We start from the raw sequence: 72,089 nt of genomic DNA on the forward strand, positions 1-72,089 counted from the left end.
GAAAGTAAGTCAAAGCAAAACATGCAAAAATTATTTTCCTTGAAAGAATGAATGAAAAGAAAATTAAGTAAGAGGTCTAAAATGTTTGTATTTAAAATTTGACTTCTCTATTAATAATTAACCATTCATAGAAAAATCTCAAATGCTTGGGAGTTTTATCAACAAGAGACCAATAAGCATCTCAGAAAAAAATGTCCCAGTACTATAGCAAAGGACAAGTACCTACTGTGAAATATACTAATGTAATCTGTTCTTTAAAAAGGAATACATTGGAAACTAGTTATGCAGGTAACAGCAGGAACTTATCAGAGTCTCCTGAATCACTAGTGGCAAATTAGCAGCCATCTCCCAGTGCCTTCCTGTCCTATTCTTCTCTCACTGGGATCCAGAAGCCTTGAGTCAACAGTTCACAAGGGAGAAACTCATCAGATCAGGGAACTAAGCCAACTATAGGCTAGAGAATCAGGACAACAATGACAGAGATAAAACTAGTGTGTCCCCAAGAGCAGAAAAAAGCTCACCATCATGCTTACTGACCAGAACCAAGAATTGAGGAGTCTGGGAGACACAACCTTAGGGATTTGCAGAGGCTGTGAAATGTGGGGTGCTGAGGTAAAGAAAGGACCGCAAAGCCCTGTAGGCCCAAGGACTCTGTCACATCCCACAGGGCAACTGAGCTCTGCACGTGGTACAGTTCTTTACAGCTTCTGTGAGAGGCTATTAAATTACTTGAATGAGGACATTCTTCTGAAGAACCCTAAATATCACTAAATTTACCAGCTGGAGAGAAACTGTAACCCTGACTAAACTGACAAGCAATCACTAGCAATGTAAGTAACAATCTTGTTCAGTGTCCATAGAGATTACTTTATGTCAGGCCATAAAAACCATTTATTTCCTGGCCACGTTGAAAGCCAGCTAGAAATGAGGGACAGAGAAAAGCCATTAGATGGTGCACAAGGTTAGGGTTATCAGCTCCTGTGAGACCATGATGAACCAATGAATTTGCAAGCCATGGGGGACATGATGTCTAAAGCTTAGATGTGAGAGCATACAAAGAACAGAAATCTAAACAAGGTAAACTCAGGATAGAAAACAGCAGAGTCTGCAGCAGAATCCCAACGGGGAACCTGTGTGCCACCTATGAGTTCTTAAACAAGGGAGACATGCCCCCCAGTTCTAAGGTCACCAGAAGCTGCTGTGGACTGCAGTATTTGTTGCTTGTTATAAGTGTGTGTGTGTGTGTGTGTGTGTGTGTGTGTGTGTGTGTGTGTGTGTTTTCTTGTATGTGTTGTGTTTCTTTATTGGTTCAATGCCAGGCCTTTGTGTATTTAATGTTGTGGATCTACCTATATATACAAATATTCTAATGTTTCTTGGGGAGCATTCCATGTGGCAAGACACATGTGCCTCCTTCAGAGGATTTTTGGCATATTATCCAATCTGGCTTGATTTTTTTTTTTTTGTTCAGTGTTTAGATTCTCTCTCCCTATCTCTTTTCTCATTTCTCAACTTCATTCTGATTATCTCCTTATCAGAATTATTTCCCTCTTATAACTTCTCTTGTCAATTCTTTCATCTTCTATTTTGTACTTATTTTTCCCTCTCCCTTGCTACCTATTTCTCTTTCATCTACAAATCATAAGGAATAATTAAGATTCTATAGTATTTTAACACAACACATTTAGGATCCTCCTCACCAAGGGCCATTAAAGTGTTGCTAAAATAGTGTTTGTTGAGTCATGGATTGTGCCCTGTTTCCCTGTTTCCTCTTTCTGGATCCCCTGAGGTCTCGCCTCTCCTTCTCTTATCTCCCTGTCTCTCCCCTCACACACTATCTCAATACCCTCAGCCTCTCCATTCCTTTGGAAGTTAGAAACTATTATTGAAACTTAACTGTCCACCTTTTGCTTTTAGAGTGCAGGTGAGGCTTCTGTATTTACAAACAACTGTAAATTGGATTTTAATGTAGTTTTCTACATCATTTGCATTAACCTGTCAAGGTCTCCATTGAAATTTGTTACCTAGGTCTTCTGTGTTTGTGTGTGTGTGTGTGTGTGTGTGTGTGTGTGTGTGTGTGCGCACGCGTGCCTCAGGGATCAAACTCAGGGCCTAGCCTTTGCTTTTTAGGCGCTTATGCTGTACAACTAAATCCGCGGCCTCTACCTAGGTATGTTAATTTAGGTTCTCTTCTAGTTTATCGATTAGATAGAATCTGCACAGTGACTGCGCTACTTTCAACCTATAAAACACTCCTTTGCCTTTTCTAGTTTTCCTGTCTTATGTATGCTGTCAAACCTCCTCATTAAGTCCACCTTTCTAGTACTATGAAAATAATATCATAAAAAATGATTTCTTTCTTCTTTTGGAATTCATTTATTTTTACTCTACTTTTTCTCTCAATTTTTCATCTTTGATGTCTTTTTAAATCATTTTTAATTTTGCATCATAAAAAAATTTCTGTATGCTTTCTAATTTTGTGTGTTTAGATTTGAGTTTATATTTGTCCAAAAAGTCTTTTGTGGTCATGAGGCAGACGTCCCAAATTTGTGAAAGACTCATGACCCTAAGCTGGATTTATTCATGTCACTGCTACACCCAACTGAGCATGATCTACTCACAATATGGGGGATATTTAGAATCTTTTCTCTATGCTCCTCCAACTTAAATAAAAAATTAAAGATGGCAAAATTCAACAAAGTAAGTCATAACGAAGCCTCTCAAGATGATGCAGCACAATTGGTACAGCACCTCAGGGCTGAATACAAGAAAAGCAATAATAGCCATTCTAGTATATCTTGTTATCTTCACACTAGTTTTCCATTCCACCAGGTATTGAAAAATCAAATCAAAAACAACACTCAATAAAACCAGTTGACACAGAATATTAAATGAGGCAAGACAGTTAATCAGAATAAAGCAAAACAGTGAAAACAATATTGGACTTCAAAGATAAGAGAGAAAGAAATCCACCATATTTGCTATATTGCATACTATCATCTTCCAGGGAGATGTTCAGAGCACTGGCCCTAATCCTATATAATCAACCGGACAATACAAGTATTTAATTGCTTTAGGTATCTGTATTGCTATCAGTTCCTTCATCTGTTTTCAGTACTATCCCTTTGCTAGGCAGGGGAGGACACTTCTTTGATTCTCAGCCTGCAGACTATTAGGCTCACAAGAGGAGCTGACTTTTCTCTTGCTGGTGTGCATACAGCTTGTGAAACCCACCAGGAAGGCTAGATAGTTGCTTTCTTAGTTGGATCTACAAGTCCCAGCATCATTCTTCAATTTTTTTTTATTGTACTTGTGCTGTTTTCTGACACCATGATGTGTTGCACTCAGCAATATGCCTTGGATCCAGTTGATTTTGGAATGAAACCTCCACAAATTGTGAGCTAATTGAAGCATTCCTTGCTTAATTTTGTCCCAGCAAGAAGACAAAAGGAAACACAAGACAGAATTTGTTGCCAGAGGAGTATTATTATTTCTGTATCTGTATCAGTTTATGTCATTCAAGACCCATTGGGAATGGCATGTGACAAGAGTTTACAAACTTTTGAGATATCACCTGAAAGCATAGGGCTGGAATGTCTTAGGCTGCTCCATATGGTAGACTCTGGTCAGAGGTCAGAAGATCAGAAAACCAGTAAAGACCAGGCTCAAGAGTTTTGTGCTAGGAAGGAGAATTACACTGGTTGGGGGACTCCGAGATGATGTGTTATGGCTGGCAGAGAGTTTGCCTGCATTTTTACCATGTCCAGAGACTTTGCCTATACTGAGAATAAAGTTAGTGAAATACCTAGTTTGACAAAACAAATATTAAGGGAGACTAAAGTTGAGGGGAGGAATGGACATTGTTGGTGGATTTTAGCCAAATTAATGTTGTGAATCCAAAGCAAAGTACCAAGAACAATGATTGAAAACATTGTGAGATTGTCCAGGAAAAATGTTGCAGTAAAGCTATGGACTAAAAAGATAGAGTTGAATTGGTTATTGTGAGAAGAAAAAGGAGAATCCAAAAGATGACCTTAGAGTAATCCAAGCAGCAGTGAGTTTCCATGCTATGAAGCCTCAAAAGTGAAAAACTGAAACTCTTTGCTTTGAAGAGAAAGCTGCAGAACACCATGCTCCAGAATAGCAACAGAGGCTACATATACTTTGAGAATGTTGGCAGGTGCACCAGGTTTCAGAATGCCAGTGGCAGAGATAATTCATTTTGCAGAATCAGGTTCGAAGTGTTCAGCAATCGTTTCCCTGACCCCTACAGCCAAGAGAGCGGAAAACCTGTTATGAATGCAAGTTGCAAGACACCTCAGCATAACCCAAATTGTGCTGCTTTTAGGCACATAGAGAACACAAGAGTTCAGAGGCTGAAAAGATTTCCACAAAAGTCTAAGGTGAATCAGAAACTCCAGTGACATTCCCGAGCTTACTCCAAGGAGGCCATGCTCTGTGCAACTGGATAGACTGTGCACCTTGGCTCCAGCCATACACCAGCATCCCCTCTTCAAGTTGTCTATACAGTGCTACCATTTATTCAAGAAAGAATTGTATAAATCTTCTTTTTGAGTTTTCTATAAAATGATAACTGAGAGTATCAAATCTATACTGACCAGCTCCTATGTAATCCTAAAAGATACAAATTATCTTCAGCATTTGTGCTAGGAAAACCATTAGCCAGACATAAGAACAAGAAATTTCCTCAGTAAAATAATATGTAATTTAATACATTCTTTTCATTAAATTCTGAGAAGCTCAGGAGTAGAGCATGTTACATAACCTTAATTTTCTTTCCAAGAGAGATTGACAGAGATAATCGTTGCACTTGTGAACATTGCATTCTCAACATATATATCCATACATTTCCACACATGCATAAAATATACACAATCATTTTCAACTTTTAAAGCAGATGCAACATCCATAGACTATCTAAGGTTCTCTATGCAGTCTACATTCACTCACCACAGAAAGTAGTGAGCCACCCTACTGCCTGCAATGTGCTTAAAATCTCTAGATGTTTCAGATGCATGCATATGTAATTCCTTTAATGTGCACAGCTCAAATCATTTAAATTGCTATACTGTTTTTTAAAAATGTATATCAGGTTTTATTTTGTTTTTGTCTTTTGGCCACAGGTCTCACTCCTTATTTCAGGCTGCCCTTGAACTCACTTGGTAGACCCGGCTGGCCTCACATTTGCAGCAATTCTCTTGTCACTGCCTCCGGAGTGCTGGGATTACAGGTGCCACCATGAATGGCTTACATTAGTTATTCCTATTGGCCTAATTCTGTAGCCACCACCATTGTAGTTAAAGTATCATCTTGATGTGTCCCACTTTATCTTAATACAGCACTGCCCACACATGCTTTTACTTGGTACCACTCAACAGGCCTTTTCTTCAGGTAGACACCAGAACACCAAGAACTAACACCAAAGACCATTTCAAAGGGAGACAATTTAAAATGCTTTGGTGTACTTAATTATAAGTGGCTTGTGAGACTCATCTTCCTTGCTGTGTCTCTATGCTTAAGAATACAGAAGATGTCTATATCTGATTTAAAATCAAAGGATGAACAGAATTAGATGGCACATTATTTCCACTGAGGATATGGGTTCTCATCCTCAAAGACAGAATTTGATTAATTAGCAGAGAATGGAAGACTCAAAATTAAAATCTGTAGAATATAAAAACCGATTCTTGGCCAAGGCTGCCACCTAGAAAGCATAAGAGAGGCTGCATAGATTCTGTAAGAGGAGCCAAGAGATAAAATGTTACTAGATAGGAAGATGAAGGACAGAAACCCTAGGATAGCTCTAGGGCCTGCAAAGAGACAGATTCCCTCCTGGATCCTCCAATGTGAAGGTAGAGCACTTATCTCACTTGGACAAGGACCTAGTGCTGTAAAAGCAAGAAAGAGAGAGATAAATTGATTTTATACTTTTTATAAAATTGCATTTTAAAATGTCAGGAAAATATATAATTTAACAGCTTCAGTGAAGGGCCTGAATTATTATTATTATTATTATTATTATTATTATTATTATTTTGATACTGGAGAATGACCTCATGACTTTGTGCTTGCCAGGCAGGTGCTTTTGCCACTGCGATAAATCCCTGGTCCATTATCTTCAATTTTTACAGTCAGAAAATCTTTTGTCACACCTAAAAATTGAATCTTGTCCTATATGTTTGCAATTCCTATATTATGCTCTTTAGAATGGTTTATAAGAAGCCCAGAATTTCATTTTATATTGTTTTAATTTTTTTCCACTTAAGTAAGGTTTACAAGACAAAATTTGCATGTGGTACAAGCCACCTTTCTAGATACCTCTTTCTGTATTATTTGGTAAAGCCATAGCTATGTGCCCATATCCATAGTCAAGTTGTAAGACAAAGGATAACCTTAGAGTAACCCAAGCAGCAGTGAGTTTCCATGCTATGAAGCCTCAAAAGTGAAAAACAGAAACACTTTGCTTTGAAGAGAAAGCTGCAGAACACCATGCTCCAGAATAGCAACAGAGGCTACATATACTTTGAGAATGTTGGCAGGTGCACCAGGTTTCAGAATGCCAGTGGCAGAGATAATTCATTTTGCAGAATCAGGTTCAAAGTGTTCAGCAATGGTTTCCCTGACTCCTACAGCCAAGAGAGAGGAAAATTTGTTATGAGTCCAAGTAGCAAGAGACCTCAGAATAACCCAAATGGTGCTTTTAGGTACATAGAGAACACAAGAGTTCAGAGGCTGAAAAGATTTCCACACCAATTTCAGAAGCCCTCAAAACCCAAGCTGTGAGCCCATGAGAGGGCAGCAGGTGAAACAGTGTGTGTGAAGTGAAAGATGCAGTGAAAGGCCCAGAGTCTTGGAAAAGCAAGGAGAGAGGATCTTCTACAAAAATTTGCAGGGATTGTGCAGAACAGGCCCACAAAATCATCCAAGGGAGCTTCCATGATGAGAAGTGTGTATTGGTGGAGTTACATGAGACTTTTGGAACTCACAATTGGCCACAGTGAGCTACGGATTTTCCATGTGGAACTACTGAACTCAATTATGCATTACTAGATTTTGGACTTCCTTCAGTACCAATCCTTTATATCACTCTGTTTCTCCTTTTGGAATGCAAATATTTGTTGTCTACCATTGAACAGTGAAGTGTTTAACTTTTCATTGGTAAACGGTTCACAGCTAAGAGTTGGCCTTAAAATTCAGAGGAGTCTTTGGACTTGGGTCTTTAAGTAATGCTATAAATGTTAGAACTTTCATCAACTTTGGACATAGTTAAAACAGTTTTTGCACAAAGTATGAGCATGAATCTTTGAGATACGGTGGTGTAATGTTAGGTTTGCAGGCATGATATCCCTAGTGGTCATGGGGATGAGCTTCTAGAGTTTGTGAATTACTCATGGTCCTGTGCTGGTATTTTGGGTATCTGTGTTAAACACACATATAACGGAAAGAGTCTTGCCTCCATGCTCATCCTCTTTTGCTGTTGTTGCTTCTGTAGTTTTCTGCAGACATTAACATTATCCTCTGCTGTATGTCACTTTGCCTTGGAGCCACTATTTATAAACTGAAAACTCCACAAACTCTGAGGTCAAAATATTTACTTACTTAATTTTTAGTATCATTTTCTTTGTCTCAACCAAGAGAGAAAAATAACCAAGACATTGGGTTACTGTAAGACTAGAAAAAATGCTAAACCAGTGCTACATTATACACCAACACATGATTGGTTCTTTTCAGTTAGGAATTACCAGCAACTGTCCTGGGATTTCTTTTCTGTGCTAGGGATTCCAAAGAGCAGCTCTTTCTAACCTGACTAAACTGCAACACTCAATATAAAAACAAAATAATTATATAAAATACATCAATAAGATGCCTCAAAATTTGTAACTTCCCAACAGCTGACAACCCAAAAACTGGAGTAAGTGTGTCTAGGAATGAATTCAGAATCAAAATGGGCAAATGTTTGAAGAGCTCAAGGAAGAAAATGCTTAGAAAGTTCAATGAACTCAAATAGGGTTTCATAAACAGAGGAACACATTTAACTGAAAAGAAGTTGAAACGCTTAAAGAAGACAGTAACAGCTGGGTGAATTTAATTAAGTCTATGCAAGATGGGAATGAAAGTCCTTGTAAAGAATTTCTGGGTATACCGAAGAATAAAGCACAACTCATAGAAATGAAAAGTACAATGGAAAGCCCTGCCAGCAGACTGGACCAATCAGGACATGAAATATTAAAACGTGAAGAGTAGAATGATGCAATACTTTAATTGGTGACACAACATCATTCAAAAAATATGAAAAGACAATTTGACAGTTCATAGGAGACTTAAATACATAAGCTATACATTGCAGGAGAAAAATGAAGGGTTGTAAAACAAAGTAAAGTTCTCAAAAATTCATTCTCCGTCATTAGTACAGAAAGGTTTCCAGTCTAGACACTGAAATGGAGATCCAGATGTTAAGGTGTTTAAAACCCCAAGCAGATTGGACCTTAAAAGAATCTCTGCAGAAAATATTACAGAAAATTCCAAAATATTCAGAACAAATACTGAATACTAAAAGCCATCAGAGATATATCAAATAACTTGTAAAGATGCATCTACCAGAATAACAGCACATGTAGCAAAAAAAAAAATTAGATCAGGTGAGCTTGGAGGAATGTATCATATCCAAAAAGAACAATAAAATTTCAATGCACATTGTAATATTCTTCAAACATATTTTAGGCATCACAGAACACAAGGGCAGAAACTTTAGGTGCTTGAATCAAGTTGAGCCAGGCTTTGTGCCTCACACTTTATCCCAGCCCTCAGAAGGCTGAAGCAGGATGATCCGTGCAACTTCTGAGCCAACCTGGGCTGCATACTGAGTTCAAATCCAGTTTGAAGTGCAGAAATAAAACATAACTCAACAAAGCCCCAAATGGATAATTCATGTGAAGTGTGAAGGATATGTAATATTAAATTCAAAACTATATTCATCACTCCAAGCCAGTACATTTTGTTAGTGTTCATATCTGAAAAGCTGGTAGCGATATTCACTGTGGAACAAGCACCAGAGAAAAGCAAAGCTGCTTGCTCTGGAGATGGAGGAAATTAGTGGCAGAATGAAAGACACTCAAAAAATAGGAAGGCAAGAGGTGGATTTAGTCATATATCATACAAATGGAAAGCACCTGATAATATGGTGGTTACAACACTTCACTTAGGTGATGGTGATTACAACACTTCACTTAGGTGTGCTATGCAGCTGTGAAGTAATGAATTTCTCATTTCAGTGCCTTCCATTTGTAAATTATAATAAAGCACTGCGAAACTCATGCAAATATCATGGCCATATTTCTCTATAACAAAGTATCTAGGAGACCATGCACCTCTTATCTTCTGCTCAGACCTGGAGACTTCCTCATGCTTCAGAGGAGATACAGTCTCTGAGGCAGTGGGAGGAAGTAGTTAAGCCCTCAGCCGCATAAGGAGCAAGCAGCTGGAGACACCCTGGGAGGAAGTTTATGTTTGAGGCTGAATCACTGTGGGAGAAGCACTGTAATCCTGCAGACAGTAGTAATCTACCACATCTTCATCCTGCACGCCACTGATGGTGCCAGGGAAATATGTTCCAGACCCACTGCCACTGAACCGGTCTGGGACCCCAGATTCCAGGGTGGATGCCAAGTAGATGAGCCGTTTGGGGGATTGCCCTGGTTTCTGCTAGTACCAGCTCAAGTAGTTCCTTTTAACTTCACTGTGTAAAAGACTCTGACTAGACTTGCAGTACATGGTGGCACTCTCTCCAGGAGTCATTAAAAGGGAGAATGGGGACTGGGTCATCACAATGTCACCATTAGAGAACACAGAAATCAACAATCATATTAATTTAATATAGCAATTCCAAAGGTTAGGTACCAATTTACATTTGCCCTGGGGGAAGACACTAATAGTCGAATTGCCTAAATCTTTCAAATAATTTTTCAACAGTAAATAGACCAAAAATTGAGATTTGTGCCAGTGCAGAACAAAAATATAAATTGAATATGACTGAAAATAATAGAAATTATTGAACAAAAAGCTCATAACATATGTGAGATCATTAATCATAAAAATACTTTTAGAACTATAATTTACAAATGATTGTAATTTAGAAAATATTAGAATTCTGTAGAACATAGAAAGCTAGAAAATTAAGAAAAAGTTTAGCCAATAGAATACTACTGAATTTTCAGTGTAAATCATACCCAATAAAATTATTTAACTGTTCTTAACATTTTATCAGCAAGCTAGACATATGTCTGAGTATTATTGTTTTTAATTTTTCCACTGAATCAATTTGATCTCACCTTTTATTTTTCATAAATATATTTTACATTTTTGTGCATAAAATACTATCATAATAAAGTCTTTTTTTTTTTTTTTTTGGTGCAGGGGATCGAACTCATGACCTTGAGCTTGCCAGACAGCTGCTTAAGCCACTGAGCTAAATCCCCAGCCCCCTATAATAAAGTCTTTTAACTCAACTCAAAAGTTGCATAAGTCTACTAGAATACCATGATATGAAACAGAGCTTCAATATGGGATGAGGCAGTTACTTATTTCCAGCATAAGAAAACAAAGAATGATTGAAACTGTCTATCTTTACCCTAGCAAGGTTGCAAATCCTCTAGATTTTTGTCTTAGATCATAATTTGGCTTTGTTTCTGCTTCAAGTAGCTCAAATTTATTTTGTTTTTCTAGTGCTTGTTGAAGTTCAGCAGATGGAGAAGAGGGTCTTGAATATCCAGGAAAATCAGACATGTAAACATATCATCCTTTCTCCAAAGCAGAATTTTCCAGCTTCCAAGTCCTTTCAACTCATGGGTTCTTAGGCAGGTAACTCACTAGACCCAGGAGCAGACTTTACCTAACACTTATTCCCAACATTCTCAGTGCTTATAGAACATACACATACAAAAAATAAAAACAGCCATCATCTTTAATTTCTAATAAAATAAAACAGAATACATGGTCCTCATTTTCCTGAAAACCACAATATGCTGTGACCGCAATACACAGTAGGTATATTCAATTCCTTGTGCTGTAATAAAATAGTTACAAATTTGTACACTGAAAACAACAGAAGATTACCCTCTCACATCATGGGAGGCTACAAATCTGGAATGAGAGTGGCTCAGCAGCTCTGACCCAGCACACTTTCCCACAGTGAGCATTGTGGAAGAAGCCTAGGAGAAAGTCAGGCAGAGGTCCAGATTATACTGAGACATTCAAAGACTGGGGTCTTTCTGGCTCTACCTTATGTATGGCACTGCCTTTTACTCTATAGACAGGTGATGGTGGTGGCCCAGTTTCCATGGCAAGAAAGAGGGCCTTTCAAAAGGAGTTTTCTGTGTTAATTCAGAAAAACATGAGCATAAAATTATCCCTGGCTCACTCCGTAAAATAATAGAGGAGTTCTAGGGCCAAGCATTTACACAGGAGCTCAAAGCATTTGCCTGGAAATTTTAGTTTGTGAGTTGGAACTCCAGTACCGAAACCAACAGACAATGCAGTTCTTGTCTTCAGAAATTTTTTGATTAATCTGATATGTAGAGACAGAAATAAGTATAACAATGCACTACTTTAAAAACCAGGAAGTTTATATTCACTATGTAAATTTTAATTCTCTGTAAATTAATTTTTTTTTCATCTCTCAGTTTTATTGATTGAGTGTAATTACGAAGTCTAAACACGAGGTCTGGAGAAAATATTCTATCTTACACTAGTTTCTAACATTATTATTGTTCCTTTGGTAACAGCAGATGACAGAAGCACTTGACCAATTCCACTCCATCATGTCAATGACAGAAAACTCTGATGTGAAGCAGGCCTGGTTTCTTTCTCTCATTAGCAGGGAGGGAGCTGACTAGGGTGTCTTTTGTCCACACTGGCACTGATCTGAATGAATGCATGTGTATCCTATGATCTCACAGGCAGGAGGGTCACAGGCATTATGGCTCCTACACTACAGACTTTCAGATTGAGGTCCAGATAGCATGAATTCCATGTCTTTTTGTTATCCTTCTAATATAGAATATATTTTATATTACTTAGCTCACAAAAGAGGCCTATAATCCTGGCTTGACTCTTCCCATGTCACTCAGTCAGAGACATTCTATAGTGTGACCTAAGGAAACTCATTCCCTACAAATTCCAATCTGAACTCAGAAGGAATTACAGGTGCAGCATGGTGCACTGACCCATGGGCTGGGAAGTTTTTTGTATGAGGCTGAAGCCCCCATGACAGGGAAGATATAATATTGTTGATTAAAAATATCATCCACATCTTCAAATTGGGTGTGGTTTATGTTTTGAGTGAAGTCAGACACACACCCACTGCTACATAATCCATCCAAGATCTAAGATGCCCGGGTGGAAGCCCAGGGAATGAGAAGCCTCAGAAACTGTTCTAGTTCCTGCTGATACTAAGGAAACTATTTCCTACTGTCATTGTTTCAAAAAAGGACTCTTGCTGGATCCACAATTGATGATTGAGGATAAAGATCTCTCCTATATCCTCCATCAGAGAGCCTGGCGTCTGGATCACTGTGATATCTCCATAAATCCCTGCTGTTAGAAATAGATAAGGGTCACACACACACACACACACACACACACACACACACACACACACTCAAAAGCAAATGGAAGCAAATTATCACACGTGCATTACAATCTGTCTTGTAAACATTTTAAAAATTATTAAATTAGGTATAAAATTAGGTCATAACTAGGAATTGTTTTTATCTTATGAAATATTAAAATATTTTTCAAATATACAGATCTTATTCTGAGGTGATTTTAGTGATTAATTTCTCTCCAGAGACCCACAGGATCAAGGCTAGGAGGACCTAGTCTTGGACACCAACTTGCGGACCATGCTGCCTAATGCAGTTTATAGGTCACTGCAAAGCTCTTGTTTATAAAATCTGGGCAGGTGGAGTGGGCCTGCAGGGGCTCATGCAAAATGAGCAAAAGGAAAGCAAGTTGTATGGACAGTAGACTGTTAAAGTATCTGACATTTATTAGGAGACAAAAAAATATATTATTCCCTGAAGTGTAGTTGTGTGACTAGAATACATACTAACTTACTAGCCTTATGGCCAATTTAGAAAATCTTTTACTAAAGCCAGTAGATGTATTAAAGAACAGTGTCTATACGAAGTAAACAAATAATTAAAAAAGGATGTAGTACCCAAAAAAAGATGGCCAAGTATATTCAGATTAAGAATTGTGTAGAAATAACATAACATGAAGAGAAAAGAGAAAGGACTCAGGGAAAAAAGGAGGGACCAAAAGAGGAAAGGAAGAGAAGGAAAGAAAGAAAAAAGAGATAAGTGAAAGAATGGACAAATGGAAGGAAGGAAGGAGGGAAGAAGGAAGAAACACAAAAACAAGCTAAGGAAGAGAAAGACAGACACACAGGAAGAACAACCAAAGGAGAACAGGAAAGAAGAATGAGAAGGAATGAAGAAAAGAGAGAAAGGAAACAAAAAAAAGGAAAGAGCTAGGGGCTGTCACCTGGGAACAAAAAAGAGAATCATCTTGAATATAACGTAAAGTAACTTTCAAAACAAGACTTTGTACACAGAAAAATGAGACTTCACAGGTAATACATAGAAGAACAGAAAGCACATATCATCAATAATTTCACACAACCAGAGATGATCATAAGTTCTCCAGAGAGAAGAAAAGTAACAGCAGATAGAGATTTGAAAACAGCAAGGCTGGTAATCAAGGAAAAATGTTATTGAAATCTTTTCATGGCTGACTGAATAGGTTATCAAAAATTATAACAATATATTATGGAGTTTGTAACATGTACAAAGAAAGTATATAAAGACATATTTAAAGGCAGCACATGCTAAAAAGAATGCCAGTGGGCATACATTACATAAGAGATGGCAGATGGGACTTTAGACAAACCCACAGCTACCACTGAGAAGGTCACCATCCTTTCCTGCTTCCCGGTATCCCCTGCGCCTAGATAGCACTAACACTCTCCTATCCCCCAGGGTCATCAGCCCAGAATTAAGAAAACCATGTGTGACTTCATAGACAAGAATATTAAGCATTTATTGAATTGTTTATTTCTAAACTAATATTTTTATCTGTTGTGTTTATTAGTGTATAATTACTGTACTCAATTATATGTGTGGTGAGGAGTAGGCACATGTACGCAAGACATCTGAATTATTTTTGAGTGCTTTGACCTCCTTTGTCTCCTCTTTCCTCCACGTCTAGTTCCCTTTTAAATTTGTAGATTATTTATCGCCTTATTTTGTATTATCTGTCTTATTTGCTCTTTAACCGTTTGTATTTTGGAGTTCCTATATCAGACAAGCTACATGATGTTTATGATTATGTGTTTCATATGTTTCACCCAGCAAATTGTCTCCAGGTGAATTCACTTTCTTACAAAGGACTCAGTGCATTTTCTTATTCAATAGTGCTCCATCCATCGTGCATAAATACTTTTTTATTCCATTCATCTGTTGATGGACATATGAGCTGATTTCAAAATTTAATGTGTAGTAATTATGTTTCTATTAACACGTGTATGCCCGAATCACTGGAATATGATGTCCTGAACACTTTATGGAGTATATCTTGAACAAGACAGGAGAGTCAATCACAATTTCTATCTTTTTTCTTTTTGCAGCATCTCCACACAGCGCTCCATACCGGTAGTATTTGTTTGCATTTCAACCAGGAAGATAGACCAGTTCGTATTCTCCACAGCCTCACCAATATTTGGTACTATTTGATTTCTACAGAGCATGTGTTGTTTCTAGAAGAAGACGAAGTCTCAGTGTTGTTTTAATTTGCATTTTTCTCAGGGCCAGTGATATATATTTACCATCCTTTGTTCTTCTTAAAGCTCTAATTCCTTTCAGTTCCCCTTGTTTGATTGACTCTTTTATTTAGGAGGTCTGTTTCTTAAACTCCTTCACATAGTGTCAGTTTTAGTCTTCATCCTGATGAGCATGGGGCAAAGACTTTTTCCCATAGGTGGGGATTTAGCTCAGCTGCATGAGCCCCTGCCTTGCAAGCCTGAGGTCATGAGTTCAATTCCTGGTAGCGCTAAAAAAAAGAAAAAAAATTCTTCCCATTCTACATGCTGACTTTTCCCTTTTGGCTACTTCCTTAACTTCACAGAAGCATTTCAATTTACTATAATTTATTGGTTGTTTCTTGATGTTATTTCTGGAGCAACTGGGGTTCCCTTCAAAAAGGCTTTCTCTAGGCCTATGTCATCAAATCGCTTCCTATATTGTCTTCCAGCAGATTATGTGCTTCACATTTTCAAGCCCAGACTTTTCATGCTTTTTAAAAATTGTTTTAAAACGTGGTGATGAATGTGGTTTAAGTTCAAACTTCATGTGGGTGGGGTGTAACCAGTTTCCCTAATGTCACTTTTACTGTGGCTGTCTCTTCTTCAGCCAATGTTTTTCACCCCTTTCTAAAAGATCAGATGACTGGATGTGCCCAGAATTATTTTTGCATCTTCTATTTTTTGCATTGATCCATGTGCCTGTTTTTGTAGCCAGTACCATGACCATTTCCATAACAGTAGCTTTTTAATATATCTTGAAGTCTGGGATTGCGATTTTCCTGTTTTAGTCTTGTTGCCTAGGATTGAAATCGCTATTGTGGATGTACTCTGATTCAACATAAATTTAATGTTGTTTTCCTAGTCTTGTTATTTTGATTGGTATTGCAGTAAATATAAATATCTGATTTAAGCACAGAAATTTTCACAGTATTGATTTTGACTCTCCAGGAACAGAAAATAACATTTTATTCTCAGATGTTGCAAAATGCTATTTGATCTCCTTTTCCAGACTACAACAGTTTTCATCATGCAGACTTTTCATAAGCATTTAATTTTCCGAGAAAGCATACACATATCATTATTTTCTCATTTATTTCTCAGGGTTTCATAATTGGGGTACAGATATTTGTGGCTTCTGATTGTTTAGTATAATAGGTCTGGAGGAAGCCATGCACCATCAACTGTGAACACGTGGGCAGTAAAAGGAAGTGGGTCCCAGAGGAAAGGTGATGTTCTGTGCCAACTACCAGCAAAATTAATTCCCAGCCAATGGGTGGCTCATCTGGAAAGCCACCAGTGAAGTCTTGGGATGACTGTGGCTAAAATCCAAAAAAAAAAAAAAAAAATCTTGAGCCAGCTCCAGCCATGCTGAACCTACTTGAAGCATTTTGTATTTTTCACTCATGGAAATCCTGTGAGAGAATAAAATTGTGCTTTATGCTGCTGCATTTACAGTAATAATTTTGACAAAAATAAAAAGGGAGCGAATGCATGGAGTAAGTGAAAGTCAAGTGTGGGCAAACATGTGGATGTCTTTGGGTTCTATAAAACTACTACAATATTTTACCAATATAATTTGACTGGAAATATATGAACATAAAACCATGTAAGTCAGGAAGAATGTTGATCACACATTGAAAAGCCCTTGAATTGTCATAAAGGCATAAAAATAGTAATATTTAAGTCTTTTAACCAAAATAATGAGAACAGCTTTACTTTTTTTCTTTTAATTTTCAGTTGGTTACACAGAGATTTTAGAGAATAACATTACTGAGTTAAAATTAAAACACAATCATCCCATCCTTCTCTGCAGCACTTGTAGGGACCTTGCCACCAGTGGTGCACACACAATCTGGTGGAAGATACATCACTTTCAGTTGAGAGTGACTGTATGCAGCAGAGCACATGCCTGGAGAGAGCAGTGTTTGCAAAAGATATTTCATTCTGGGCCATGAGATACAAGCTGATCATATATTACAGCCCATACTGTGAGATATAAATGCAGGAAAAAAACCAAATTGAAGGTAATGACTTAATGACTTTGTTTTGTTTTGTTACACAGTTAAATAAAAAATTCAATAAATACATAATTAAAAATAAGACAATTCCAAAGGTGATTTTTATAGTCGAATTTGGTGCATGTGTACCTCATCATTTTGCAGGCATTTTGTAGGAAAATAGAGCAGAAATCTACATCACTGGGAAACTGAACACACTCCAAGATTGTATCCATGTGTTTATATGATTTTTGGTGATCACTTTAGCTTCCTGATATTCCCAGGAAGTCCTCTCATCTAACTTTTTCATTTCAGTGAGGTAAGAAGTAACTGTCAAAACATACCTCATTTGTCACACCCATGAAAGGAGAATATGGAAGCCAGAACACAGATGACTTCATTAGGTCACTTAGTTCTTGGCAGAGCTGTTTACATCAAATGTATCGACTGTTAATTTTGTTTTTCCATCTTACCTCAAGACTGATTCAGTTTAAATTATAGGCAAAAAATCTATATAAGTCTAGATTCATTTGTAAAACTATATAAATATAAATCATTTACTCACAGAAGTTGCACCTGAAATTAAGCCTTCTCTCTCCCAATGTTGTCTGTGAGGTTTAAAACTTCTCTTACAAACCTTATGCATTTCTTATAGAAATGACTTGTACTTTCTATTCTCTGTGTGTGAATTGTAATTGTAACATATTTCTGCATGACACATTCAGATAAAAGTTTACCACAATATTTCTGAACAACGAATTCATGTAAAATGGACATGCTGGGAAGATTTCCTTGAAGCTACCTTTCTCTATTGCCCCGTATTGCACTATGTACAAGTGATAGTGTATTTTCTCATCTGAATTTGATAGAAGCAGTAAAGAAAAGGTCTTCAGTTTGCAGCAAGACCAAAGTCTCAGGTCAACTCAAGAGCTACTACTAGCAATGCTTAATTATAACCAGCATACATCCCAGGTCCCAAACATGCCCCAGGTGTACGCTTAATCTAGTTTAGGATAATGACCAAAGGCAAATTTACCTACTGCTAAGCCCAGATATTTACCAAGTGCTCTGGTACCTTTGTAAAAGTTATAGGCTACAATCTCCCCAGGAAGCCATATGAATTTATGTAATAAAATATTTAATCATGCCATGTGAATAGGAGGCTTTACATTTTAAAGGAAGGAGCCCTCTAGATGGACTATGGGAGCTTGGTATACTCTTATTCAGCCACACGCTCCCTTGCATGATTGGCTGCCTCTTCAAAACTAAACCAGGAAGCCATGAGCCAGGGACTGAGACTTCCACAATTCTAAATTGAGAGAAAAAGACCAAGACAGAGAGAAAGAGAGAGAGAGAGAGAGAGAGAGAGAGAGAGAGAGAGAGAGAGAGAGAGAGACAGAGACAGACAGAGAGAGAGAGAAAGAGAGAGAGAGAGAGAGACAGAGACAGAGACAGAGAGACAGAGAGAGACAGAGACAGAGAGAGACAGAGACAGAGACAGAGACAGAGAAAGAGACTTTTCTCTTTATGGAAGTCTGGTTCACAGTAAGATCTTTAGTATAACTACTCTTCCTCAATACATTGTTCACCATTTTCAGTTTTGTTTCTGACTGCTGAGACTGGTATGTGTTGCTTCCAAAAAGAGTGCTAATACAACATTCTACTTGAAGGCTGCAATATTTAGTGAGTGAATTACTCCGGAATCTAGTTAAACAACTTACATTAAGGGGCAGTGAACATTTCTAAGAATATGTCACATAGCAATTGATTTCAACTTCTCAAGATACCAATATAAAAGGTGAGGTTCTAACTCTCTATTATTATTCACAAATCTTACTGGGATTTTGCTCCAAAAGAAGCATTGTTCCTAAATTTTCTCCATATAACTAGAGGTTGAGAATTTGTAATTCTAGAATTTCGCAGTGTATGCCCCTCATTGATCTCACATTCAAGACAGCAAATAAATTTAAATAGTCTGTTTCTAGTTTTCCTTGAACATCTTCTACTAAGACTACCATTTTCCCCAAAATATCAAGTGGAATAGGCCACAAATAATTTCATTATAGGAATCGTTAATATCTGTTATGTGATTTTAGGCTCTAGAAAAATTTTCAAATTACTATTAAACCTAGTTTAACATTCTCTGATTCTTCTAAGAAATCACAATGTGCTTCTACACTGAAGACCTTAACCCATTGGCCACTGTAGAGAAAGATGGGTAGTCTGTGGTTATACTGTAACTGCAGAACAAATAAGCTTTCCTGGCATACTGGACATGAGGTAAGAGAGGCTAGTAAAACTGAAGATACTAGCTATACGCATAATTCTCGGCCACCAGAATTTGAAGATAGCTTCTTACATGGGAAAACAGACAAAACCATGTTTGGGATTCTGGGAATCTGGACTCAATTGCACTGTATTAGAAATATAGCATATCACTGAATATCTTAATGCCTATGATTCTGATATATGTGTGATTCTGAAGGTTGGCAAGTTGTCTAAACAGAAGACACAGTTTTGGGGAGATCAAGAATAAATGAGTGCAAACAGCAGAAGCCAAGCTGTACTTTGGCACCTAACCTCAGCACACATATGTCAGGAGATGAGGAGAAGCCATAATTGAAAATGAGAAGGACAGAACACCCAAGTGAGAATTGTATAATAATTTATCACTACTATAATATAATGCTAGTCCTGTATCAAAGTACAGAACTGAATAAGATGTCTCCTTTCCTCCTCAGTTGGCTCTGAGCAATGTAAATAATGTTGGCTGGAGTACTGATGTGTAATCTCTGAAGCCAAGTGACAGCTGCGTTTCTTTGCCTATGTCCCCCTCACAAAGGCTGACCATAATGTGAGGGTAGAGCAGATGCTACCAGAGCCTCAAGATAATGGGCTACGATTTCCGGAGGCCAAAAAAAAAAAAAAAAAAAAAAAAAAAAAAGAAGAGAAAAGAAAAAAAAAAACTTTGCACAACAGATCTAAAGTACCTGACTCTCAAAGATTCACCAGTACCTCATTCATGTTACTCAGATTAGTCTTTTTGCACACCATTTTCTTTACATATTGCACAGGTGCTTTCTGGCTAGCTATCTAGTGCAGATCATGTTAGTTGCATAATTCCTGTCATTCTCTCCATCACTCATCCTCAAGCTGGTCAGATTTTGATGAATTATTAAATGCTGGTTTAGTGATCAGTGGAGGCCTTGTTCCATGAACACTCATCTGGATTGGACTCAGGACCCCTTGGTTGCTTGTCACTGTAAATGTATCTTAGTGTCTTCATTCCTGGTGTGAGTTACATTTGAGATAGTAAAATCGAAGTAACTCATTGGGATTCTAATGATGTTTCCATGGGATTACAAACGTAACATTTCCCAGGCCACAAGGAGGATGGAAAAATGACCCCTTAGAATAGGCATCACAGGCTTTGGCTGCTGCTAGAGTCATTGTGAGTATTTAATCTGAGCTTACATGGAAGAAGTAATGTCACCTGGCTGGACCTCAAGGAAGCCCAAGATCATATGAACAAAAAGAATTTAGCACATTCAGAGATTAGAAAAGAGGCCCAGGGAGTAGGTTGAGGAGAGGAGAGGAAACAAGGTAAGAAATACTGATATCAAAACAGGGAGAAGACAGATGCCCTGTCACTACTCAGGAACTCCTGAATATGCCAGTTCTGACTATGGGTGCAACTCAGTTACAGAGCCCATTCTTACGTTGTGAAAGTCCTGTCCACAACTGGTTCCATCTCACAAAGAAGGAGAGAAGAAAATCACATTCCATCTCCACCCAGCCCTGTCTCTTCCATCTGCCTGACTATGGATACAGTCCTTGACAAATCTCACATTTATCCATAGATTTCAAACACAGAAGTCAAGGACCAAAGTCCCAGACAGAGCCCTAGAATTGTGAATGAGTTCCCTGGTGCAATGAGAAAGATTTGACAAGTTAAGGAAAGACAGTAATTTCACTTTTATTTTGATTTTTTAAAAGAATATGCTAGTACTGAGCAAAAGAAAGTTCTCATTTACACCTATTTATAAATTTGCTTCCCAGGTGACAGGCTCTACATAAACAATGCTAAGAAACTCATATATGCTATGCTATTCATCCTTCAAGGCAATTTCATCATTCCTAGCTTTCAAGTGAGAAATGAAAACTCACAGGAGATTCACTGGATGCAGTTGCAGATTTTAATCTTGTCTCTGAGCTAAACTCTCACCCCTATAGTATGGCTCTTCCTGCAGGGAGAAAGCATGCTGGCCAGGAAATGCCACTGCTCAGCTACCAGAAGGCTGCAAGTGAAGATCTCAGCATGTGGGCAGGCATTAGCAGGACTCCACTCAGCTCAGAAATAGCAGTCAGGTGTTTCTGAGCCCACAATTCTGAGGTAAATCCAAAGCCCTGATGGCATCACTAGCGCTAACACCTAGGCAGCCTCTCTTTGTGGGCCAGGTGGAGAATCCCCCTGATGCCCAAGTCACATACCTGCCTCCCCCAAGACCTTCCACACATATCCACCATTCTTAAAAGAAACAGGCAGATGAGTGACTGGTATGTAGGTCTGTTAAAGCACTTACCTAGCACGGGCAAGTTCCTAGGAATGGAAAAAAGAGAAAGAGACATATAAATTCTGTGTTTTTGTTTTGTACTAAGTATGCTTTAAGATATCAACCAACCTAGAATGTAACAGTTCTATGAAGTGCCCCAAGATATAAATTATCTTTAATTTTTGCACTAAGAAAATCTTTAGTCACATATAAAACTTGATTTTTTCTACATATTTGTAATTCACATATTATGCCCATTTGATGGGCTTCCAATAAGCGCAGAGATGGATTTTATGTTCAGTTATAATTTTTTGCGCTTATGTAATGTTTAAAAGACAAAATTTCAAGCAATACAAATTTCTCTCTGCATGCCTGTTTGTATAATACTTGGCAAATGCAAAGCTATTTGTTCACATCTATATTGAAGTTATAAGACAAGGCAGCACACTTGAGTGCTCTAAAGTCCATATATGGTCAACCTCCACTCATCTCAGACTCACCTGAATCACACAGCTGCCTGCTTCTTATATAAATGCTCTGCTTCTTCAGATGCCCACTGTGCATTTTTCCTGCAGTATGGAATAGCAGAAGCTTGTGAGGTCACAAATCACTATTTGAAAAGTATGAAAATATTGCTTCCTAGTGTGCCCCAGTGTAAGTGCTCAATTTTGTGTTCAAGTGACTATAACGGCAAATACTAAGTTCATTGTTCCCAAAGAGACTCAAACTTTGCCATGCCCAAACACTAAATTTGGCTGATTCCAGTGAGATGAGGGACTGGAGGGCAGGCTCAGCTAAACACACAGTTATAGTCATCATTAGCGTGAAGTCAGATGAGAAAACTACAGAGGAAGGTGCGATGCTGCAAGAAATGTCAGAGAGATGAGCTGGTGCTGGCTCTGTGTTTAGAGGAAAAGGGCTACTGGCCAAGGCATGAGGAGGACATCAAGCAGCATGAAAGGCAAGAGAAAGACTCTCTCCTGGAGGTATGAGAACATCTGGATATTTTCCCACTAAATCTGAACTATAGAAAGATGGCATTTCTTATTTTAATGAATTGTGTCAGTATCTGTTGCCAGGAATAATCATCACATTCATCATAGACAATCTGTACCAGTACACAGTGTATCATAATGCTTATTTTTTTCCCATTCCCTTCCACTCAATCCTTCTTAACTTCTTCATTTACAGAACTGTGTTACTATTGCTTTCCTTTCATGCTTTTCATAGTTTAAATCTGTATTTCCTACTTTCTCATCCCTATGCCCCGTCCCTGGTTTCCTTTCCCTTTTGAATATTTTTTCCTGATTCCTAAAATCTATCCTACATCTTGATCCTTACTTAGGCTTTGAGTCTCTAATCTAAGAAAAACAATGCAATGTTTAAAAATGTGGGTTCAGTCACTGTCATATAAAATTATTTAGATGCATTCATTTACCTAAAAATGACTCTAATTTTGTATACTGTATGGCAAATCTGTACTACATTGAACATACAAACCACATTTTCCTTATTCATTGATCTGAAAAAGAGCATATAGGCTCTTTCCAAGACTGAGTTATCAAAAAGTGCACCACATGCACGAGTATGCAATAGATTGCTGTGCCTCAATCAAAAAATGCATCTGAAATATAAACGGCAAATAAATATATGAAAAATTGCACAACATCAGTTATCATTCAACAAATGCAAACTCAAACAACACAAAGTTTCATCTCCATCCACAAGAAAGTGGCTATTGTCCAGAAATCAAACAATGACAAAAACTGGTGAGGCTACAGAGCAAAGAACACTTTTCCAATATTGGCAGGAGTTTAAGTTGGCATAATCATGCTGGAAATCAGTACGGAAATTGGTCCATATATTAGAGTTAGATGAACCCTTTGGCTTTATTCTCTCCCTTCTATATATAACAAAAATGTTAAACTAATAAATTTCTTGTGTAAAATATTTCTTGTGTTAAAATAAATTTCTTGTGTAGAAAATTAAAACATAAGGAATATGAAACAAAGGCAGAGTTCTTTTTTACATTTCACATATGAATTTCTCATACCAAAAGAATCAAGAACCAATGAGTGGCTTTAATCCATACTAAGCTCTGCAAAATATCTCATGCATACTCCAGAGCACAGACTCTCAGGCAGCAGGAGGAAGTGTTGAAGCCCTGGGCTTCTTCATGAGCAAGCAGCTGGGGAGATACTGAGAGGAAGTTTATGTACGGGGCTGAATCACTGTGGGAGGAGCACTGTAATCCTGCATACAGTAATAATCTGCCACATCTTCAGCCTGCACCCTGCTGATGGTGAGAGTGAAATCTGTGCCAGACCCACTGCCACTGAACCGGTCTGGGACCCCAGTTTCTCTGGTGGATGCCAAGTAGATGAGCTGTTTGGGAGATTGCCCTGGTTTCTGCTGGAGCCAGACTAAGTAGTTCTTGTTGTTACCACTGGATAGAAGACTCTGGCTGGACTTGCAGTGGATGGTGGCGCTCTCTCCAGGAGACACTGCCAGGGAAGCTGGAGACTGGGTCATCACAATGTCACTGCAGACACCTGCAATCAGGAATGAATGGTGGTCATACAGGCATAAACATAAAAGACTTTTCAAATATAAATACTGCAATTAAACATTTAGTATATAAAAGCTATTCTGTGGTAACACATATTTATGTTTTTATCAGAAATAGTCATTGTTTTCAACTTCTTAAAGTTATTTTTCAATGCTACAATGACATCATTCTATGGAGATAGTGGCGCTTTTCAGTTTCTCACCAGAGACCCAGAGCAACACAGTCAGGAGCATTGGGGTCTGACAAACCATCTTGCTGTCCCTTCTGTGGCAATGCAGTTCAGACTCTATTGAAAAGGCTTCTCTTATAGCATCTTTGCAGCTGCACTGACCTGGGAGATACCTATGCAAAGCAAGGAGCAAATAAGAAAGCAAACTGCAAGGGTACTGGGCTGTGAAAGGAGCTGATTAAAACATGTACCAAAAATACCATTACAGAAAATGTGCATGTGTGACCAGAGAAAAATCAAAGAAGTCAATTTAGAGGCTCTATTATGGCACATCCACTGGATGACATGACAAAGGACCTAGTTTCAAGCTTAAAAATGTATTTAAATGGGTTTAGATTGGCAGAAAGGGTAACTGCCTTATATTAACAAGTTTTGTGAAATACTATAGCACAATAGAAAAAAAGACCAAAAACACAGCAGGGAGAAATAGGAACAAGAGGAGAACAAGTTAAGAGAGAAAAGGGATGAAGAAAAGAAAGGGAAACATAAGAAGATGCCATTTTCTAGGGCAAGTTTATTACTCTCTTTGAAAAAATTATGTCTGAAATCCAAAACCACTTTTCCCCTGAAGTTACTCAATAACACAGGAAAAACTTGATACTCAATTTTCATCTCATGCATAGGTGGACAGCGAAAGATGAGCTGAGGATTCATTCTATGAATCCTGTGGTACCCAGATTGAACATGAGAATTTGAATTGCGAGCCAAAGGATAACAGCATTCTGCCCTTCCCAAAACTAGGAACTAACACAAGACTAAAAGCTGAGAAACTGAGAGAGAAAAAAGATCTCTCAGGAAAATCGTGACTATAGACTAAATCTACCAAGAATATTTTCTCAGAAGAAAAAATGCCTGATGATGGATTTATCGACTTTGAAATAAGTGAAAGATGGCCTTACAGATGAGGCACCCAAGGGAAAACCTGTCCCCTTGAATGCAAGACAATCTTCAATTTGCAAGAAACTTTACGATTTAATTTTCAAAAGCCACTAGATCACAAAGTCAGAGATTTCTAATATACAAAAGAAAAGCGTAATTTAAATTTGAATGCGAGGGAATAGAAATGACAGACAACAAATGTTCTACCCAGATATTAGATTCAGGAATACTGAAAATAAATTGAACAAAAACAGTAAATACAGCTTGTAAAATGCTGTAATATAAAAATGCTTATAAGAGATTGGACCAGTGTTTAGCACTGACATCTCAGGGAATATTGTGTCCAATGCACACTGTTATACTGATCTCAAAACTACATTTGTCCAGACCTATAAATGACAACTAAAATGTATTTTAATTTTTTCATTTAATAAACTTGAACTGACCATTCGTTTTGCTTTGAATAGATGCATTTCTGAAATATTTTGGATATAAACACATTAAATTAATAAAACATACAAGTTTCACTTAGAACTGCTCAGATACATTAATACAAAAGAGGAAAATAGCACAGGGTTTAGGAAAGGTCCTCAGATCCAAGGGCAAGAATATGGAAAATGAGTAAACCTGCCTAATCCAGTCTTAAAGGTTATCATTTTTGATATATCTTTGTTTACATTTATAATTTGATTTGTAACTACTTTATGAGCACAAATTTCTTTCATTTCACTTATTATCAATTATTAAATTTAAAGAGATAGAGTGGAAGGCCATAATACTCCAGAAAAATCACGTAAATACAATTACTTCTCACATGCAGACTGAGAAAATTAGAAATACACCTTTTGTATTATTTTCATTTTCATGTAAAGGAAACATAAAAACACGTATTACTTATTCTTTCACAAACTGAATTTCCATAGTGTATACTGGGTATGTTGAGTGCTTCAGCTGACATAGAGATCACCAATAAAATTTTGAAGCAAAAGCAACACAGGTTGATCATCTCCCAAGACAGGGTCTGGAAATCCACAGTGTAAGTGCCTGAGCAGCTCTGACCCAGCACCTTTTCCGTACTTAACACCTTGAATGGACACACGTTGTCCTGACATAGGAAACACTGGACTCCTTCTGGCTCTGGTAATGTATGGTATCTCTGCTTGCTCTGTGGAGTAAGGACTGTGTTTGCCCAAAATCTATGAAAAGAATGAGGTTGTAGAGAAAGATTTTTTTCTAGATTTTATAGAAGAACAAATGAAAGCAAAATTATCCCTAGTTCATTTGTACACTAATCTCCAGGCAATTCTTGCATTCAACCTCTTTTGATGAATCTGATATGGGGAGAAAGAAATGAAATGATAGTATACTCACCAGTGTGCAAACTAATGCTACAAATTTCATGTTCTCTTACCTAAGAAATAATTCTCTCTGCATGGAAAAGATAGAACTTTTGCCCCTGCCAAGTACTTTTCACTTGAGTTCCCTTTTGGTGTTAATCACAAGGTCCAGGAAATATTACACCTAACATGTTTCTAACAATCTCTACTGCACTTGGTAACAACAGATCCCAGAAGTTACTTGCTAGCTCCACACAGTGATATTAAAGGTACCAGAAATGAGATCAATCCTGCTGAGGTAAGAGCTCTACCATTCCCTTCCTAGGCAGGGAAGAGTCCTAGCAGTGTGGCCTTTCCACTCCCACACATTGACTCACATACACACCACATGGTCTGAACTCTGCAATTGCCTTCAGGGTCAGGGCAGGGTGCATTGCATCTCCCCAACAGATCCTACTTTCACAATGGGGGTTTTCTGTTCAATGCTGCAGAATATGTGGGATTGATTCTATTGGGCTTCCTCCTAACACAGAAAACCTTGTCCATCACAGTTTTCAGGTAAGAGGCCTCTCACCATATTTTTGCCTCTTTCCACATGTTTGTACCCTTTAGAGAGTCACCCAGGGAGTGTCTTCCTTTGCTAATTTGAAAGAAATGTGCTGCACTAACTTTGCTTCACTGATCAGAATTCTTCAGTTTAACTTCTCAAAATCAGGCTCTCTGCTCATCTTGTGGGCTGCTAACACTGTGGCCCACTGGTAAGGGCAGAGAGGCAGGAAGAAGGAGAGCAGGGTGAGAGGGTGAGCTCTGGGGATCCACCAATGCTCATATCTGATCTGTCAGTGTGGGAGGGTTGCAGGTCGTGTACTCAAGGATGACGTTTAAATCTATGAGAGAAGGAGATGCCAGAAAGTGAAAGCACCTGAAATCTGGGGAAGACTATCACATTGAAACTGGGGGCTGATATTTGCAAATGATTTTAGAAGACCCTTAGTGATTTTAAATCTGGCTCCATTTCAACATTGAATATTTTTGGTTATACATCATAGTCAAAATAATAAATTAGTTCAAAATATACAATGAAAGAGAAAATTATGAAAATGAACTCATGATTCTCCTGCAATATCTCAGGGGTACAATGGAAAAAGTTCAATGACCCATAATCCCAGACAACTGTTGTCCCCCCCAAAGTTAATTGCAGGCCAACAGAAACGGAAGAGTTTGATAAAAGATCACTTGATATCTGATATACTATTTTTTGGGATTTGGGCCACGCTTACAAATAAATATTAAAAAATCCCACGATCCTCCTCCAATGCTGCTATTAATGTCTGTATGTGCTCACTTTTCAGAGCTATTGTTCTCAGTAGATGTGATGAAAGATGGTCAGGTGCCGATCATAGATGAAAATCAGGACAGATAGGCTTTACTGACATACTGAATGTGAGATGTGACAGAAAAGTAAAATCAAGGATGAGAACCATATATTTGCACCTGAACCACCAGGTAATTTGCATTCATGTATTTATATGGGAAAGGAGAGGAAAGCCACCCTGAGAGATAGTCAGCATGAGGAGTGAATCATGTTACAACTCTGAGATAAATTTCACTTGTTGGATTCATGCTCCATAGCAGGTGGAAGGTGCGGAAAGTTGCTGTTAAAGAAGCACGCATAAGTTTCCTTCTTCTGGTCAACTTCATGCACTGCAAGTTCCACAGGCTGCATGTTCTCTTTAAAACTACATATTTATTATGATATTTTGTTTGTTTGTCCCCTTGTGATGGCCTCCCTAGTGTGGAGATTACAGGTACAATCATTCCAGGTTTACATCAGTTATTTCTATTGGTCTAATTCTGTAGCTAATTCCATTGTAGGTAAAGTGTCACCCTGATGTGTCGGACTGTATCATTACATGACACTGACCACACCACATGCTTTTACCTGGTACCGCTCAACAGGTCCTTTCTTCAGGTAGACACCAGTACACCAAGAAACAAAAGAAAAGGCCATTTCACAGGAAGACAATTTAAGATCCTGTGGTGTACTGAATTTTAAGTAGTCCATGATACTTGGACTCTTCATTGTGTCTCTATGATTCAGAGTAGACAGGATGCCTATATCTAATTTAAAATCAGTGCATGAATGGAATTAGATACTACAGTTTTTCCATAGGGACACAGTTTCTCATCCTTAAAAACAGAATTCTGATAATTAATTGAGAATGGAAGACTCCAAAGTAGAATCTGTGGAACACAAAAACAGATCATTCATCAAGGTTGACATCTAGAAAGCACAGAGAGGCTGCACAGATTCTGGAGAGGGGCCAAAAGTTGAAATGTTAACTAGATAGGAAGATGAAGGACAAAGATCCTGGGATACCTCTAGGACCTGAAGAGAGATTGCCTCCTGCACCCTCTAAAGTGAATGCATATGACAGAATCTTGAGTTTATTCCACTGAATTATGACTTGTATTTATGACCTTCAGAATGGTAAAATGGATTTTAGATGTTCAAGTCACAAGTTCATGGGAAATACTATTGTACAAGCAGAAAACTAATGTGGAGTTCTTTACTGAGTTTTCCTCTAAGACTCTTCCATAATAATACAGGATGTAAGGAACTCAATCCATTTGATTTTCTGAGTCTCATCAACATTCTTATCAAGAGGAAGGGGACAGAGTCTTTATGCAGATGGACAGTAGGTAACTCTCACACAGCATGGCCAGCAAACAGCAGAGCAGACACTGAAAGGATTTATGTTTCAGCATGAATCACGTTGGCAGTCTGTGTATGAAATAACCCTGTTGACAATAACAACGTGCCATATCTTTCACTGTTGATAGTGACACTAAAACTTTTTTCAGACCCAGTGCCACTGAACAGGTGAGGGGCCCCAGATTCCCAGGTGCATGTCTGGTGGGTGAGCAGTATCTGATGGTATCTGAAAAATTCACCAGCTGGAGGTTCTACTATAGATTCTTGCTAGACTTGTAGTTCATGATGACCAGCTCTCCTATACAGACAGTCAGAAAGCCTAGAGGCTGGGTCATCACGGTGTCACCACAGGCCCTTCAGTCTGAAATAGATATGGCCAGAAGACTGGCAAAATAGCTATTGTGAATTAAGAGCAAACAATATAAAAGAAAGTGTGTTTGTGTGACAAGGACAGATACGGAAGTCAGCTTCACAGCACTAAAATCAAGATAGATGCTAGTATTTACAATGCACTAGATGATAAATAGAAGCACTTTAGTTTTCAATCAAACATATTTTCCTGAGTGGAGTCTTTACTCTTTTTTTTTTTTTAAATCAGTACAAGGGATCGAACTCATAACTGCCTGCTTCCAAGTCAGGTGCTTATGACACTGAGCTAAATCCCCAGTCCCATGAGTCTTTACTTTTTAGAATCATCAGACTTCTAACAGACATGACAAAACTCTGAAAAATTGCACTAGGAAGAAAAACTAACCAACAAAAATAGCAAGAAAACAATAAAGAGAGGCATAGAAAGAGAGGTAAGAAAATAAGGGGAAAGAGCAGAAAAGAAAAGGAAAAGTATTAAATTTAGATGTGTTTTTTATTACATGTGACCAAAAACTGACTGAGTGCTGAAGCCACATTTACCCTGAAGCTATTGAACAGCACAGAAAACAGCTGAGCTCTGGTTTCAACCTACCCAGGCCAGAGAGCAGGACACAAATCCAGAACTCACTCTGAGAGGCTTCCTTGAGCCCTGATTTAAACTGGGATTTGCAGGGATCAGTTTAAGTGAAGTGTGAGCCAAAGAGAAAATAGACTCTACCCTGCCCACAACTACTATGACTTGAGAAATGGGCTCTAAGGAATATGCACAGTGAAGAGAGGGAAACCCGGCCAGACTTCCGTGGGAAGTCGGGGGGTTCATATAATCATCCCTTTTTAATTTTCTATAAGATTTTAGGGAAAACCTGGTGGTGGAGCATGCTTGTAATCCCATCACTCAGCAAGAGGAGGCAGGAGGATCTCTGAAGGCTCCAGGCTAGCCTGGACTCAAGACAACTCAAGGCCAGCCTAAATTACAGAACAAGACCAAGTATCAAAATCCCCAAAACAATGGTTTCACAGGAAGTTTTCTTAAGAATTATTTTGATTAATCAAATACATGAGTATGTATAAATGCATCTTATATAGCTATATATGTATATATACACATTAATATAGATGTAGACACATATATGTACGTAACACATTTCTATACAAATACATATTTAGACTACATCCATTTATATGTAAATAATTATTTATACTCTTACAGTTAACATGTCTCTACAGAGATAAGTAGGACAGGATATTCAACAATTTAAACTACTGCCTAGAGCTTACACATCAGTCATCTAAGGCAAGATTATTTTCCCCTCTCTACATGCCTTCACAGATCAATCAGGGCTCTAGCTGAACAACACAGATTTTTGAAAAGCTGGTACTTACTCCACTGTGTGCAATGAACTGTGAGTTTCAAGAATGATCGCCCCTCAGATTCTGTCTCTCATAATAGCATGAAATGCTTTATACCCTCTGGGCTGTGATCTGGTTCTGTGACTACAGATCTGCTTCTACTGTCTCTGACACTGAGCATCAACCTCACACCTCATCTAGTCAGTTGCCATCAATTTACATGAGAAAACAGGCTTACAAAGGACATACTTGATTCTACATTTGTTGTATTTCTTGATTTCTGATAGGTTCTCTTTCTGTTTTCACTTGATTCTAAGTATTTTTCCTTCCTTTTCCTAAAATTTTCCAATGACTCCCTGCTTCTTCCAAAGTACATTGTTCCATCACCATGTATTTGCATGTTTTCTACAGTTTCTGTTACTGTTCATTTCTTTTTTCACTCAGCTATAGTCCTAATAAAAGGAAAAAATATTTCAGTTTTTTGTATAGTTTAAGATTCTCTTTTTGGCCTCCAATGTGTTCTATTTCAGAGAAAGATCTGTGTTCTTGTGAAAGTGCAATATATTCTGCATCTATTGGATGTCATATACCATAGATGTCTATTAAGTACTTTAAGTCCATGCTATATTCAACTGTGATGTCTCTTTGTTGATTTTTTTTTTTTTGGTCTGTAAGATCAATCTATTTGTGAGACTAAAGGCAAGAAATTGCCCACTGACACTGTGTTTTGGCCTTGTACTTTATCTCTGCTGATGCTTGTATTATAAGTGTGAGTTCTCCAATATGCATTACATATATATTTACAACTGCTACCATTTATTCATGGGGGGGTAAATAAATTTCCTCTTGAAACCAGTTTATTCAAATATGAATACAGGTAATTCTATTTGCCTTTGGATTCCATTTGATTGTAATGTCAAGCTCTATTCTTTCACTTTCACTTGATATATATCTTGGCCACCAACATGTAGTTCCTGCATATGTCGAAGAAGAATCTTGTTTTTTTCAACTGAATTGCAAATATGCAGCTTTAACTGGATAATTGAAATATTCACATTCAAGGTTATGACAATAAGGTGTTCAATGCATTTTGTTATTTTACTGTTTTTCTTCTGGTTGTTTCGAAGGATCCATATTTGCTGTTTTCCCATTTATTTATCTCCTAATGAAGAGAGTATTTTATACCACTAGGCTCACATGAGAATCCTCCCATCACGCTCTTCACTTTTTCTGCACCACAGAATCCATCAGGGAATCTGCTTTTTTGTCTCTAGGGAGGAACTTCTCAAGCAAGTCTCAGATAAAAGCTGGCTGTACCTTGCCTAAACTGAACAGGACTCTTTAACTAAGTTTCTCAAAATGAGGCTCCCTCTTCAGCTCTTGGAGATGCTACTGCTCTGGATCACTGGTAGGGACACTGGGATATGAGGAGGGGCATGGGTAAGAGGGTGAGATTTGGGGTCCAATTGCTCATGGTTAGTACTCTACATACCTGTGATGTGCAGTCCTGACTTGAAACATGAGTGTGCAAGGTTAGATCAGGGCGTTAAGAAAATTTCTAAATTTTAGGACATGGACATAGACTCATAAAGATTTCCACAAAGAAAGAGGGATGCTCAGATGAACTCTAAAGCGGTACTTGTGATTAGAAATCTTAGGGGGATATCTCAAAATTTAAATCTTTTCCTTGTATAATAAAACAAGAGTAATAATTTAGCTTGATAATGACAAAAAGAGAAAAGTATGGAAATGACTCATTGTGTCTCTAATCGCTTTACACTTCTCCTCTATCATTTTAGGATTCTTGGGAGACATTGGGATGACCCAAACTCCACTCTGTCAGTCACCCCAGGACAGCCAACCTCCATCTGCTCTAGGTCCAGTCAGAGCCTTCTGAATAGTGATGGAGACACCTATTTGCACTTGGGTGGTACGCAAGCCAGGCCAGGCTCCAAAGGGTGTGATTTATAATATTTCCATCAAGTATGCAGGCATCTCAGACAGGTTCAGTGGCAGTTGTTCAAGAAGAGATTTCACCCACAAAATCAGGGTGGAGGCTGAGGACTCTGGAGTTAATTACTGTGTGCAAAATACACGTGCTCCTCCCACAGTGATGCAGCCCGGAACACAGATCTCTCTGCCTGGGGAGGCCCAGCTCCCCTCTGCACTGCTGTCTGGGGAGCAGCACAGCACAGTCTGCTCTGTGTGAGAGAAAGAGGATAAATATCTCAGAACAAGTTGCAGCTAAGGTCGCTGCCCAGAAATGACAGTGAGGAAGACAGCAAAGCAGGCAGACTGTGTGCTCTGCTGAGGGCTCTGACACAGAGGTAGAGAGATACAGCTGAATCCAGAGGTTCCTTTGGGCATTGAAACTTCCGCTCCTTTATGAAATTAAACAAAACCAAAACAAACACACAAACACAAATTTAGCTAAAATGATTAATAAAATAGAAATCACTTATAAAGGTGGTACTTTATCTTTCACTGTGCTCTTATCATGTCACCTCCCAGTGGGGAATTAGTAGCCAAGCATTAGCCTGTCATTCCTGGAGAGCTGCTTCCAACTCTCAAAGGCAGAGGAGAGAGATCACTTCTGGGCTTCCAAGGTTGGTCTAGTGCCCTTACATGGATCATGATGCAGGGCTCTCAGTCTTCCTAGACTCCATGATTAATAAATGTCCCAGCTTAAAGAAACTCCAGTGATGTCACACCCTGCTCATCAGTGCAGCTAGGTCAAGGTGAGCACCCAAAATGAGATTCTGCTTCACTACACAGTGGTGATGACCTGAGAAAATCTGAAGGATCTGCATTTGGTGAGAGCTGGGAATGCAACTGCTATGGGAGGGGGCAGATGGATTCTCAGAACATTTCACATAGCATTTGACAACAATGGCAAATGAGATTTATGGGTAATTTGAGCCTCTATTCTCCATTATTACCCACTAAGACAGAGGTCTTACTCTCCACAAGAGTTTTTTCACCTAAGTTTTTTTGTTTTTTTTTTTAAGGAAACAAAAAGTTTTAGCCTACTACTTCTGGGTTAAAAAGCGCATCTCATTCTTCTAACTTATCCCCTTGACACTGGGTACATCAAAAGTGGCTGCCAAAATTATTGTGAAAATCCTGCAAGACAAACCATATTCCCAAAGTTAAATATAGGATGAGAGAAAATGATGAGTTTGGTAAGGGGACAATTAATATCTGCTACATTATCCTTTGCCTTTAGCCTAAGATCACAAAGTAAAAATAGAAAAGTCCCCAAGAGCCTCCTCGGATGCTTCTATCCAAGTCTCTATGAGCTCACCTTTATGGGATTCTGACCGAGCAGTAGATATGGTGAACTTTGGACAGTTCTGGTCATATTTTCAAATCAGAGCAAATAACCTTTGATGGCATTGAGTGTGAGATATGAGAGAAAATCAAACCTAGAAAGAGCACTATATATTTGAACCTGAGCCACCGGAGAGTTTGCATTGATAGCTTTAAATAGGAAAGGAGACAAAAGCAACACACCCAGTGAAGAGTGGGCCATATTACACTTCTGAGATGCCAACAGACTTCCTACCTGCACCCTAACCCTAACCTCATAGACAAAATAACGTTTTAAGATCATTTTTAAGTTTACAAATGTGAACTTAAACAGTATTAAACCAAAAGAAAATTTCCTGGTGCAGATGACTCTTATGGAGTGGTCCAAACACAGTCTCACCTTTGGGATCAGCTCTCACTGAGCAGGTGGGAGAAACAGAAGACTGTTTTGAAAGACCTGTGCGCGCTCTGCCCTCTGCTGGTCATGTGTGTGCACTGTGGGTTCCCTGCCACATGTTCATCCTCTTTCAAACTAGTACTTACTGCAGGATTTCACTTACAGGCTTACAACACAACTGTAATCTACTTCGATGGCGGTAGAACTGGCACTGAAATCTCAGGAATCTCTAGACGTTTAATCTTCCCATTATCTTCCTTCTGCATATTGAATGTAGACTCACATGGAACATTTTTGTGCATTATCATTTCCATCATCCTCTTTCCATGACGCAGTGCTCTTGTAGTCACTGGAATCCAGTCTCACACCAGCCCCCGTCTCTACTCCAGTACAGCATGCACACCATTCTCCATGTTGCTGAAACTCCAGTGTCTTGTGCTCTAATGATCTTGCAATCGCACTTAATATGATGCTATCAACTGAATCACTGATCATTTTTCTGTGTGACATATATATATATATGCATATATCTGCATACATGTATAAAAATGGAAACAGGCCTGAGCAGATATTTAACCATTTCAAAATCCATTCACAAAGAATTTCACTTTCATCATATAAGGTATTTGTTTTTCTATTTGCTCTTACCTTCAAGAGAGTTATTGGTCCCCAGCTGAAAGACATATCTCTTTTTCTGTACCATACACTGTTCATTTTAGTGTTCTTATGTGGTTTAATTGCTAGGTAATGGAAAATATAACACGTTGTGTTGTGTCTCAGATCGTGAGAGTTCAACTGGTCACATGACAAGGGCTTCACAACATTGTTGCTGTGATGCTCATGGAAGAAAATGCTAAAAATGAATTCTCATCAACTAATAATTGATTGTGTGTTTTCCAGGAGTCTAAGGACCATGATACTTCCCCTCCCAGAGACTGATCTGCACACAGCCCAGGATCCTAGGGACTGAAGTCCTGTATGGAATGGACAGAGCTATAAGCCCTGGTATGGTGCTGCAGATGCAGGGGGCTCCTTGGACCCATTGCTGCACATAGAATGGACGGTAGATCCATTTTTTCTCCCAAATACAGAGGATATTTTATATCACTGGGCTCACATGAGAAACCACCTACCATGCTCTTCACTCTTTCTGCACTACTGTACCCACCAGGGAATTTGCATTTTATCCCCAGGGAGGCTTTTGCAAGCAAGTCTCAGATAAAAGCTGACTCTAACTTGACCTTGAATGATCAGGACTCTTCAGTACAATTTCTCGAAATGAGGCTCCCTCTTCAGCTCCTGGGGCTGCAGTTGCTCTGGGTCACTGGTAAGGACACTGGGAAATGAGGAAGGGTATGGAGTCAGAGGGTGATATTCGGTATCCCACTGCCACCCAAAAGATTTCTGTCCATTCCTGAGATGTGCAGCCCTATCTTGAAGCATGGGTATGTGAGGTTAAATCAGTGAATGAGGAAAATTCCTAAAGGATGAAGGACCTGGCCTCTGATGAAGATTGCCACAAAGAAAGAGAGGACTGCTCAGATGAATTCTAGAGGTATCATTGTGATTAGCATTCTTAGTTACCTCAAAATTGAAAGTTTTTTCTTTTTAAATTAAAATTATAAAAGTAATAGACCTTGATAATGCCAAGAAAGCTAAAGTATGAAAGTGGATCATGATGTTTGTATGTGACCTTGCAAATCTCTTTCATCATTTTAGGATACAGAGGAGACATTAGGATGACCCAGACCCCACTCTCTCTGTCTGTCTCCCCTAGAGAGCCAGCCTCCATCTCCTGCAGCTCCAGTCAGAGCCTCCTACATAGCAATGGAAAAACCTATGTCTATTGGCTTGTGCACAAGCCAGGCAGGGACAAACAGGGCTTCATTTATTTTACTGCCACCCTGAATTCTGGCATCTCAGATAGGTTCAGTGGCAGTGGGTCAGGGACAGATTTCACACTCAAAATCAGCAGGGTGGAGGCTGAGGATGCTGGAGTTTATTACTGTTTGCAGGCTACACATGAAATTCTCACAGTGATACATGCCTGAACACAAATCACCCTGCCTAAGGAGGCCCAGCTGCCCTCCTTCACTCTCTGGGGAGCAGCAGAGCACAGCCTGCTCTGTGTAAGAGGAATAGGCTAAAGAATAAGAACATCAAGTTGCCACTAAGACTTCACCCAAGTCCAAGAGTGAAGAAAACAATAGAATGGCAAGAACCTTTGCTCTACTGAGGATGCTGACACAGAGAGAGAAGGATGAAGCTCAATTCCAGAGGTTCTTTAATGCCTTAAAACTTCTGTTCTTTATGCAACTGGAAAAAAAAAAAGCAAACGAAATTGACCATGAATTTAGCTAAAGTGACTAACAAGGTGAGATGGCTTCCACAGTTGGAACTTTCTTTTGCATTTTCCTCATGTCATGATAATCCAGTGGGATATTGGCACCATGCACTGTCCTTTCAGCCAGACTGGGACTCCTAGTATGCTGTGCCCATTTCAGGAGGGCAACATTAAAGGGATTACTGCTGTCATTGCAATGTTGGATGTTGTAGGACTCCATGGATCATTAGGAAGTGGTACATGATGCAGGGCTCTTGGTCTTACTGACTCCATGGTGAGTAAAGATTCTGGCCTAAAAAAAAAGTCCATCATGTTATGTCTTTCTAATCAATGCAGCAAGACAAAGGTGAGCATCCAAATTGTGATTCTGATTCATCATATGCTGGCAATTGAACTGTATTCATAAACAATGTAGGAATCCAAGAAGACAAATTGATAAATTTGGAATTTAATTAGCTGAGTTCAGCGATGACTCAGGTGGACCCCTATTAGGGTCCCACTGAATGGCTCTGAAATGGAAAATTGCAAAGCTTTTAAACAGAGAACCACAAAAAGACATTCTGTTGGAAAAAATTTAGCTGTAATCTTTCATTAAATTTTGTTGATACCTGTATCCTGCTTCTTTTGTTGAGCAGATTAAATTTTCTCCTGAAGGTACAGCTCATTATGCTTTTTCATGAGACTTATGCCCCAAATAATATTCCATTTTTGTGGGTCAAATACAGGGCACTAGTTAAATGCAGGGCTCAAAATGGTGTCAGTTACGCCAAGCCACAACATTATCCACTGATTTTAGTATATGAATCAAATCCTTGAGTTTTGGTCATCTTTTTAAAAATCATCTTTTTATTGTTACTGTAAATGTGTCAACTCTGATGATGTTTTTTAATTTTTAATCAGCTAGTCTCATTTAGAGCTAATTAAGACTGCTTTTAATAACTCCTAAATGGTTGGTATAAAAACAACAGGGCTAGGCATAGACCCCCCGTTTTAAGAATAGGAGGTCTAGTCATCACTAGTTCTGAAGGAACATCTCAGCCAGGGAGTTTAGAGAGTCCTCCAGGTGATGAACACTTTGTCTAAGTGTGCCTAGATCACAGTCTATTTCTCTGCTTATTATCTGGTAATTTTGGTCTCCCACTATGAGGGCTGTGGTTCCTATTGCTGCGGAACCAGCTACTCCTAATCCCAAAAGGGCAGGGATTAGGACTGGGGTCCTCTTTTTCATGAGGTTAGATAACCCCATATGTTTCCTATTTTCTTTTTCTGAATGCTAGTACATTTGAGGAAGGACATGAGTTAAGATATAGAATTTAGTGTTAGGTCCAGTAAGACAGTCAAACAGGTACAAGGACTGAGGTTATTGTACAGGCACCAAGTTTCCAGTTGGGAGGATAAATACTCGTTGAGGGGATAAGAGACACAGAGATCTTAGACCTTGCACATACACAGTTGAATTATAATTGATTTGAAATGGGGGACACTCCAAGGGGAAAGTAACAGACTGAATACAAAGTCCAGAGCCCTGAATATTTTCCAGAGTTGGAGACTTGGGTTCCTATCCCCCCCAACATGAAGAACCAGAATCAAGGTTTGAGGTGTTTACCATCTGAGTTCAATATTAGCTATGCATATAAAAAGACTTAGGGCCTATATCTTTGGAGTTTTAGTTCACTTAGCAGGAGTCTCGCATATTGTGGACTTGAAGTGGGAATGATGAATCTAAAGGCTCTTTCTGACAACCTTGAATACTCAAAGTGACTAGATAGGGTCCTTCCCAGTGGGCACTGGGGATGTGGGCTTTCAACTTTTGATGTAAATTTGATCACCAGGTTGAACTGCTAGGGGGTCATCAGCTCTTTCAGGAATGGTCTGGTAGCCCCAGAATAAGCAGTGGGTTGAGTGCAAAAAAGGCTGTAGAGCCTATAAGGACTTAAGTTGCCCATTATTAACAGCAACCAACTTATCACGTTGGACATGTGGAATCAAAGATGGCAGTCCACCATACATGGCATCAAAAGGAGTAATGTCCTGGAGGTAGGGGGTACATTGTACATACAGAAGGACAAAATGAAGGAGACTTACCCAGAATTTGCCAGTCTCGAGAAAGAGTTTTGAAATCTTGTTGATTTTTTCTGATTGGCCTGAACTTTGAGGCCAGTAGGCACAATGAAATTTTTAATTGACTTTTAAAGATGCAGCTAAATTTTAAGTGATCTGAGCTATGAAAGCTGGGCCATAGTAAGACCCCAGGGAGGTGGGCAAACTGAATAGAGGCACTATTTCATTGTGGAGTTTCTTAGCTATGATGAAAGCTGATTTAGTGCAAGTGGTGAATCTTTCAGTCCACCCAGTGAATGCTTTCATGAGAACTAAAAGGTATTTATATAAAGTCTATCTTTCAGTGGTCTCTAGGGCTAAGTCTTTGTTGTCTCTTTCAAACATCAGTGGTGGCCAGCTTAGGGATCACTTGAAGACATTGTGGGTATTTCTGGATAACCTCTTTATTTAAGCAAGATAGCTTGACCAATTCGGGTGCCACAGGTGGCAAATGGCTTTCCTGGATGATCTGGGGACTCAATGATCCTGAGATAATTCACCTATCCAGTAAGGTGTATCAGCCTTCCAGAGATAGTTGCGCTTTTGGGCTCTTGGCTGAGCTCAAATCTGAATCTGAACAGGATGACTTGAGTAGCCTGGAAGGAGAGCTGGGAGGAGCATTATAGGCCCCACTGGTTTTAGTGCCACTTCTTTTGTATCTTATCAGGAAGGGCATTTTTGTGAGCTACTGGGGTGTGTTCGCATTGGTGCTCCAAAAAGTGCATAATGACAAACTTTTGGAGCAACCAATGGCAGCCAGAAGGCCTAAGATCTCAGGATCATTCTTGATCATTGTTCCTGCTGAGGTTAATAGCCCTCCTTTTTGATAAATGGCCCCATGCATATGGATAGCAGCAAAAGTATACCAACTATTTGTCCCCATCTTAGGGCTTGAGTAAGGGCTATGAGTTCTACACGCTGAGATGAAGCTTCCAACCCTAAAGCTTGGGCCCAAATTACCTCAGTTTCCATTGTCACTATTGCTCCTGCCCCTCAAGTACCTTGGTGGAAGAAACTGCTGCCCTCTGTGAAAAGATTTGCTTTAGGCCAAGCAGAACATCAGTCAGGTCATCTTGCAGGCTTGAAACTGCGTCAAGATGTCCATACAAGTATGTATCAGCAATAAGGGATTATCATCATTAAGGAGTGTTGCCAGACTGAGGGCAGAAACAGACAGGAACTAGATGCAGTTAGTATCTAGTAGAAGGCTTTGGTACTGGACAATGCAAGCTTTGGAAAGTCATTCATCAGGAGACAACTGCAACAGTGTCTCCACAGCACTTGGGGCCATTATCTAGAGTATTTGTCCAAAAGTCAATTTAGAGCCTTCTTTGGTTATGGTGGTTGCAATTGTCCATAGTCAATTTGGCCACCCTACAGCCATAGGGTATGATCTCTGAGAAAGATAGTTGACAGGCCCCCTTTCAAGGTCCTAGGTCCTGGGTTAAGACACTTTTTGTGATCCCATGACTCTTGGACACATGGAATTGGAAAGGTTTGGCTAAGTCATGGAGAACAAAGACTGGTGCATTTATGAGATCCTGCTTTAAATCACTGAAAGCTTTTTTCCTGGCTCAGTCCAGGTGTCAAGTCGCATGGAAAATTTCAATAGTTGCAGACATCTTGGGCTACTTTATGAACTCTGAAAGTTACTTTCAGAGTGCCTTTGAATCTTTTTAGCCTTTGAAGCTTTTTTTTTTTAATAACTGGGGCCAACTGGGAGACAAATGCAATATTTAGAGTGCATCTATTCTCAATTTTCTCTGGATGAATAGGTCAATAAATAAGATATGCCACTAGGAAGCCCTCCAAGAACATTGATGGAGCCTTGTCAGGTCCCTAAGTTACCTCTGCTTAGACAAATCAGTGGGCTCCTGTAAAGCTGCTTTAAAAAGTACACAAACAACTCTGGCAAAACCATAGGAGAGCCTGCTTACCTTGGATAGGGCAAACGAGAGTCCTGGGGGACAAGCTGAGAAAAGGGGCACTGGAGCTGGACAGGCTTCTGCCCACCAGGGAAGCCATGCTGCTACCCATGCTTTTGGCCCCAGAGAGCTGGAAGCCACCATTGCCTCCACTGTGTGGCACAGGTTTTGGCTGTGGCTCCAGCTCTGGCTCCAGCAGACTCTGTTGCTGCTGGGTTGGCAGTGGCTGGGCAGGAAACTATTAAGGTGCCTTCTCCAGCTGATTACTCAGCACAGGGAGGAGGAAGGGGGCATGGAGCTATTTTCTGCAGGGGGAGTCCAGAGACAGCCAGGACTCAGGTTTCAGGGTGCATGGGCATGAGGCAGAGTGGAGCCTGCAGGCACCTCTCTTACTGGATGGGGTGCCCATGGCAACGGCAACAGTGGCAACTGTAGTGGCAGCATTGTGGTTTTTCAGAGAGCTGAGATAGACCTGCTAACACAGAGAGAAGTTAAAAGTCCCTTCTGGAGGCTGAGAGACTCCAAACCTGGGCCATTTAAATTCACAAAAATGTTTGGAGCTTCCCTGAGTAAGCAGGTTCACTATAGGAAGAGGTTCTCTGATAAAATTCCTGAATATGGTTAACAACACATTGGGGCAACAAAAAGCAGAAGCAGACTGACCCAATTACATAAATCAGATGAATAACAAACATTAAACTGGTGACAAAGAAGATTAAGGAAACAAAGACAGAGACTAACAGACTGACAGCAAGAACTAGTTTGACCCTAAGGCCAACACGTTCTAGCCAATGTCCTGTCTGTAAACAGTCTTGGAGACTTTAACATGGCATCTAAAGTCTCCAAAGACTCACAAGGGCACCCAACCTAAACAAAAAGTCTTACTGGTAAGGATCTGGACTGCTTGCTCCAAATTAGCATCCAGGGTTTTGATTTCTCTTTGAAATGAAGATTCTTTGAGGGTAAGGAACATCTCTCAGCAGTCCCCCTAAGAAATAATTTGCCTCAAAGAGAGGCTTGGATCCTATAAATCCCTAAATAAGGATACATTGCTGAAAAAAGGGCTCCTTAGCTCTGCTACACACTGCTAATGCTAGAAGATGCTTTAAAAAATGAGTTTTCACGAAGTGAGAATTGCTTCTTTCTCCTCCAGGAAGCTAAGAAGCAGATTCCTGAGGAATGTGTCCCTGATAGAAATTTTTCAAGGCATCCTTCTACCCACTGCTGCTCACAGCATGGACTTTAGCTCTATTGTTTCCTCCACATACAGAGGACATTTTATACCACTGGGCTCCCATGAGAAGCCTCTCACCATGCTTTTCACTCTTTCTGCACCACCGCACCCACCAGGGAATTTGCATTTTGTCCCCAGGGAGGACATTCTTAAGCAAGTCTCAGATAAAAGCTGGCTCTCCCTTGGCCTTGACTGATCAGGACTTTTAAGTTCAATTTCTCAAAATGTGGCTCCCTCTTTGGCTCCTGGGGCTGCTACTGCTCTGGAGCAAAGGTAAGGACCCTGGGAGATGAGGTGACACACGGGGTGAGAGGGTGCCTTATGAGTTCCATTGCCACCTGATCAGTTCTGTCCATACATGAGATGTGCAGCCCTGATGCAAAGCATGGGTGTGTGAGGTTAGATCAGTGAGTAAAGGAAATTCCTGAGGCAAACAGGACCTGGCCTCTCATAAAGATTGCCACAGAGAGGGGTGCTGAGATGAATTCTAGAAAGCTTGTAATTAAAAACTTGGGACAAATCTCAAATTTGAAAATCTTTCATTGTACATTAACATAAATATGCTAATTTCACTTGATAGAGACAAAACACAGAAATCTATTAAAATGGTTTATGATGTTGGTTCCTGACATTTGACTTCTCATCCATCATTTTAGGATCCACAGGAGACATTATGATGACCCAGACCTTATTCTCTTGGTCTTTTGACCCTGGAGAGACAGCCTCCATCTCTTGCAGTTCCAGTCAGAGACTCCAGCATAGTGATGGAAAAACCTATTTGAACTGGGTTGTGCAAAAAACAGGCCAGGCTCCAACAGGCATGATTCATCAGGTTTCCAACCAATATTCTGGCATCTCAGACAGGTTCAGTGGCAGTGGTTCAGGAACAGATTTCACACTCACAATTATCAGGATGGAGGCTGAGGATGCTGGGGTTTATTACTGTGTGCAAGCCAGGCACACTCCTCCCAAAGTATGCAGCCCTGAACACAAACCTCCCTGCCTGGGTAGGCCCAGCTGCCCTCGTTTACTGCTGTCTGGGGAGCACACAGCGCATAATGCTCTGTGTGAGTGGCAGGGTTTGAAGAGTCAGAACAACAGGTTGCAGCTGAGGCCTCTGCCAAGGAATGAGAGTGAGGAAAACAGCAGAGCAGCCAGGACCTAGGCTCTGCTGAGGGCTCTGACACAGAGGGAGAAGGATGCAGCTGACTCCACTTGTTTTTTGGCCTTGAAACTTCTGTTCCCTTATGAAACTAGATAAAACCAAAACAAACACACAGACATGAATTTAGCTGCAAATGATCATAAGATGGAAATCTTTTAAAGGCTTGGTTATCTTTTACTGCCCTCTTATCATGTCACCATGCAGTAGGGGGTTATAAGCCATGCATTGTCCTCAGCCTGCCTGTCACTCCTGGAGAGCTGCTCCCAGCTCACAAGGGCAGAGGTGAGCGATCACTTCCAAGGTTCCAAGGTTGGTCCCTGTGCCATTACATGGATCATGATGCAGGGCTCTCAGTGGTTACTGAATCCATGAATAATAAATATCCCAGTTTAAAGAAACTCTGGTGACCTCTCACCTTGCTCATCAGTACAGCAAGACTAGGGTTAGCATCCAAAATGAGACTCTGCTTTACTTCACACTGGTGATGACCTGAGGGAATCAGAAGGATCTGCATTGGGTGAGATCCAGGAATTCACCTGCTATGGGAAAGGGGCAGATAGATTCTCAGAAAATCTCACAAAGCATTTGCTAGAAATTGCAAAAAAATATTATGGCTAATTGGAGCCTCCATTCTCCATTATTTCCCAATAAGATATGAAAGATTTTAGTCTTCACAAAGGTTTTTAAAGGCTTTTCAGGCCAAAAAAAAAAAAAAGTTTCAGCCTACTACTTCTAGGATTAACAGATGCACCTCATTCCTCCACCTCATGACAGTGAGTAAATTTTTAGTGACTGTGAAAATTACTTTGAAAATCCTTTAAGATAAAGCTAAATGTCTTAAAGGATTTTCATGATTCCCCATTATGTGGCCTTGAAGCCTTATAAAGTTTTCACTTATTAATTGGAAAGGCTTTATTCTGGGCTTCTTGATATGGAAATATTTGAAGCTATAGTTTATGAAGTTTTATCCAAATATTTCAAGGAAAAAGACAGACACTATGGTAACTACTATTAAGTTGGGTTATTTGGTGGTGAAGCACTAGATTGCTGAAACAGTCATGCTTTGACCTGTATTGTTATATTGTTATGTCCTGTTTTATCTTAATCTCTCCCTTATTCTTTAAAAAACTTATTTAGCTATTTCTTATGTTTGTTTTAATTAAGGGGAAAATTTTAAAAATTAGGATATATAATAGTAACTCTTTTTGATTTCCTATTAACTTGTTTTGAAGTCCTGTAATACTCCCACGATCTTGTTTTGACTGATTAGACTCTGTTCCATTCTGTATGATAGTATCAAGTTTGAGGGTATAGGCAACTACTTTGAAGGCAATAAGATTCACTAAGATGCCCATTCTGGTTTGACTATTGTCTCCTTTGGAAGTCCTGTAATGTTTATAATGCCTAAGTTTTATTGGTCTAGTTATCTACTGTTTTGTCCAACTTTATAATATCTAATGAGATAGACTATTCTTTTTAAGGAAACAAGAGACATCGTTGATAACCATTGTTGATAACCTTGTACTCTGTTTTACATCATGAGCTATGTCTATCCTTGGTTTTGACTGACAACTTTGTTTTGCCATATTTGACTTTATTCTCTCCCCCCCAAAAAAGTAATAAGAACTAAGGAGTAATAAAATCCAAAATGTGTAAATTTTGTTGTAAAAAAGAGAGGGGAATAAAAAGAGCTCTAACGGATATAACAGCAAGTATGTTTAGGGGTGTTAAATAGCTGACTATATTAATGTTTTTGGATCATTGAACACAGCTGTTTGCGTCTCTCTGTTTGAATGTCCACTTTGTAATCTTTGATAATGTGATTTGAGCAACTATTTCTAAGATGACAATATGTAATCTATTAACAGGTGATTTCTTACTTTTTTTTTTTTAGTTCTGTATTATGTGTACCCTTACACCGCTTTGTTTTGTTTTGTGTTTTTCTCTTTTTTCTTTTAAATAAAATTTTAAAAAAAAAGATAAAGCTAAATGGAGAGTCAGAGGAAACTGAATTTGGTAAAGGGACAATTGATATCTGGTGCACTATTCTTGGCCTTTCATCTAATCTCACAAAATAAATACAAAAACGTCTCAAGAGTCTCCTCCGCTGCTTCTTTTCCAGTGTTTCTGTGCTCACCTTTGAGATCTTCTGACCTAGAAGTAGATGTGGTGAACGATGGACAGATTCTGGTCGTATTTTAAACTCACAGCAAATAAACTTACTGACATACTGAATGTGAGATATGAGAGAAAAAGCAAAACTGAGGCTGAGTGCCACATATTCAAACCTGAACTTCAAGAGAATTTTCATTGATGTCTTCTAGTCTGGAAGGGAGACAAAAGCAACACAGAGAGTGAGGACTGGAACAAATTCCAGTCTTGAGATTCCATCAGACCTCCAACCTGCACACTAACCTTAACCTTAACCCTAACTCCAGAGATAAAATAACTTTTTAAGAATGATTTTGTGGTGAGGAAGTGCTTACTACGAGTTTGGTGCTGAGAGCCTGGAGCTGAGCGCACTTCTAGTTTCTGTGACTTCTTACTGAGGCCTGCAAAGCATCCTCGGAAACCCTCAAGCATCACAATGGAAGAATATGGCATAATCAGCAACTTAAAGAAGAGGACATTTTTTTCAAGAAATCTAAGATATGATGAAGACAATTATTTGACAGACGATGAACAGCAATATAAACATAATGAAGATATAGTGATCTGCAATGATTTTGAGTCCTTTCAGAAGCATGAAGTAAAGACGACTGGAGAGAGACGCTGTCAATATGTTCAATGTGAGGAGGACAGCTCTGACTTTAGTGAACAAACTCACCCTGGGCAGAAAACTTTCTAAGTAAGAAAAGTTTGAAAGTCTGTGCATTACCTAACAGTGTTCAAATCCATGAAAGAAATCACTGCTTGGGGAATTCATATGTACAAAACCACTATGAGAATAGTTTTATTTCTTCATACCATTTTGAAAAAGATGTTAGAAAATATGGTGGAGGGAAATATTATATAACTGAGAAATGTGCAAAAGCATTATCTCACAGTAATTGCTTTAAAATCCTTTAAAAACTTCATGCTGGATAACAAAACATAAATGCAATCAATGTGGGAAAGCATTCAGTACACACAGAAGCTGTCAAAGACATAAAAGTATTCAAACTGGGGAGAAACTTATTGTATGCAACAAATGTGGAAAAAGATTCATGAGAGCCTCAGATTGTAACACACATGATAGAATTCACACTGGGGAGAAACCCTACTTAAGCAAACAATGTGGAAAATCTTTCAGTCAAAATAATAACCTCATTACACATGAAAGAATGTACAGAGGGGAGAAACGTTTTGTGTGCAACAAATGTGGGAAAGCATTCGTGAGTGCCTCAGCATGTAAAATACAGGAAAGAATTCACACTGGGGAGAAACTCTACGTGCGCAACAAATGTGGGAAAGCATTCAGTACATACTCTGGCTGTGAAGCACATGATAGACTTCACACTGGGGAGAAACCATATGTACGTAAGCAATATGGAAAATCTTTCAGTCAAAATGGTACCCTTATTATTCATGAAAGAATTCACACTGGGGAGAAACCCTATGTGTGCAACAAATATGGAAAAGCATTCCGTACAGCCTATTGTTTTAATGCACATGATGGAACTCACACTAGGGAGAAACCCTCTGTATGTGAACAATGTGGGACATCTTTCTGTCAAAGCAGTCACCTTATCATTCATGAAAGAACTCACACAATGTAGAACCTCTATGGTACAACCAATATGCCAAAACATTCAGTATGCAGAAGTGCTGAAAATAAAGCCTTTCCATTGATATAAGCAATTTGTGATGTATTTTAGCTATAGTAGTAGCTTTTTTGTATAAAAAAGAATTCACTATAAAAAAAATCCCTATCTATATGAGAAATGAGTAAATGGATTTGTTGATACATTCTCACTTTATAACATCAAAGATCCCACACTGGGAAGAAAACCTATGAACATAAAGAATGTAGGAAACCTTTCCAAAACCAGAAAGATTATAATTACATAAAAGAACTCCCTCTGTGTAGTTCTATGCATGTGAACAACAGTGTATAGCATTTAGCATACAAAAACATCATCAAATGGTGAATTATGTACACAAAGGAGAAAACCTATGTATGTGAACAGTATTGAAATTTTTGCTGCAGTGTTTCCCTTTTAAAAACATACAATTCCCTTCACACTGGCGAGTAAATGCATGTAAGAAGTATTTGGTGAGAGTTCAGCTGACAGAATTGCTAACTATCAGAGTGATGTCATATTGTGGTCCAAGCCTATGTATGCAATGTGGGAAAGCAGTCAGTATTCATGGTTATTGTTAAATGTGTGAAAATAATCATAGTTAAGTGTAATAATGCATATGTAAGTGGCTATTTTGAAAAGACTTTGAAAATTACTCATGTAGAGGAGAACTCTAAAAATAAAATTGTTGCTGTCAAAAAAAAGAACGATTTTGTAGTTTACAACGATAAACTTATACAATATTAAACTAAAAGGAATTTTCCCATTGAGGATCATTGTTACAGAGTATTTCAAACACAGTCTCACCTGTGGGATCAGCTTTCCTTGAGCAGGTGGGAGGGACACAAGGTTGCTTTGAAAGACGTTTGCGGCTCTGCCCTCTGCTGGTCATCTCCATGCACTGCGGGTTCCAAGCAGATTGTTCATTCTCTTTCAAAATACTACTTCCAGCAATATTTTCCTTACACACTTACAACACAACTGTGATCTACTTTGATGTTTGTAGAACTACTACTGAGATCTCAGGAAGCTCCAGAAATTTAATCTTCCCATTATTCTCATTCTGCATATTGAATGTAGACTCAAACAAAACATATATTTCAACATCATTCTCATCGTCCACTTAATGTGACTCAGTGCTCTTGCAGTCATTGGAATCCAGTCACACCCCCCCATCTCCATCCGAATGTGGAAAACAAGCCATTCCCCATGTTACAGAAGCTCCAGTCTCTTGAGCTCTAATGATCTTGCAATCTTCACTTACAATGCTGCTATCAACTCAGCCATTGGTCACACCTGGGACAGAAACACAAGGAAAATCTTCAGTCAAATAACCTTAAAAATATCATATTACCCCTATATAAAGAAGGCAGTAGTGATATTTATTGTTCCAGTTGTAGATCTTATTTTGGCATACAATTCGGAATTTTCCCTATGAGGTAGTTTTTGCACAACTTTGGATTGCATTAAAAGTTATTCATAAAACTGACTGAGATTTAGGCTTTTTCTTATATTTTAAAACCAAGGCAAATGACTCACTTGGGTCATACTAGTCTGTCCCAAGAATCAGAGATTCCAAGAACATGGATAATTTTACAAATATGAGGCTAACATCTTCACTGTGAAGAGGACACCAGCCCTGAGGACAGAATGATCCCTGAATAAAATGGTGCACAGTTCCTGTCACAAATAGTAATGAAAGGTTCTCAGGAGGCAAGCCCTCCACTTGCAGGATCCAGGCTTCTGAGTGAAAAAGGCACCAGGCTGTCATCATGGCCAGGGTGACAATGGTGAATGAACTCAAGCCTGATTAGCAAGGGTGATGGCACCTGGCGAGGAAGTGAGGCATCATGAAATCATGAGGAGGACAAGAATTCAGCAATCCATGGGTAAAAAAGCAGGCCCAGAAAAGAGATTCCATGGAGAAAAGAAGGTCTGCTAAGATACACAGTTACACAGCAGAGAGCAGGCAGGGCAGATCACAGTAGATGTACCCGCAGAGCTCATGAAATTCCAACTTCAGGGTGTAGTTGTAATTCGTGGCAGTCCACTTCACTAGGATGCAGAAGTCCTGAGGTCTATCTCAAACACCCCTCAATATAACAAGAGATAGGAGGAAGGAAGGAAGGAAAGAAAGAAAGATCCAATGTCCACCCATATACAGAGCAGTCTCCTCTCAATCTGTGCACAGGGATCTGGACATGAGTCCTGCACCAGACACCAAGTAAGGCATCTAAGAATGGCAACCAAGTATGGGAATAGGAATCATGACAATAAATCAGGGCAAAGAGACATTGCTGAATAATCAGAGTTGATTTGATGTGGGTTTTATCTTTTCCTTTCTTTTTAGAGGAAAAGAGTTTTTATCATTATTATTCTGTGATTGACATGAAAAATGCACATTTCTACCTTGAAAAGAGAAAACACAGCATTGGAAACAATTCCCTGATTTACACAGGATGTCTGGGTTGAAGAGCTGAGGATATCAGCCTGGGTCTGAAGTAGACTCCACGCCTCCCCCACAGGGGAAAAACCTGTGGCCTTCACTCCTCAGAATGGTTAAGTTTTTATGTAAAATAAAGACCTCAATTCTTACAAGATTCTACTCAGCTCTCAGACAGCATCAAGACTTTCACATCACCCAAGCCTAAGGTGAATCAGCAGCTCCAGTGACATCATCAACGCTAACTTCTGGGAGCCCACGTTTTGTGGCCATTGAGTAGATTGTATACCTGGATTCCAGGTCATATTCCATCCTCATCATTTAATACTGTGCATACACTGTCTCTTTTTGTACGAGAAAAGATCATATAGACCCTCTTTTTGTATCTTATTGGATTTTATTATGTATGATAGTATAAGCAAAAACCTTTTAAAGACAAGGAGATTGTACAGAAACCATTGTTCATTTTCTGTTAGTCGATTCTAAATACTCTATAATGCTGTCATTCTCTTAAATGGTTTTACATTGTTTTGATATACTTAATGCTACAGTATACAAAGTTGTACTCAAGGACTTCAAGGAAAGAGTCAATATGGTAACTACTTTTGGGTCGGAATTATCTGGTGGTGAAACACTATTCTGCTTAAATGGTTATGTTTTGATCTGCCCTGTTTTGCTGTTATGCCCTCTTTTTTCTCAATCTCCACTCCATTATTTACTTTTTCATTTTTATCCATTTAATTAAAGGGAAAAAATAGCAGGATATAATATAGTAACCCACTTTGACTTTCTATTATCTCGATTTGAAGCCCTGTATTACTCTCACCATCTTGTTTTTGACTGAGGTTCCTCTATTCTGTTTTACTGGATAGTATCAGGTTCGAAAGTTTAGGCATCAGCTGAGAAGATAATGAGATTCATTATAACGCCCATTCTCGTTTGACTTTTATCTACTTTTGAAGACCTACAATGTCTCCAATGTTTTGGTTTTGTCGGTTTTGTTCTTTACTGTTTTGTTCAATTGTATTACAACTAATGATATAGGCAATTCTATTAGAGATAGCGGGAGGCATTATGGTAACCATTGTTGATCACCTTGTATTATGTTTTTATATTATCTATTATGTCCACCCTTTTGACTTGACCGATTCTGTTCTGTTATGTCACATTTGGTTTTACTCTCTTCCAAAAAAGCAATAAGAACCGTGGGAGCAATGAAACCCAAAATGTGTAATAGTCTTTGTACAAAAGAGAGGAAAACAAAGTGCTCTAAACTATATAACTGCATGTATATTTAAGTGTATAAGATAGAAAATGATATCACAGAGTTTTATTGGATCATTGAACAGAACTGTTTGCAGTATCATTGTTGGAATGTCCACTCTACAAGCTTTAATTTTGTGACTTGAACAATTATTTCTAAGATGGCAATATGTAATCCATTAACTAGTGATTTCCTACTGCGCATTTTTTCTTCTGTAAATCTGTATAACTTGTACCCCTTAACTGTTTTTGTTTTCTTTTCTCCTTAAATAAAAAATTAAAAAAATTTCTGTGAAGGTATCATGGAGTCTAATACTCAATTCCTTACTTATCATCTCCCATGCAATTTCCTGAGAGAAACAATCTTCAAAATTTGTATTAGAAAAACAGACAGACATAAGAGCAGGAACTCTTTTCCAGGCAAGTAATGTATAGCATAATATATAATTTTCTTGGTATTGTTATTTAAGAATCTCAGTGCTAAAGCATATCCACAATCACAGAACTATTTTTTATTAAGAGTAGTTTATAGGAGTAAATTTTACATTTATGAAAAGTGACACATTCAATATATATTTCCATTGATTTTGGCACATGTATAAATATGTTTTCAAACACCTATTTGGTCTGTAAAGCAGGTCCAGCACCCATAGGCATTCCTGGGTGTGCTCTGTTCACTCACCACAAACTCACCTGAGACTCACTGCTGTCTGCACTGTGCAAAGTACTCTAGATGTTTCACATGCTCATCCCAAGCTTTCCTATAATGGGAACATCACAAACTATTTGAATTGCTGTCTTACTATATGAATTTTTTTTTACCTTTGTAGAGTACACATCAGTTATTCCTGTTGTCATAATTCTGTGGGTTTCTCAAGTGTAGGTGAAGCAGTCATCTCGGTGACCCCATTACATCTGTGTATGGCACAGCCCACATCACCATGTGATTCACCTGGTACCATGCAGCACATCTGTTATCACATTAAACACCTGCAGACCAAGCAAATAAAGAAAAGTTGCTTCACACAGAGACAACTTGAAGATCTAGTGCAGAACTTCAACAATTTTAAGTGGTCTGTGAGACTCAGCTTAACTGTCTCTATGCTTCAAAGAACAGTCAAGGCTTATTTCCAATTGAAAATGGATGCATGAATTGAATCACTTAGCACATTGGAAGTTTTTGCTTTTCAGAAACAGAATTGTTTTAATTAACTGAGGTTGAAAGACTGTAATGGAGAATCTCTGCAGGTCAAAATCACACCCTTCATTCCCGTGGACTGAGGATTCTCAGCAGTGACTTATGGAAAGCACACAGGGAGACCACACCCACCTGTGTGACCTGGAGAGGGGCCAAGAGAGGAAATGCTGGGAGACAAGAAGATGAGGGAAACAGGCTTGGGGATGCCACTGGGAGGTGAAGAGGGACAGATTCCTCCTAGATCCTCCAGAGTGAATGCATCCTGATAGCATCCTGGCTCAGTCACATGAGCACTGAGATGGACTTGAGCGGAACTGTAACCTGATTACTTTTGCATGTTCAAAACATAATTTCATACAAAAATTATTGTAGAAATAGAAAAGTAATATGAAAGTGCTTAGTGATTTCCTGTAAGAGTCTTCCACAATAAAGAATGTAAGGGGCACTAATCCGTTTAATTTCCTGCTGAACCCTGTCAACTTTCTTATCAGAGGAGTGGGACACAGTCTTTAGCCAGTTGGAGAGAGTGAAACTCCCATGTCACTTGGCCAGCAAATAGCAAGACAGACAATAAAATGAGTTTGTGATCCAGGGTGAGTCAAAAGGGGCGAATAACTACAACACTGCTGACAATCATTATGTGCCATGTCTTAACAGTAATGATAGTAACAGTGAAATCCTCTCCATACCCATGGCTTCTGAATGGTGAGAGACTCCAGACTCTCAGGTGTCTGTGCAGTGAGTGAGTAGTTTCTGACTGAATCAGAGTGAGCAGCTTACCTGCTTGACCCTCACCAGGGCTTCACAGTGAATGCAAGTCCAGCCTGAACTTCAAAGTGAGAACCTGCCTCAAAAGCCCCCAAAAGGTAGATTTTAAAGGAATCACTAAGCTCAGAACAGTTTTGATTAACCTAATAAGTGAGTGTGTACATATATGCATTTATATATACCAATGCATATTCATTTATAGATGTATATTCAAACATGTGTGTATATAAATAGATACAAATTAATATAAAATACTCAAATATGGATACATTTTATACATAAATATTTATAATATACACATGTACATGTTAACATGTATTCAGACTTATAGTTAACATCTCCGCATGGAAATAACTAGGGCAATACATTTACCACTGCCCAGGAATTGCATACTGAATACCTAAAGCTCAATCATTTTCCCCATCCCCACTTGCATTCAACAGGTCACCTACCTAGCTGAAATAAGAATATTTTTTATGTTCCTGTCCATTCTTTTGACAGCAGTACCCATAAGGAGATAAATCACTGGGCCAGGAAGTCTATGGGGACACATTTTCTAACATCACAGTAGCTCACCTGGAAATGACATTTGTAGAAGCATTTCCTGGCTCCACAGTGTCACTAGCAGACAGCTGGTGTGATGAGCAGGATTTGTGTGCAAGGAGTGGTTTCTCTTTCTGGGGAAGAGAACTTTTCACAGTGTTCCAATAGACTCTGCCTGTATAATGGGATCCTTCCTGCCATGGCTGGATGCCACATGGACTTTTTCTCTACTGCTTTTCCCCCAAATACACAGAATTTTGAGGAAATGAAATTTATTTTCTTCCATTTCACTTACTACTGATTCCTGCAAGCAAATGAAGAATAGGGCCATAAGAGTCCAGACAGGTCCAATAAGTGAACTTTTCAACATCTTGAAGTATTCAAAAATAACACATACACTCAGAAGATAAAATCACCCAAGACACATGGTGCACACCTGTAACCCCAGCACTGTGGTGGCTGAGAAAGGAAAATAGACAGTTGGACCCAAAAATGGGCAAGTGAGCAACACAGTGAGACCCACTCTCAAAATCAAAGAAATACAAGAGATTGGTGTTTTAGCTAATTGTGAATGTCTCAGGTTTAAACACACACACACACACACACACACACACACACACACACAGAATGATGAGCACATGCAAAGAGTCTTTTATTTACAATAAAAGCACACGTTACAAATTCCTTACTTGCTTAGTTTTCCATATACCCACTTTCCCAAATGTGTAAGGCGTACACTGAAGCTCTTGGACTGTCATAAAACATACAGTGTTCTTACAGACTGATAACAGCATGGCTTAATTTCTCATGGCTGTGGGGAAAGTCTGACATTGACAGCTTTCCATAGTTACCATGGTAGATAAGGTCCAGGAAGTATCAACCATTAATACAAATGACATCCAGACATTAAAAAACCAGATTCAATAGTGACATTCAGATACTTAGAATGTCTCTTTAAGCTACAGACCATGGCTGCTCAGTATCTGTTGTAAGACTAGAAATGAGAAGGATGATTTATGATCACTCAGAAAAGAGTAGCATAATATATTATTCCTTGTTCATTTTGTATAAAGTCAAGAGAAATCTTTTTCTTAAGAAAGATTTTGATAAATCAATTGGTAGGTAATAGATGGATATATACATGCATAGATAGATATCATAATATACATATCTACAGAGACAGAGAGACATGACAATGTATTTACCAATTTCTAAATCTACTAATGAAGAATTTCCTGTGCACTACTTATAACATAAGGCTTTTCTTTTTAGTCTTGACTTCAATAGATTTACTAGGTCCCAGATGGAAGACATATTTTTTTCTCTGTACATATCTTGTTGACTTTAGTGGTCTTATGCTGTTTAATTTCCAGATCAAGCAATGTTGTTTCTCATCTTATTTCTAGATGATGAGTGTTCACCTGGTCAGAAGGGCTTCAGAGCTCTGCTACATGCTAGTAATGATAAAAAAAACTACAAATGATTTCTCATCAAGTGAGAATTTCTTCTTTCCTTTCCAGGAGGCCTAGAAGCACAGGAGTCCCCCTCCCAGGGACTGATCTGCACACACCCCTGTATCCTGGGGATTGCAGTGCTGTCTGGGATGGGCAGAGCCCTGAGAACAGTATCCCTGTTGGAGATGCAGATTTTCCAAGGGGTCCTTGTATCCACTGCTGCACACAGCATGGATTTTGCTCTATTGTTTGTTCCAAATTTAGAGGGTACTTTACACCACTGGGCTCATATGAGAAGCTCACACCATGCTCTTCACACTTTACACACCACTGCACCCATCAGGGAATTTGCACCCCCAGGGAGGACCTTCCCAGGAAAGTCTCACATCAAAGTTGGCTCTACCTTGGCTTGACTGATCACTGGTTGGGACTGTTCAGTTCAATTTCTCAAAATGAGGCTACCTGTTCAGCTCCTGGGGTTGCTACTGCTCTGGATCACTGGTAAGAACACTGGGAGACGAGGAGGGGCACTGGAGGAAAGGTTGAATTTCTGGATCCTACTGCTGCCTGGGTGAGTTCTGTACCTACCTGAGATGTGCAGCCCTGACTTGAAGCAAAGATGTGTGAATTTCCATCAGGGAATTAAGACAATTTCTAAAGGTTCAGTAATAACCAACTGATTAAGATTGACTCAGGGAAAGATAAGAATAGAGGGATGAATTTTAGATGAATCCTTGTTATTAAATATTGGGAGTTATCTCAAAATTCAAATTTGTTCATTCTATATAAATGACATAATATTTAAGCTTGATATTTACAAAAAAGAAAAAAAGTATAAAACTCCCTCATGATGTTTGTAACTGACATTAAACTTTTCCATCATTATTTTAGGATCCTCTGGAGACATTGTGACAACCCAGACCCCACTCTGTCTCCTCTAGAAATCCAGCATCCATCTCCTGCAGGGCCAGTCAGAGCCTCCTGTATAGTGATGGAAACACCTACCTGGATTGGGTGGTGCATAAACCAGAACAGGCTCCGAGAGGAATTATTTATATGGCTTCCAATCAGCAATCTTGGACCCCAAAGAAGTTCAGTGGCAGTGGGTCAGGGACAGAGTTCACCCTCAAAATCAGCAAAGTGGAAGCAGAGGATGTTGGGGTTTATTACTGTATGCAAGGTACACATGTTCCTCCCACAGTGCTACAGCCCAAAACGCAAACCTCCCTGCCTGGGGAGGCCCAGCTGCCCTCCTGCACTGCTGTCTGGGGAGCAGCACAGCACAGCCTGCTCTGTGTGAGAGGAAGAGGCTGAAGAATCAGAACAAGTTGCAGTGGAGGGCTCTGTCCAGGACTGAGAGTGAGGAAGACAACAGAGGAACAAACACTTGTGCTCTGCTGAGGGCTCTGACACAAAAGGAGAAGGCTGGAACTGCCTATGAAGGGTTCCTTTGAGCTTCAAAAGTTCGATTTTTTGATTGAACAGAATGAAAATAAATCACTTTTGCAATGAGTTTAGCTTAAAATAATTGATAAGTTAGCAATGGCTTGTATTGTATCTTGCACTTCCATGTTATCATGTCAAAATCCAGTGTGGACATGGTGTACAAACTTTGTCATCTCAGTCTTTCTGTCACTCCTGGAGAGCTACCTGCATCTCAGAAGGCTAGAGTTGTAGAGAATGCCATTGCTGGGCTTGCAATGTTGGGCTTCATGAGACTCAATGGGTCATCGGGAAGTGATGCTTCATGCAGGGCTCTTGGTCTTACTCACTCCATGGTGAGTAAAGATCTTGGCCCCTATGAAACTCCAGTCCTGTGACATCTCTCTCATCAATGTAGCATGGCAAAAGTGAGCACCTGAATTGTGATTCTGCCTCATCACATACTGGGGATGAGAGAAGTTGAAAGATCCATGTTTGGTGATATCAAAGAATAAAAGTACCATGCAAAGAGGGCAAACAGATTCTCAGAAAATGTCTCACAGCAGTTAGCAGCAATTAGACTTGCATTTTATGTGACATTTTTGCCTCTGTTCTCTATTGCCACTCACAAAGATATATGGGTTTTAGTCTCCACAAGGATCTTTGTTTCCAAGCTTTTTACAGGCAAACAAAACATGGAGAACTAATACTTCTAGAATTAAGGCAGGTAACTCACATGTCCCCTCATCAAAGACCACTACCATCTTCAAACTTATATTTAAAATGAGACAAATGAAGCCTCTGACAATAGGTATAGTTGATGCTTGTTTGCTCTTCATTGCCTTCCAGGGAGCTTACAAGGTAGACATTAAAAAGTTCCTGTAGTACCGTATTCCCAATCAGCACATGATTTTATTTCCAATTCCTCATTAGAGCTTTTTGAAAGGTAATAATATCCTGGTCATATTTTAAAATGACAAGGAATATATTTGCTGACTTCCTGGACATGAACTGAGACAGAAAAAACAAAACACTGCCTTGTATTTGTAAAGAAGCCACCACAGATTTTGCAATGAAGCCTTCTTAGATGAGAAGGCAGAAAAAGCAAGATTTTGGGAGACAATTGGCAATAAGGACTTGCTGTGGAAAATATTTCCCATACTGAGATGGCACCAGACCTCCAGCCAGCACTTGAGATGCTAGAGCCCTGGGAAGTAATCTGAACTGGAGAAGCAAATATAGGCAGAGAGGTGAGGTCACCAGGAAATGAGGGTCAGTAGATGAGGACAGACTGGGCCCTAAAAGGTAACCCAATTCTCAGAAATCAGGACACAAGAAGAAACCCACACTGGAGGCAGTGGAGTAAGAGTCACCTGTGGGAAGGAGAAAACAAGAGGAAAAGGGAGAGAGAGAGACCAAAGCAGAGAGACAGAGTTAGTCTGAGTCAGAAAGACACACAGAAAGGGAGAGAAAATGAAATTCTACAGTCAAGACAGTGTTTTAACAATCTCTTTTTCTTTCACAAATGTAAAATTAAAGTGTTGAATGAATGTACAAATGTCCTTTAGGGCAAGTTGTTATAAATGGGGCAAATATTGTGTCTCATGAAAATCACAGCTCTTTCTGGGCAGGGGCAAAATTTCGAACATTACTCTTATAAGTGATGGCCACTTTCTTCCACCTGTTGGTCAGTCCTTGAAAGGCATGTTCCATGGAAAATTGCTAATATTCTCCTTTCAATGGTCTTCAGTTTTTTTTTTTCTACCATGCTATTGCTATGGCAAACAGAAACTTTGAAATGACACAAAGGATTCAGAGGCAGATTTATTTGCATGGATGGGCAGTGACAAGGAATCAGTCTTACAACAATCTCAAGCCACAGAGTCTCAGGGAGGGAGGATTTTATGAGGTTGCAAAAGGGAAGTAAGAGGTAGAGCACTCGGCTGTCTTTGATAGATTCTTACACTATGTATCATAGTCACCAGCTTTGCATCACAGTGACCAGCTTTGTGTCACAGTGAGCAGTGCTTTCTAAGAAACAGAAATAGCAGGCACTGCTATCTGGGAAACAAATAGAAACTCAGGTACTCTGGCTGTGGCACTGCGGGGCTGTTCCTGCTACACTGCGATCTGGTTTAACAGGTGCAGATCTCTTTACAGTGGCTCAGAGCACTGAAGCTGTGAAGAACCTGATGCCTCATATGTACTATTATTTCCCTAGAATACAAAGCGGGGTCATTTGCTTGTTTCATCGAGCTTGATTCCCAGGGTTCTTCCTCTTAATTGAACCCATGTTCCCACCTACCCTCATCCTCAGGAAATTACAACACATAAGATATGCTGTGCCTTGTAATATCTCTCCTTGCTTGCCTGATATTATGAGCTTATTATTCTGTTCTCAACCAACCCGCTAACCACAAGTAGTAAAAAAGGAAAAAAAAAAAAAAACTGTAGCAGAAAATGCATACAATCCAATAGCTGTACAATATTAATGAGTGCAAATATAAATATAATAGAGCACCAAATGATACTTTTCTCCGACAAAATCAGAGGTTATCTCTAGGTAATTGGGAGATTTTTAAGGTAACTTTAAAAAAAAATGGGCACACGTGCAAGAATAAAAAAAAAATCACTAGAAAATGCAAGAGGGTCGGGAATATAGCTGAGCACCACAAGCCTACCTGCCGTGTCCCAGGAACTGAGCTTGAGTAGAGGTAAATTTCCACACGAAAACTGCACAAAATCAAGTAGTATAGAGCGCCAGTACACTGGAGACCACCACTGTCTTTTTCTTCCTCAGAATCAGAGATTTTCCACAGGCAAGTTCAGGATTTTTAAGGTGAGGCTCACAAAGAAATGGGCAGTGCTGCCCCCTGCTGCTCATTCTCATGCAGTGCAAATTCCTAGCAAGGTGTTTCCTCGGATTACTTCTTTCAAAGGTACTGAAATGTTTAATCCACCCTCCGATTTTTTATATTGTATCCAGTTTAATGACTATGCAAATGCATCCAATATCTCACAGGATTGAAACTCTGAACAACCTGATGCGTCACATGTACCATTATTCCTGTGTTACCTGTGGGACGCAGGCCCGTGGAGAGCACAGCGGTGAAAAGCATCTTCCTTCTTCATACCTGGTGCTCTTCCCACCTTTTGAACTGCACCTCTTACCCACCTCATCCTCAGGCGGTTACAGCACAAAAGCCATTCTGTGCATTTCAGCAGCTCTGCTGCCTGTGCTCTGACATTTAAGGCCTAGAATTTGACTCTCACTGATTACTCAGACCACTGAATACAGTACAGGAAGTACACACACAGACACACATGCAAACACACAAAATCCAACCACTGTTCAAATGCTGCATCACCGCAATGTAAAACAGCTAAAGTTCAATGTTTTGCTACTCACTAGTCACTAACCAAATCATATTTTTATGACACAAAACATCAGTGTTTCTTCTATTCAAATCATTGTTCTATTACTGAAATCTCACTTTTTTCACACTGGGGTTATTGCCATATTAATTATGCTATTTTTTATTCTATCAAGATGTGAAGCAACTGTTCCAAGGAATACTGGCATTGCTGCTTAAATTGTGGACTAAGATAAATGCAGGATGATCCTCACACTAATCTGACCCATTGATCAGGAGCACAATGGGCAGGGATGAATTTACAGAGCTCATGATGAGGAGACTGAGAGGGTGGAGACTGGCACGTTCTCCCTGTGACAGCACTCACTGCAGGAAGGAACTGCTCAAACCTGGGACACACAGCATGAATCCTGGTAACCAAGAAACTTTGGTAGAGAGAACAAGAAGTGCAGTGCATTCAGCAGCCCACACTACCTGGTGAGTGGTGTGGATTAGGTCATCTAAGGGAGAGTGCGATTGGCCTGAAGCCATTTTGAAAAAGACCTCACTTAGTAACGTTTCTCTTGGTGCTAAGACAAAATACCTGACAACCAAAAGGAGGAAAGGAAATGTTTACTTAGCTCAGTTTGTGGAGGCTTCAACCCAAAATCAGCAGGTTTCAAGACACAGTTGCACATGAAGAGTTCAACAGATCATGAGGTTGGCAACAGCAAAAGCAACAATAAAAAAAGGGGAGGAGAGTACCAAGAAGACTCTCTGTCCCTTATATTGTACCTAGGCCACACCAACTTGAATGTAGCAGTCACACCCCTAAATCCCGAACTGGACTGAAAGTCATGCTCAAACTCTAGAAGCCCACCTCCATGACTACATGAGGATTTGGGGGAACATCCAGATATAAACCCTAACAGGGGCAAACTAAAATGCACAATCAGAAAAACAGCTGCCTCCATCTACCGGCTCCCAGCTAAGTTCAAGCCCACAGAACCAACACTGACTGCTGCAGGCTGAACAAGTCCAGTGCCAGCGTCATGGTCAGGAATCAGCATCCTCTTCAGTGGAAATAAAGTTGAGGCTCACTGAGGTTATACACTGCCTCACCATAAAGTGACTGTTGGCCTGCTGGGATAAATCAGCATGGATCTAGACTCTGTCCCCACATACTTTCTACTAGTGGTAGCAGAGACACACCTTGAAGGGAACAGGTTTTTTTGTTTGTTTGTTTTTGTTTTTTTCTCTTTCTTCCTTGACCAATTTCTTTTTCTTTATTGTTTGATCTTCCACTTATATGAATAGAAACATAATTTCCCATTTTCTGGTGGTTGCAGTTCTCTCCTGTTCTCTGTTTCACTTATTCCTTCTCTCTTTCTCTCCTATCTTTTGCACCACTTTCCCCAAGTCTGGGTGATCCTGCTTTGTCCAGAAACTTTAGTTTCCATCTCTTTCTTTCCATTTCTTTCTTTTTTCCCACAAGTCCCTTTCACATTTTCCTCACTGAGGCTAAAAGAGGCACATTGAGGGCTTTTTAATGCATACAGTTTTCCAGTTCATTTTAGGTTTTGTTATATAACCACAATTCTAGTTCATACAGTTAAAGATTGAAAATTATTGCTTCACTCATTTTGTCATTTCCTAGATTGTGTTTAATGTTATCATTATTGCTAAATACACCACCTTATAATTCTGCTAGCCAGCTGTTATTCCTGCTATACTACAACTAAGATTGCCTAAGGGTCATAAGACTCAGTGGAACACTTTTAAAAATAGGGAGCTAAGCCAAGTAGGCTGCAACTACTCATCCCAAATAAATTGAAGAGATAGAATCTTGCAACACACTCAAAACTCAAAAGCTAAACATGCAATATAGTTATGAGATGTAGTCAATTCCTAAGAGTTGTAAATGATAGCAATTAAATGACACAGCACAGAAAATTTTAAGCATCAGCCTAGTAATTAAACTAACAAACATAGAAAATGTGAACAAACTTCAACTAGAGACAACTGCAAACATCAAGTTCATCAAAGGCAAACCCAGTGGTCAGTCTCATCTACAATCTCCTTTCTTTACCTGATTTACTTTCCCATGGTACTTTATCCTGTGTATCAGCTCTCCCACCTTATAGCTTGGCTTCTTTATTCCTCTCCCTTTCTACCTATTGCTCTCTTTCATGTGGAAACTCTTAAGAGAAACCTTAAGTTCTATTGCATTGTAACACATCAAATTACAATTCTCCTCTCCAATGTTGTTTCATACTGTTTCTACAATTAGTGTTTTTGAGGTCACATATTGTGGTCCTTTTCTGTTTCCTCTTTCAGCATCCACTCAGTTCCCTCCCCACGTCCTCTTACCTCCTTTCCCCTCACACACTCTCATAGTACCCTCACCCTTCCCCTTAGTTTCTAGTATATTAAATGTGTTATTGGAACTACATCTTCCTGGTTTTGTCTACTTTAGAATGAGTAGAGGGGCAGATGTTTATAAACACCTAAAACTGAGTTTTAATGTTCTTTTATACAATGCTATATATTGATCCCTCAAGTTCTCCCTCACCAAAAATTGTTCCTTAGGTCTTTAATGTAGGTTTCTTCTAGCTTATAAATTCGATAAAAGATCCATAAAGAATGTACTACATTTGTACCTCTAAAACTCTAAGTTTTCTACTTTCCCTCCAATCCCACTTGCATCCTGTCAAAGTCTGTCTCTCTTTCCATTTTTATGCATATTAAAATACCATCAAAAACTGATGTCTGCCCATCCTTCCTGGTAAGTGGCACTAGCAAGCAGCAGGTTCTCCAGGAGAGAACAAGTCAGCATCTCCTGAAGATCAGCCAAGCGAAACCTTTGCAGGCTGACCAAGAAATCAATGAGACATCCTTCCAGGTAAGCGGCAATAGCAAGCTGTGCATGTGCCAGATAGAGAATAATTTAGTGTCTCCTGTGAGCCTAGCGGTGTCCCCTGACGCCCATGAGCAGCTGGATAGTTTCCAGGCCAGCTGGAGTTGATAGCAACTAAGGCACATAAATCAACTAAATGATTGCACTGTTAGCTTGAATATGCTGACCTGGGGCCAGAGATCTGAGCATCTCTAGCAAATATGGGGATCGCCTTCTATCTTCTCTTTGAAGGCCAATGCTGCTTTTACTGTTTTGCTTTGTTCTGATTGTTTCACCCTATTCAATATTCTGTTTTCATTGAATTTATAATGTTTTGTTTTTGATTTGATTTAGATATACCTGATTGAATGGACAACTATTGTAAAGACAACAAAATATACTGTTGTTATTCTGGTATCCAGCTCTGAAGTTCTGTACCAATTACACTGCACTGTCTTGATTGGCTTCATTTTGTATGGTTTTGTTGTATTTTACTACCTTTAAAGCAAAAGAAAACAAAAAAGCTCATTCTGAAATAAAAGCACTTGTTTCCAAAAGGAAAAAAAAATGTACTTGATGTTATTCTTTTATTGGACTTTGTTTATTTTCAGCCTCCTATTTTTCTCAATTTTCTCTCCAATGATTTATTTTTATCTCCTTTTTTCTCCTATGTTTTATCTCACAACCCTTTCTCTATCATTTCTAGTCTTCTATTCCTGGATAATGTGAGAATATAAATCTGCTAAACTAGCTCTCCATGACATGATAAATTTTTTGCAGGTAGATATTAGACAAAATTGTCTTCTGCTTGCAACTCAGTGCTAGTTACTTCTACTAGCAGAAGTTTCTGGTCCAACAGACCTACAACACTGAGTACAAAAACACAGAAAAGTAAGACAGCAAGATGCTTCAAAATTTTACAGCACCCTGGAAGCTATCTGGTAGCCACCAACATAGAGAATGTTTAAAGCAATTATAGAAGAAAATGCACACAATGCTCAATGCTCAAAGAGGAAGGAAGTAAAGTTATGAACATTTCAATTGATAGGATATTCAAAAGGCTTCAAGAGGTCACAAACAGCAGACTGAATGCAATAAGATGATGCAGGATAGAAGTGAACATCATAGGAAAAAACTTATAGAAAAGAAGAAAGCACAGTTGCTGGAAATGAAATGCACAACTGAGCACCATGACAACAGACATGACCAATCAGAAGAGAAAATATCAGGACTTGAGGACACGAAGGATGTATTGGATGACTCAATTTTCCTTGAAACAAAAGAAATCATGAGAACCTGATTTGAGAGCTCATACTTTGGGTCTAAAGACATAACTTGTGAACTACAGAAGGCAGTGAAGGGCTGGAAGAAGAAAGTAAAGGTCTAAAAAATGTTGGTTCCTAAACTATTGCAGAAAACTATCAAATGTAGACATTGAAATAGACATCCAGATAATGAGGCATTTCAAACCCTGAGTAGATAAGACCACAGAAGAATCTCTCCACAGCACATTATAGAAAAATCAAACAAAATCAGAACAAAGAAAGAATCCTCAAAGCCAATAGAGAGAAATGACAAGTAACTTCTATAGACAAACCTATCAGAGTAACAGCAGGTTTTTCAACATAAATTTTAAGGTCAGGAGGTGTAATCAACTTCAAAGAATAATTCAATGCACATTATTGTATCCTACCAAAATATATTTCTGAATTTAGGAAGAAACAAAGAAATTCCATTACAGAATTATTTAAGAAAATAAAATCATAACAATCAAACCTGAATACATAAAGTGAGAAGTTAAACAAAAGTAAACAATAAAGAAATCAGCAACACAAAAAGAATGTAGAGATAGGAATTTGTTGATTTCTTTCAGTAATAACTCACAATGTAAATGTCTTTACAAAAATACTTTAAGGACCATAGAACACAAAGTCAGAGATTCTAGACATTCAAAATTTGTGCCAGGTGTGGTGGTACCCGCATATAAATCAGAATTTGGGAGGTTGAGGCACGAGAATCTCTGCAAATTCAAGACCAATCTTTTATAACAAAACTCTGTATCAGGAAAGACCTAAAGAAATTGATAATTCAAGAATGAATGAAATCAATGGAAACTACACAGAGCAAAAGTACTATGTAGAATATGGATTCATTAGCAATAAAAACATATGGAAGAAATAAATTATAAAACATATTTCATAAACAACTGGAACTATTATTTTGATTGATCAAATCTTTGGGCACAAGGAAGAGTTACCATAATGTGTATCCAACAATTCCAAAAGAAATTTGTACTGCATAGTTTAATTTTGTAAAATAGTTTTATTTAGAAAAAACTATGCCATTATAAATGCATCCTCATTGTTAAATTGAAAATTTTAGAGTGGAACTAGTTAACTGAATTTAAATCGTGTTTAATATGTCAGGTGATTCTCTCTATATATATGTATGTGTATATGTATATGTATGTGTATATCTATGTATAAAGGTATAAACCCATGCACATTTCTACATGGAAATAGGCATAGCCACATAGTTACAATCTTACAATATCCTTATTAGGAATTTAATATCCATTGTGAAAGGCATATTTTTTCCATTTCCTCTTGCCTTCAACAGTTATTGGCCTCCAGCTAGAAGACAGGCTTGGTTTCTCTTTACCATATTCTGTTGATTTTAGTGCCTTTACATTATTTAATTTCTAAGTCAAGGAAAAAATTGTTTCTAATCTTGTTTCTACGTGGGTAAGGGTTCACCTGGTCACATGAGAAGTACTTCACAGTTCTGCTACATGCTGTTAATGCTAAAAACACTAAAAATGAGTCTAAAAGGAGGAATTGCTTCTTTTTCTTTCAAGAGGCTAAAGATTATGAGCCCTCCCCTCCCAGAGACTTTGCACACCCCCGTATCCTGGGGACTGCAGTCCTGCCTGGATGGGCAAAGCCCTGAGCACTCTGTCCCTGCTACAGATGTAGATTTTTCAAGGGAACCTTGTACCCACTGCTGCACACAGCATGGACTGTAGCTCTATTGCTTTCTGCCAAATGCAGAAGGTAATTTATACCACTGGGCTCAAATGAGAAGCCTCCCACCATGCTCTGCACTCTTTCTGCACCTACCAGGGAATTTGCATTTTGTTCCCCGGGAAGAACGTTCTGAAGAAATTCTCAGATAAATGCTGGCTCTAGCTTTGCCTTGACTGATCAGGATTCTTCAGCTCAATTTCTCAAAATGAAGCTCCCTCTTCAGCTGCTGGGTAAGGACACAGGGAGACAAGGAGGTTCATGGGAGGAGAGGGTGAATTTCTCCATCCACTGCTGTCTGGGTGAGTTCTGTTCGTATGTGAGATGTGCAGCCCTGACTGGAAGCATGGGTGTGTGAGGTTTGATAACCAAGATAAGAAAATTCCCAAAAGACTCAGGAATAGTCCTCTCTTTAAGACAGACATGAAGGAAGACATAGATACAGAGGCGAATTCTAGTTAGTTCCTTGTGATTAGACATCTTGAGAACTATCTCAAAATTGAAATTTGTTCATTGTATATTAAAATAACATAATTTGCTTTCATGTGTACAAAAAAAAGGAAAAGTATGCAAATGACTCATAATGTTTGTATGAGACTTTCCGTTCTCCTTCATCATTTTATGATCCACAGGAGATGTAGTGATGACCCAGACCCCACTATCTCTGTCAGTCTCCCCTGGAGAGCCGGCCTCCATCTTATGCAGATCCAGTCAGAGCCTCCTGCATAGTGATGGAAACACGTATTTGAATTGTGTGGTACACAAGCCAGGCCAGGTTCCACAGCACATGATTTATCATGCTTCCACACAGGACTCTTGGACCCCAGAGAGGTTTAATGGCAGTGGATTAGGGACAAATTTCACCCTCAAAATCAGCAGGGTGGAGGCTGAGGACATCGGAGTTTATTACTGTTGGCAAGGTACAGGTGATGCTCCCACAGTGCTACAGCCCTGAACACAAACCTCCCTGCCTAGGGATGCTCAGCTGCCCTCCTGCACTGCTGTCTGGGGAGCAGCACAGCACAGACTCTCTGTGTGAGAGGAAGAGGCTGAAGATTCAGAACAAGTTGCAGTTGAGGGCTCTGCCCAGGCCTGAGAGTGAGGAAAACAGCAGAGCAGCCAGGACCTGTGCTCAGTTGAGGGCTGTGACACAGAGACAGAAGGCTGAAACTTTCTTCCAGGGTGCCTTTGAGCCCCAAAATGTCTGAGTTTTTTAAATAAAACTGTATAAAGCCAAATAAAACACACAATAAAATGACTAGTAAACTGAAATTCTCGCTTCATTTATAATCAATCTTGCTCTTTCGTTATATCACATGATAAACCAGCAAGGATATGGTGACCATGCATGGTCCTCTCAGCCTGTCTGCTGATCCTAGAGAGGTTCCCACATCTCATAAGGGCAAAGGGGGGAGGAGATAATTTCTGGGATGTCTATGGTGAGTTCCTGAGACTCCATGGATCATCGGGAAGTGATGCCCATGCAGGGCTCTTGGTCTTACTGACTCCATGGTGATTAAAGATTCTGGATTAAAGAAAATTTGGTCCTGTGACATCTCTCTCATCAATGTAGCAAGGCGAAGGTGAGTATCTGAATTGTCACCCTGCCTCATCACATACTGGTGTTGACATGAGAGAAGTTGAATGATCTTTATTTGGTGATATCCAGGAATACAGCTACCACACAAAGATAGCAAACAAACCTTGAGAAAGTTTTTCACAGCAATTAACAGCAACTGGACTTGAATTTTATGAGCAGTTTTTCTCCCTGTTCTGCATTATCAGTCAGGAAAACATAATGAAGTTTTAATCTCCTCAAGGATCTTTCTTTCCAAGCTTTTACAGGCAAACAAGACATCTAGACCTAACTCTGCCAGAATTAAGTCATGTGCCTCTTATCTACACTCATCCTCATGGTGGCTGGTGAATCTCAATATGCTCACTTTTCTCCATTTTCTGAAATTCTCCCTGGCTATCCTCAGAGTGAAATGTAAGATAAGAGCAATGAAAAGTTTGATACTAGGCACAGCTGTTGTCTGTTTATCATATTTGGAGTTTTGACAGCTTACAAAGTAAACATTTAAAAGTTTCTCTAATACTACTATCCAAGTCAGTATGTGCTTTGATTTCCCTATCCTAACTGAAGCTGTTTTGAAAGGTGGGGAGATTCTGGTAATACTTTAAATTCAAAGCAAATAAGTTTGCTGACATCGTGGACATGAACTGAGACAGGAAAAAAAGTCAAAGACAGCCTTATATCTGGAAATGAGCCACCAGAGAATTTTATATGAAGCCTCCTTGGATAGGAAAGCAGACAAAAGCAACACTGGGAAACAAAAGGAAATAAGAACTTGCAGTGGAACATATTTCCAGAATTGAGATGGCCCCAAACCTCCAGACAACTGTCCTGGGCACCTGCATATGCAGGATTCTGGAGGTCTGGGAAGTGATTTGTACTTGAGATGCAAACTTAAGGATAGAGGTGAGGTTACCAGGAAATGAGAGCAAGTAGATGAGAGCAGACTCGTCCCTAAAAGTTAACCCAATTCTCAGAAGTCGAGACACAAGGTGAAACCCACACCGGAGGCTGTGGAGTAGGAGTCACCTGTGGGAAGGAGAAAAAGATAGGAAAAGGGAGGAGAGAGAGAGAGAGAGAGAGAGAGAGAGAGAGAGAGAGAGAGAGAGAGAGAGACAGAGAGACAGAGAGACAGAGACAGAGAGAGAGAGACAGAGAGAGAGACAGAGAGAGACAGAGAGAGACAGAGAGAGACAGAGACAGAGAGAGAGAGAGACAGAGAGACAAAGAATAGGAGAGAAAAGGACATCTTAGAAGTATTCTAAGAGTCCCTTTTTCTTTCACAATTGTAAAAATTAAAGTGTTGAATGAATGTAGAATTGTCTTTAGGGCAGGTTGTTATAAACCGCCCAAACTCTGTGCCTCGTAGAAGATCACAGCTCTTTCTGGGTAGGGCCAAGTTTTCAAACATTACTTTTAAAAGAGACAGCTCCTTGCTGCCACTTTTAGGTCAGTCCTATGAAGAGCAAGTTTCCCAGAAAACTGCTAACATTCCCCTTTCAATTATCTTCAAAGATTTTTTTTCTACCATGGTATTGCTATGGCAAACAGAAAAACCAAAACCACACAGTGGTACATTTATTTGCACTGATGGTAAGTGAGAAGGAATCAATCCTTGTAATGATGTCAGACCATGAAGACTTAGGCAAAGAAGCTTTTATGATGTTTCAAAAGGGAAGTAGAGAGGTAGAGCACTTGGCTGTCTTTGATTGGTTCTTATAATATGTTTTATACAGCCAGCTGTGCATCACAGTGACCAGCTGTTTCTAACAAACAGAAGTAGCGGGAACTGCTATCTGGGCAACTAAGAGAAAGTCAAGTACACTGGCTGTGGGAGTGTGAGGTTGTTTCTGCTACTCTACTATCTGGTTTAACAAGTGTAGATCTCTTTGCAATATCTCAGAGAACTGAAGCTGTGAAGAATCTGATGCCTTGCATGTAGCATTATTTCCTCAGAATATGATATTTAAAGTCATCTTCTTAGTTCATCAAGCTTGATTTCCAGTGTTCTTCCCATCCTCTTGCTTATCCCCATCCTCAGGCAATTACAGCACACAAGCCATTCTGTACCTTGCAACAACTCTCCTCTCTTGTACCTGATATCAGGAGCTTATTATTCTCTTCTCAACTGACCCAGTGACTACACCTAGTGTTAAAAATAGTCTCTATCAGAAAATGAAATAGTTGTACAAATACTAATGAGTTCCATAAATACAACAGGGCTCCACTGACAATTTTTCTTGGACATTCTCTTAAATAGAAAATATTCTTCTAATAGATTAGATATCTCAACTGAAACTATCCCATGCACATTATCAGATAACATAACAATGGAATTGGAAATCAATGACAAAACGAATCAAAGAACTAGATCACAGACATAGCTCAGAGGCATAAGAGCCTGCCTGGAAATTGCAAAGTAGGGAGTGCAATTACAGATACATAAAAAGAAAGAAAGGGGAGAGAGAGAGAGAGAGAGAGAGACAGAGACAGAGACAGAGAGACAGAGAGACATAGAGAAGGGATAAACCACAAGAACTTCATAAACACATGGAAACTAAATAATGCCATCTTAAAATGCCAATGTGTCACAGATGAAATTAACAAAGAAATTAGACAATTTCTATACTTAAAAGATAACAGTAGTACAGCATACTTGAAATTACAGGACATGTTTAAAATGGTCCTAAAAGGGAAGTTATATAGCAGTGAATATACTTATCAGAAAAACAGAACAAGCTCAGATAAATAACTTACTGCTGAACCTCAAACTTAAAGAAGAACAGGTCAAGCCCAAAGGTCATATGAAGGAGGAAATGACAAATCATAACAGAAATTAAAGAAATGGAAACTAAAAGATTAAAGCAAAAATCCATGAATGCAACAGGTGTTTCTCTGAAAGATTAAATAGGATGCAAAAAACTCCTTATCAAAAAAAGGAAGGAAAAGACTCAAATCCAGGCAGTTAGGAATCAAAATGGTGAAATGGCAACAGATCTCACAGAAATCCTAAAAGTTCTCTGTACCTGCTTCAACAATTGGCATGCTAGTAAGGGACAAATGGAGTAGAAATAGAAAGACTTTTTTGATACATAAGAATTATCATGGCAGGATCAAAAGAATCCAAAAATTCTAAATAAACCAGGTTTGAAAAAAAGACAGCATGGAGAGGGCCAGACAAATCGATAGCGATTCTTATTAACCAAGACAGTACAGCTGGAGGATTTAAAGTCGCGCTGAGACCTTTGCCGACAACGGGAGGCTGCAAATCTCACGCACTTACATCAACAAACAGACTCGTGGACCCAGCACGAAAAGCTGAGTTGCTTTTGGGGACTGCGGGAAACGGACCGATACTCCAAGTAGCAGCCAAGTCTGCACCGCTGCACCAGAGCGGACGTACAAAGCGCGGGCGTTTCAAATTTAAATGGTGCACAGATATCTCACCGGTCAGCACTGTGCTGGGAGCGCACGCTGTGCACCGCCCCGCACTGTCCTGGGAGTGTGGGAAAAGTGGGCAGCTTGGTGTGCGGCGGTCCCGGAACAAGGACTTGCACCGGACTCTGGTGAGTACAGAGAACCCTGCGGCTGCTGGGTTTGGCCAGAGAACAGCTGGCCCGCCACCACGGGGAAATCAATAACACAGAGTCTGGTGCAGACATATTAGCCTGGCGACAGAAACCGCAGCTTGGTGACATCACCAGGTCCCCTTGTAGGGAGGGCTGGTGGAAGACATCTTGAGTCCTGGCAGAGCCTGATTACTTGCTGGCTTCAGCTCCACACAGAGAACTTAGTGGGAGCCATCTTAGTTTTGGGCAGAGCTGCTTTTCTGGTGCTCCTATCACAGAGAGGTTTGGAAGAGAACGGCTGGGACTTGGGCAGAATCCTGTGCCATTACTCAGCTGCTTCTGATTCAAAGAGAACTGGCAGGAGCTACTGGGGCTAAACCAAGCCTCTGCTTGGGGCCCAATAAGCGGATACAAAATAGTCACAACTCAGTGACAACCAGAAAGTACAGCCTAATTTAGGAACTAACTGGCACAGAGGCTAGAGACTAGACTGTACCACCCCTGCATCCCAGCCTACCCCAGATAACAGCAAATTGGGGAGGACAGCAAAAACTCAAGCCAGCATGCTTCTGAGAGGCCCTAAGCAATTCAGAGAGGGCCAGAGAACTCCAGGACAGTCTGAAAGAAACCAGAAACATGACAAGAGATAAAAATAAAAAAAAAATCTCCAGCTGTTCAACAGGAGAAAATAAACCCAAGAGAACTAAACACTGAAGAGAACAAACACAGTAACCATCCTTTACTCGACACAGCATCAGCCGAAATTAAAAAGTACTTACATGATCTCATAGAGGAATTTAAAGATGTACTCCTGATCCAAGTGAGGCAAGATATAAAGAGATTAATTAAAGAAATGACAAGCCCCACCCAAGAGAACACAGATGGAAGAACTGAGGAATTCAGAAAAGAAAGAGAAGCATCTGAGGAAGAATTTAAGCATAACAGAATACATGAAACAGATCCAAAGAGAATATCAGGAAACTAAAAACTCCATTGAATATTGGCAAAATGCCTTGACAGAAACTAAAGACAACCTTCTGAAAATTGAAGAGAGATTTAGGGCTTATGAACGTGAAAGAAAAAGCCTCTTAAAAATAACAAGGAACCAGAAAGAAGCAATTCTAAAACTGGAAGATGATAAAAAGATACATAACCTAAGAATAAAGAATGTGAGTGAGGAAGCAGGAACATCCAAAAATGAAATACAAAAAATATTCACAGATATATTAAAGCAAAATTTCCCACATATAGCAAAAATAAATGATATCCAGATAAAAGAAGCATACAGAACGCCAGCTACCTACAACCAAAACAGATCTACGCCTAGGCATATAATAATCGAGATCCCAGAAATCCACCAAAAAAACAGAATATTAAAAGCAGCCAGAGAAAAGATGCAGGTTACCTATAACAGGAAATCTATCAAAATAACAGCAGACTTATCAACA

The 72,089-nt window shown here is 39.3% G+C and overlaps 1 long non-coding RNA gene and 1 gene segment (V, D, J or C); both read right to left on the reverse strand.

Moving 5' to 3' along the window:
• Positions 1–23,624: 23,624 nt before the first annotated feature.
• On the reverse strand, positions 23,625–24,317 carry LOC101788494 (immunoglobulin kappa variable 4-1-like). The segment is given in 2 exon segments: positions 23,625–23,980; positions 24,200–24,317. Coding segments are annotated over 2 exon segments (390 nt in total).
• A 23,637-nt stretch (positions 24,318–47,954) lies between these two features.
• Positions 47,955–53,503, reverse strand: LOC134471505 (uncharacterized). The gene is made up of 3 exons (XR_010040956.1): positions 53,382–53,503; positions 51,662–51,829; positions 47,955–48,429 (listed from the first exon to the last, which is right to left on the reverse strand). It is a non-coding gene; the product is annotated as an uncharacterized LOC134471505 (long non-coding RNA).
• Positions 53,504–72,089: the final 18,586 nt, after the last annotated feature.

This window comes from Cavia porcellus, unplaced genomic scaffold (assembly GCF_034190915.1).
Source record: "Cavia porcellus strain 051 isolate PalLab524CR breed Dunkin Hartley unplaced genomic scaffold, mCavPor4.1 scaffold_18, whole genome shotgun sequence".
NCBI lineage: Eukaryota > Metazoa > Chordata > Mammalia > Rodentia > Caviidae > Cavia > Cavia porcellus.